The following is a 72,089-nucleotide window of genomic DNA, read 5'->3' as shown; positions in this document are numbered from 1 at the left end:
AAATAAAATATTAACAATCACAAGTGGTGGGCCTTATTCAGTCAGTTGAAGGTCTTAAGAGAGAAAGATTGAGCTCCCCAAGGAAAAGGGAATTTTGCCTTTGAACTTAAGATGGCAACATCAACACTTCTGTGAGTCTGCAGAATGCTAGTCTGCTGGGCAGATTTCGTGTTTGCCAGCCCCTACAATTGTGGAAATGAATTCTTTAAAAATATATCCCATTATGTACACATTCTATTGGTTCTATTTCTTTGCAGAACATTGACATATTCGAGGATAAACCAAAAAGCAGTTTAAAAAAATCATGTTTACAATGTATCTGTGCACAAAAGTGTTGCTGCCTAATGTAAGAAATGCTTGTCAACTTGAATAAATATTTCATAATTTATAATTAAGACTGGATATTAATAATCTTCTGAACAACATTGGCATGAATAATTATGTTTAGACCTGATTTTCAAATTCAGTTTTTACTAGCAATTTTCAATCTGTTTACTAAAGAATCAATTGGCCCTAAAGTGGGCTGATTTTCTCCTATTTTACTTACTTGGTAAGTAAGGTATGAATAAGTATTAATGTAGCGAACAGCCAAGTTCAAAAGAAAAAAAATGTTTTCAAATTGGATAAGCTGCCTATGAATAACAAATAAATTAATATGAGGGTACACGTATTGGAAAAATAAGTTACTATAGTTATCATAGCAAAAACGGAGTTGTACAAAATCCTAGTTGTTATAGTTTAAATTGTGTCCTGTCAAAATCTGTATGTTGAAGTCCTAACCCAGAGCACCTCAGAATATGACCTTACTTGGAGATTAGTCCCTCATAAAGGTGGGAACTTGGAGACAGACATACATTCAGGGGAACTCCATGCTAAGACAAAGGCAGAGATCGGGGTGCCTGGGTGGCTCAGTTAGTAAAGGAACCAACTCGTGATTTCAACTCGGGTTGTGAGTTCCAGGTTCTGAGATTGAGTGTGGAGCCTGCTTGAGATTCTCTCTCTCCCTCTGCCCTGCTCATGCTCTCTCTTGGGGAAAGAAAAAAAGAAAGGAAAAAAAAAAGGCTGAAGGCAGAAATCAGAATGATGCTTCCATAAGCCAAGGAATACCACAGATTGTTGACAAACCACCAGAAGCCAGGAGAAAATAGGACTCTTCCTCACAGATCTCAAAAGAAACCAACCCTTGCCACAACTTGATCTTGGAATCCCAGCTTCCAGAAGTATGAGACAATAAATTTCATCTGTTTAAGCCACTCAGTTTGTGGTACTTTGTTATAGCAGCTTTAGAAAAGTAACTTAATAGTAATAATTAATTTTAAAAATGAACATAATAAAGAAATATTGTAAAATTCCTGGTTATTCAACTAATCTCCACTATTAGTTATTAACTACTGTTTTCTGTTCATTATTTTCAAGTTAATATTTCATTATTAGAAATAAGTAATTATGCTAATAGCTAACTCTTATGGGACATCCATTATTTTCCAAGCACAGTTGTAAATGCGTTAAGTGTATTGCCTCACAGATAATTCCATTAGCCCATTTTACAAAAGAAACACAGAAGCACAGGGAAGTAAGTTGTTTCAGTAACACAGGTCATAGTGGTAGATCCAAGGCCTGGACTCAAAGAGTTTTTTCTGAAGTTTTCAGTTCTAACCACAATGCCATATTACCTATAGGTGATGGAAGTAGTAAAGATCCCCCCCACCGCCCCGAAAAGGTTTTTCAAGCTAAATGACAGGTTGCATTTGAGATGCTGAATTCACAACAAATATCTACATGATACCGGAATGTCTGCCTGAACTATTTATGCCCCTGGTGCTAAATATCCCATATACTTCCGCATAACACGTCATTTGGGGCTATTTGCTGTATTTGAGATCTAAAAGAAGATAATCTATACCAATCCTTTATTTTGGTCTTAATTTTTTTTTAATATTTAAAGATTTTATTTTTATTATTATTTATTTGTCAAGGGGTGAGGTGGGCACAAGCAGGGGAGCAGCCGGCAGAAGGAGAAGCAGGCTCCCTGCTGAGCAGGGAGCCCGATGCAGGACTCGCTTCCAGGACCCTCAGATCATGACTTGAGCCAAAGGCAGACGCTTAACTGACTGAGCCACCAGCTGTCCCAATTTCTGTTAATATTTAATTCAGCTTATTTAAGAAGAAAAACCTATAATGATCATTTATGCATTTGTAATAAAAATATATAATAATATTATTCACATAAATGGTATTGACTTCATATTTTGTAAATGCTGTGTGGCTTAATGGCCTGGATTCCAGTAACGGCAAAAAGACACACACACACACACACACACACATGCATGCGCACACACACACATGCACGCACGCACACACACTGCGCGCTTGCTCATTGGGGCTCATTGTTTATCCAGAACTATACACTGTTACTGCTGTCAAAGTCAGAGTACAAAATGTCTTTCATTTATTTCATGATCTGTGGAGAGCTTGTTGCAAATACTTAAATTAAGATGCTGGTGCCTGTAAACCATCAGCATCATTAAAGGGGTTTCCAAGGAGAACTAACTTTGGGTCTCTCCCTCTATTCTGCAGTTGAGTAACCTGACTGAGATGCCCCCTACGGGCCATGGCTCTCCTCCTGTTGAGCAGGGAGCTCCGTGCTTTGCAGGCATTCCTGGGGACAGGCTCCCACTCTTTCCTGAAGTCTGGATACCTTCTCTCCCTTCTGCGCTGTGCAGTGCTGCTCCCAGTGGCTCGATGGTAAGACATTTCCAGTTACCCATCTTAGTTTTCTCTGATGCCCGTTCCTTAGTGCTTAGAGGTAGATTTTCAAATTTCTTTTTTTTTTAATTAATTAATTTTTTATCAGATTTTCAAATTTCTAAAGAAAAAAAAACTTAAAATGTTACATATTTAATACAGAGACGTTACATATGTAAAGGTACCACGTGGCTCTTTTGCGTAAGGAATACAAACTGTATTTCCAACATCACAGAAGACATGGGAAATTATAGGGGATTAAACCTTAAATGTTAATCAATCATTGATTTAAGTACTGGTTTTTCTAGACAGGTTTCATGCTTTAATCTCTTATATACTACATGCATACTACATATACTCTTGTATACCCATGTGTACTACCTATAATGCTTTGAAGTATGATATTTAATGCTGTGTCAAGGATTTCTAGCATCTGTTTATGCCCCTCTTTTGTTCTTTATTAGATCTCAGGGAAGTAAAATAAGCAAGACTTTGAATGAAATTTGCAGCTACTGTCATATCAGTTAAAATGCTTTTGGTGTAAAATGGCTTAAACAATAAGAGCATAATTATTATTTCACATACCTGGAAGTTTACAATGGCCCTTCATTTACTACCTCAAGAGGAAACAACCCCACATGCTTCCCAGTTTCCATCCCACCATCTTCAGCTTGGTCCTTGGACTAGATACCCGAATGGACACAACATGGTTATGCAAAATCAGGTATCATATCTGTAAAATCCAGAGGAACCCTTACCTCTGTGGGTCTCTTTTTTCATGAAGAAAACTTCCCCAGGACCCCTGCCCAGCAGACCGTACTGTACATCTCCTTGGCCAGAAGCACCACAAGCCGATCCTTGAAAAAAGGAAGGGAATCTTCATCATTCACTTAAACCTGAGTTTCCCCCAGAACCATGTGATGGAGGGGGAGATATCTGAAAAATCAGGGCTTGATCAGCCCCACAGGAAAAACAGGATAGGCATTTTGGATAGGCCATGGAGGATCGTGGCTTCCAGGCTCTGCTGTATAAAGACTTGTTACCTGCATGTGGAAGCATAGAGAAGTTAAGAAAATTAAGGTAGGAATTAAATCCCCCTCTTCTATCCTCAGCCTCTTTAATTTCCAGCTGCTCTAGCTGGCCCACACACCTCCACTGCTCCCACAAGCCTCTTCTTCGCATAATTATGTGCATCTCCTATAATTCTACAATCTGTCCCACAATTCTTGGTATTCCTTGCCTTAGAGACCTTTAGACCCTCCAGGTTCCCGCTAGCCAACAGAAACACCTGCCTTCCTCTGTGGGCTGGGTGTTTTTTCCTCCCAGGGCAGATGAGGAAATGCCCTTGGCCCCTGGTGGATCTTTTCTCTGTGTCCTCTCCTCCTCAGGCACCGTGTTGCTCTGGTCAGCTCTGGCTCTTGCAGCTGGAATGACTTCCTCTCTAATAGCTGCTTCCTACCAATTCGTTTAAAAATGTGCTCAGATCCATTTTTCCTTAAGCGATGCAACAAAGAGAAACAAGGTGACAGCAACTCATCTGTGTCCTTCCTTTGATGAAGCCAGTAAATAAAAAGTCATTCTCTTCATGAATTTTCACCCAGTTCTGACCAAGATTCAGACCAATTTCAGCCAAGACACGAGAGTCTGACAGAGGAAGATCAAATACGTATTGCTCGTTGCGTTGCTGCTTGGAGACAGATGGTTCGTGAAGTGGTGTGAGAAATGGTGGGACCTTCAGATTTTTCCCTGTGTTTCCTCCTGGTGAGAGAATAAATATTTTCTCTTTTCTGTAAAAACCTCAGGAGAGGGGAATGAGTACTTTCCTCCATCACTCATGTGCTGTTCACAGCTAAGTTTCTTGAGTGCAATTAATCTTAATTTATTATTTTTAACAACTTACTAATGTCTCATTTGCTGCCCATCCACTTTTTTGAGTTCTGACCCCCATCCCTTGACTGAGGCAATCCTCCCTATACCAGTGGTGTCAAGTGGCTAAACTCAAGGAATGACTTTTCAGCCCTTATTGTAATTGGCTTCTTGGAAGGTTTTGACATCATTGACTGCTTTTTTTGCCTTGAAGTTAGTTTCTTTCTTTCCTTATTTTTTTTTTTTGAGATTTTATTTATTTATTTGAGGGAGAGAGAGACAAGGCATGAGGAGGGGGGAGGAGGCAGACAGAGAGGGAGGAACAGGCTCCCCGCAGAGCAGGGAGCCCGACATGGGATCAATCCCAACACCTTGGGATCATGACCTGAGCCGAAGGCAGATATAACTCACTAAGCCATCCAGGTACCCCTAGAAATACTATTTTTTCTTTAATGAAAGAATGAACAACAGTTTTACAAACTCTATGTTCATGGTGACACCCTACTCATTTGAGTGCCCAACATCTTACTCATAGCCTGAAACATAGTCCAGACTTAATCAATAACTTGTGGATGAATAAGAGAAAAACAAACCATCTTGAGATTTAGCAGAAATATTAAAAATGTTAAACAAGAAGGGGAAAATTTTCCATTACTTATGACCAAGAAGAAAACAATAGGTTGATCTATTTTAAGCAAATCGGGGGGCAAGGGGACAAGAACGGACAGATCTTACTTTTTCCATCTCCCAAACCCGTATTTTCAACTGCTTTCAAATCATCTATTTGGGCAGTGGAATCATCTAGATATATCAATAAGGGAAATGTGAACACAAGTGATGTGTTTGGTGATAAATCTGAGTCTCCAAGTCAGATCTGTTCTTTTTACCAAAATTGCTTTTAAAATCAAATGTATGATGGGTCTCAAGGAGGGCACGTGAGGTGATGAGCACCGGGTGTTATATACAACTGATGAATTACTGAACTCTGCCTCTGAAACTAATGATGTACTATATGTTGGTTAATTGAATCTAAATAAAATAAGATTTAAAAAAAAGAAAAAAATCAAATGTGTATGCTAAAGGACATACCTAAACTAATCCAATGTCTTACAATCTGAATCAGCTAATAACCCTCTTTACATGATTCTGTAAGGCAGGATTACTAAAAAGAAGTAAATGCTTAATGAATCATGCCCAAAGCAGAGATGCCTCCAAGTAAACAGAAGCAAGAATGGCTCTTCCAAATAAGAATTCAGAATTGAGCTCCTGAGATCCCAGTGAGCTCCTGGCCTGTCAGTGGGTTGAAAAGTCAGTGGGAACTTAGAAAATCTGTCTCACACTCTTCACTGTCTCAACATGGATCTCAGTTTGGCCTATGCTAAATGATTCCTTATTTTTCTTCCATTTGTGAAAAAATCATGATTATTCTGTCCAGAGTAGTCACAGTAAACTCCACTGTTTCCTTCTTTCTTATGACCAGGACCTCATATTAAATGATCTTATATGAAATTCACTTACTTATTACTTATCTACAGCCCTTCTTAGTTTAACAAAGTCATTTTACGAGCTATTATTTGTAATAAAGAAGACTCTTAAGTATACTTAATTGTCCCGGTTTGAAATGTTTTGAAGATGTGAGCTAAGCATGAAATAGACTCTCTCTGGTTTAAAAATAACAATCATTAAGTTTCTAGTAATTAAAGGTAATTTAGTTGGAAGAAGAAAATCCCATCTGTGCTTAACTCAAGAAATTGGTTCTGATTATTGTGGAGAGAGTGCTTGCTGGAGCCTGGGGCCCCTCCCTGGGAGCCGACACACTGCTCAGCCATCCAGCGAGTTGTTGTGGGCAGGCTGGGGTGGCTCTGGGGGGCTCTGTCCCCAGGGCCAGGGAGAGTCCCTTTGGCAGAGTCCACACAAGTCAGGACCATAAGGTATTAAGTGTCTGTCCTAGGCTCCTCCTGGACCAGTGACATTTACTAACCCTGGAAATTTATAGGTGAAAAGGGAAGATGAGGAACAAGCAAAGCAACGATAAATGGGGTTTGGGAATGAAGGATATTTGTGAAGGAAAGTCTCAGAATTCAGCACAGAGAGGAGGAAGGACGGGGTATGGGAAGGCTGGGCATTATTCTGTCATCTCACCGGCTGTCCTGTGCCCAATTCTCCAGGCTGGTAGGTTTGTCCTCCATTGACAGACGAGCAAGCTCAGGTCCGGGACAGGACACAGGGACCTGTGTGTGCCTCACGGCGCTCTAGGCTTTCCATCCAGAAGCTGCGGAGGTTCTCCAATTCTTCCCTCTCCACTTGCTCTGGCCTCCTCTTATGTTTAGCAGGCACTGACCTCACAGCCTCCCCTAGTCTCTCTCCCCATACACCCGGTGAGGGTCACAAGGCTGACCCATGCCAGATTTTGCCACTGAGATGTGGAAACTGGAAAAGTTCAGTCTTAATCTTTGATTGCTAAAGGCTTGCCCAAAAGACGAATGAACCAGGATGGTCAAACCCAAAACAGAAGACCTTGGGGCAGTTTAATAAAGTTTTTATGTGGACATACGTGTGATAAAGGACACACAGGGATCCATTTCTTTGGTGCTTTAAAAATACTGTCATAGTCTGTCTCTTTTGCTCATTCATCAAGCACTAAGTGCCTGAATGTTGAGGAACCATGAAATCCCTCCCAGACTTTAGATGAAAGCTCTGTACTTGTGAGGGGAAGTCACTCAAGACATTTGAATTTAAACTTACGCAATCAAGTTAGAATGGTTTAATGAACCCTTCCTGTTTACCAGCTGCCTTACTTTGGTCAGCAAAATATGGTGAGGGCCAAGGGGCAGCCTCGGGCACGTTCAGTCACAGGAAACTCTAGCATGAAACATGAAGTCCACACAAATAATTACAAAATAAGATAGGCCTCATTATACAAAACTTCAGCATCTTTCATGGAAATGTACTATCATATCAGCTCAGCAAGATGGTTGAATGTTGATCGTCTGAAGAGTAATTCTGAGAAGAATAAGTCCTTGTTTACAAATCTCATTCTTCTGGCATAATAATGCCATCCTGTTTCCCGCTCAGAGTTGTTCTAGTTTGGGTCATCAATTATATTTTCACTCTATTTACAAAATGTTCAGGCCTGGGTGTTTTAGTAGATTTTCTCTAAATTGTTACAATGTATTTTTTTTTTCCTAGCAAACACTATAAAACAATCGGCAAACACTATAAAACAATTGGTAAACACTGCATTTTGGGAAATTATCTCTGGGGCTCCTGCCTTTCTCTTTATCTCGGTCAACATCAACCCTTTAGTTTCTCAAAACCAGTTTTCCTGGTTGTCAAAGCCCAAGCAATGAAATGGATTATTCTCTAGTTGAATGCTGGAGATGGCATTTGATAGAAATAAGAAATGTCGCTGTCTGATTTATTTTTTCAGGTAAACTTCAGTTTTCCAAAAACTTTAGACCTTTTAACCTTATCGATGTGTATAAAAATACTTACAGAATCTTTGAATTCAGGATAATGTTTTAAAAATTATTTTTTCTTAATCTTTCACTTTTAAATGTTTCCTGCACTTCTGAGAGCTGCTGTTCCTGATTCTGCAGGTTAAGTTACAAACAGGGCAATAGCACTCACTTGTAATTTTGAAAATAAAATCAGGAAACACAGGTCATACTAACTAGAATGTTTTTGTAAAATATTCACAGAAGCGTGTTGTGAAGAAACTTCCATAGGTAACCAGAAGCCAGTCATGCTGGACTCTCTCCCACTCTTTTTGTGGTTATTAATTTTTCTCAGTGCCAAGTGTTTCTGTCAATTTTGGATCTTAGAGTAATCTCAGGGACCTATTCTTACAGGACCATTTTGGAAGCAAAGTTGTAAAAACAAAATCCTTAAATTAGGTGTAATTCCTGGGGCGCCTGGGTGGCTCAGTGGGTTAAGCCTCTGCCTTCAACTCAGGTCATGATCCCAGGGTCCTGCATCAGGCTCTCTGCTCAGTGGGGAGCCTGCTTCCAACCCACCTGCCTACTTGTGATCTCTCTCTGTCAAATAAATAAAAAATTCTTTTTTAAAAAAATTAGGTGTTATTCCTTTTCTGTACAGGAAGGTTTATAGGAAACTGTGGACTTCCTAAGTATCTGTACTACCCAGGCTCCTGGGACAAAAGCTGCATCCCCGCGCATTCATCCAGGCACACACAGCATGGGAAGTCGTCGTGGAAACAGAGTCTTGTGCCTACGCCCAGCCTTGCTCCGTTAGCACATCTATTCCCATGCGGCATGAGAATCCCCTACAAAGTCCTTTCAGCTCTCATTCCCTTCCATTCATCATCAATTAGGGGATGCCTGCTTTATGATTTCTCTGATTAAGTCAGAAGGGACACAAATTAGATTTGCGGCAAATTGCGTTTGAACCAGAAACAGACTTTAAATATTTAAGGAAAGGAGGGAAAACAATCTGCATCCTCTCATTCTTTGTGGTGAGATTTAAGGCTCCTTGCTTCTGTCTCCAACCAGACTGCCTTTCTAAGAGCAGGCCAGCGCAGACAGTTTTCATTTGAAGGCTTCGCGATGCCGTGGTGGGCTTCAACACGATTCCCTTTCTTTGGTGTCTTTGAAAAACGATAAGGGGCTGCTGGCTTCGTTTCAGGAAGCTCTGCTTTCTAAGAAATGGAGCTTTTCCACTGCAGCAGGAGGACACCCCAAGGCCAGTCCGTGTCCTACAAGGCCACACCATGGGACAGCACAGCTGTTCCCAAACATCATTTGGCCCCATGATTAAAGTGGCCCTTGTGTACTAAAAGTAGGTTAGTAGGACACAGGAGCATTTCTATCAAAAACACGATTTTCTTTTACAACATCATCAAAGGACTTTGTGGATGTAAGCAAGTTGAAGGAGTTCTGGAGCCATCGAAGGAGGCCTTTATGATGTTGGACAAACCTCTGTGAGAACTCTGAGTGGGAGGTGGGTCCATATGGTGAACAAAAGACACGTGACAGGCACACAGAGTGCGCATCGCCCTGAGGGCATGTGGGCAGGACTCGAAGTGGCGCAGCCAGACCCAGGTCCCATGCTCGCCAACAACACTCCTGTTTAACCAGGTCTCAGTTCTTGCCTCTTCCTGCCCCTTGCTTTTTCTGTGCTTTCCTGAGAGCCCTTGGAGCAGTGAGATTCAGTTCCACACGGACATTTTTCTCCCACAGCCATTCGTTCTACCATTCCTCAACCAGTCCCTGTAAGTACATGGTCACCGCACCACTGTCACGCAGGAATGATTATCTGAGAAATTGCCACTGTAGAGAAATCCAGACTCTGCTAGAATATTGTTAGCGCAATTGTGTCCTCTGTCTGTGCTTATCATGCTTTTTTTCTTTCCTTTCTTTCTTCCTCCCTTCCTTCCTTCTTCCTTCCTTCCTTCCTCCCTCCCTCCCTCCCTCCCTCCCTCTCTGTCTCTTTTCTTTCTTTCGTTCTTCCTCTCTTTCTTTCTTTCCTTCTTTCTTATTTTAGATATGGGAGCTGCAGGTTAGATGGTGTGGTTTCTCACAATGGTGAATTCCATTCTGTCTTCAGGCTTCAGGAGAGCACTCGTAACTAATAACTCTAACATTACCAGCTTTTTTTGCTATCTGATGTGTTTTAATCGCTCTATTAATTATATGTCAATTTATACAATTCACTTTAACCTACCAGAGCATACGACCAGTTCAGTTGCCCCAGCACACACTTAATTATCCCTGAAAATGTGTTCTAGTAGATACAGTTGTTATCTGTACCTTTCCAGTCATCCCGAATACTAAAGGTTGTTTTGCTATAATTATCCTAACTGCACTGTAAAATTCAGTCACTTGCTTATTAGTCAGAATGTCTTAGAAATAGAAAAAAAATTGTAAGAATCAAATCCAGTTGTTAGAATTAAAAAAAAATAAATCTAGGGGACAACTGTGTTTGTAAAGTCATGAATGGGGTCAGTGCATATACCATCTAACAGAATGTTATGCAAATAACATTTGAGGAAAGGAGAGAGGAGAGAGAGAGAGAGAGCAAGAGAGCAAGTGAGCTCCTAACATCTAGGAGCTGACCAGGTGTTCACACCTAGGCCATGTTATTCTTCTATTGTACAATATTGTACATAAACAATCTCATTTAAAACTGGTTGACTCTGAGGCTATGGGAAAATGAGACAAAACAAAGCCGTTTATAATTTTCTCTAAGCACAGACAAAAACAAAGTCACTGTATGGACTGAACGTTTGTGTCTCCCCCAAGTTCATGTGCCGAAATCCTAGCCCCCAGTGTGATGGTTCAAGGAGGTGGGTCTTTGGGGAAGCGATGAGGTCGTGAGACTGGGGTCCTCATGAATGGGTTTCATGCCCTGGAAAAGACCCCTAGAACTTAGCTCAATCTCTTTCCACCACGTGAGGACACACAGAGACGTGAGCAGCCTTACCAGATCCTGGTCATCCTGGTCATCCTGGCACCATGATCTTGGCCTTCCCAGCTCCAGAACTGAGAGAAATAAATTTCTATTGTTTATAAGCCATCCAGTCTGTGGTTTGTTCTGTTAGAGCAGCCTGAAGTGGCTGAGACAGTCATCAGGCCACCCACAGAGTATCACAGAATACCCTCCTGGCGAAATGAGTGACTCTAACTTCTTTATCTAATGATAGAACCACTCCAGCTTCCCAAGGGCAGCCAGCCTATAGCAGCCTCAGATCTCACCCTGAATTACCTAACTAAAATTCAAATACTATAATAACGTCAGTTTTTGTTTTTTTTTAAGATTTTAAAAATTTACTTGCCAGAGTGAAAGAGAGAAAGACAGAGACAGAGCACAAGCAGGGGGAGTGGCAGGCAGGCAGGCAGAGGGAGAAGCAGACTCCCTGCTGAGCTGGGAGCCCTATGTGGGGCTCGATCTCAAGACCCTGGGATCACTACCTGAGCAAAAGGCAGTTTCATAACCAACTGAGGCACCCAGGCCCCTATAATTTTAATCGTTCTCCCTGAGAAACTCAGCACTCTCCTTGGTAAGCTCTCATCCTTGCTGTAACCAGTAACAAACCCAACTTACCCAATTACATCGGTGTGCTTCTGGTGCTCTTGGCTCTATTTCAATGTTAAAAATAAAATTTAACTGGAAGTGTATATAATTCCCAAATTTCCCTTGAGTTTGCTCAAAGCTTTGCGCAATTTTGTCAGCTCTTTCTCCCTCCTTGGGGAGAAGCTTCCAGCTGCTTTCAAGAGCTTTCCTTCATCTTTGGTTTTCAGATAACTCTGATACGTCTTGGTGTAGATTTCTTTGAATTTTTCCTGCTTGGAATATCTCAACTTCTTGAATCTGTGATTGTATGTCTTTTGCCATATTTGGAAAGTTTTCAGCCATTACTTCTTTAAATACTTTTTTAGTCTTACCCTCTTTCCCCTCTCCTTCCAGGTTCTGAGAATAAATATGGCAGGTCTTTGGTTATTTTCCCACAAGTCCCTGAAGCTCTGCTTCTGTTGGCTTATTTTTTCAGTCTGTTTTCTCTCTGTTGTTCAGATTAGATGAATTCTATTGATCTGGCCTCAAGTTCATCCTCTCTTATCTCCATTTTACTATTGACCCCTCCAGTGATTTTTAAAAAATTTTTCCATTATTGCATTTTTCAGTTCTATAATTTCCAATTGGTCCTTTTTTTATGACTTTTATTTTATTGATGAAATTTTCCAACTTTTCATTTGTTCCCAGAGAGCATGTAACGGACTGTGGAAAAATTGGTATGATGGCTGCTTTAAGATGCTTGTTGGATAAATCCAACATGTGACTTATCTTAGGGTTACTGTCAGCTGATTGATTTTTTTTTTCCCTTCTAGTTGTGATTTTCTTCATTCTGGTAGGATAGGTGAATTTTGATTGTATCTTAGACATTTTGCCTATATGTTAGGAGATTCTCATACTATATAGGTTTAAAAAAAAATTTGTTTTTTAAGTAGGCTTCACACTCAGCATGGAGCCCAACCCAGGGCTTGAACTCATGACCCTGATCTCAAGACCTGAACTGAGATCAAGAGTCAGATGCTTCACCAACTGGGTCCCCCAGGTGCCCCTATCTAGATTTTGAATTTCAATATCTAGTCACTCCATTCAGGTTTAGCATGCAGGTCCTGCACTACTTTGAGGGCCGTGGTTCCAGTCATAGTTGGGCTTTTATTGCAATAATGGTGTTACTTTGGTCTGTTTGGTGCATGTGATGCCACCTAAGCCCCTCACTCCCACTCCAAGCCCCTGCTGGTGTGGTCTGATAGAGCAAGAAGTGTGTCGCCAGACCAGATCTCTCTGCTGGGGAGAGGAGTCTCAGATCTGCAGGACCAAAAGATCTCCCTGGGTGGATATCTGCTGTAGAAAGATTCCCCACCCCCACCACCACCTCTGGGAATTGGAGGGGTTTCTCAAGTTGGATAGTTACTGTTGTAAGATGCCCTTATGGGTGCACTGTGGCTGTCCTAGTGTCTCTGGTGGGGGAGTGGGGTTTCAGGTCCGTAGAGTCAGTCTTTCCCCACCAGGCAGCTTACTGTGGCCAGGTCCTTCTCGCTATTTCTGCATGCCCACCTCAGTATTTCTCAGCAGAGGAGAGACATCTCACTTGCAGGAAAAGAGAGCTTCCCCTGGTCGCTTACTGTTGGTGAGGATCCTTATCATCCCTTTGCAGTGGCGCTCAGCTCACCTGATGTTGTCAGGGCAACTCCTATTCAACTGGGGGAGGAGCCAACCTTCTGTTGCTGGGACAAGGTCAGCATATGTCAGGCCTGAGTTGCCTTCTTCTGTTGAATGCAGGGTTGTTAGACATCCTGGCACCCCAAGTCAGTTCATCCTTGTGCCCCCTTGCAGAGTTCTAACTCTGGAGGCCTCTTGCATTGTCCCAGGGTCTATAGTTGTTTTCGGTGAGGAGCAGGGAGAAATGGGTCTATCCCAGCTTGTCCAGATGAAAAGCCCCAATTTGCCCAACTGAGTTTTGACAAAGATGTCATAGCAATTCAATAGACAAAAGATATATTTTTCAACAAATGCTGCTCAAGTGACTTTCTGTGCATAGACAAAAACAACAAAACAAACAAAAAAAACCCTTCACATCTTAAACTATAAGACTTTCGGCTAAAAAAAATAATGTAAGAGGGACGCCTGGGTGGCTCAGTGGGTTAAGCCACTGCCTTCGGCTCAGGTCATGATCCCGGGATCCTGGGATCGAGTCCCACATCAGGCTCCTTGCTCAGCAGCCTCTGCCTGCCTCTCTGCATGCTTGTGTGTACTCTCTCTCTCTCTCTCTCTGGCAAATAAAAAAAAAAATAAATCTTTAAAAAATAAAAATAAATAAATAAATAAATAATGTAAGAGAAAAATTTCATGATCTAAGGCTAGGCAAAAAGTTCTTAGACTTGACATTAAAAACAATTCCTAAAAGGAAAAATCGACAAATTTGTACATCATCAAAATTAAAAACATCTACTCCCAAAATAGTAAAGAGAGAATGTTAAGAGAATGGAAAAAAAGACCGACCTATATCCTGGTAGAAAATAGCTATAAACCGTGCATCTAACTAAGGACTAGTATCTAGACTATATAAGGAAATTCAAATATGCAACAGTAAAGAGAAAGAACACGAAAACAAAAAAACAGTTAAATTCACAAATGTCCAAAAGACATGAAGGGATATCTTGCCATAGAGGATATTCCAATGGCAAAGAAGCACATGAAGAGATGTCCATCCAACACCTTTCGCTGTTAGGGAAGTGTTACCATGAGATGACACTGAACACCTACCAGAATAGCTAAAACAAAAAAAAAGCGACAATATCAAAGTCAACAGGAGGGGCCCATTTGGTGATGCAACCATTCTGGATCTGCATGGTTTGAGGTCAACGTTCTGGTTGTGATATTGTGCCCTCACCGGGCAAGATGTTACCACTGGGTAAAGGGTACTTGGAATCTCCCTGTATCATTTCTCGGAACTGCATATGCTACAGTGATCTCAAAATAAATTTTAGATTAAAAGAACCAGGCCACATTATCACATCCATTACTGGTAGAGACAGATTGGTTATGATCTGTACCTTGACAACCAGCCAGACCCAGGGGCCGGGCAGTACCCTTCACTGACCTCATGAAACCTCTTCACAGGACTGGTGCCTGCTGTAGGAAGGTTTGGTCATTGAACCGGGTATTGAACCTGGAAGTCAAAATTCATTTAGCTCCAACATTCTAGAATTCTTGTTTTTCCTCTTATTTTGTAGCATGTAGACCATTGTATCAAATACTTGACATGCATTTCTGCTTTAAAACACATTGGAGGTTTTCGACCTCTCATCCATTATTAAAAGCAAGAATTAGAACAGCATGTTATAAATGATAGTTCATATTGTTATAGACAAGTAAATCCTATCAAGTCAACCTATGTGAAATTCTGATGAGTAGCAGACATTATTTTATAGGATTTAGAGTTTATAAATGAGTTTTTAAAGGCTTATGGTTTCCTGACTACTCTTCTGCTTCGGGAAAGTTTCACCTTCTTTCCTATACTTTTTTAGTTTCTTCTTCCTAGAATTCATCACACGCGATACATTCCCAGCCTCTCTGCAACACAGTTCAGAATTAAATTCCCAGCAATTTTGAGATCTTTCTGTCCCTTTTAGATTCCACTTCACTACTCATGTTTTTCCTCTCCTTAAAAGTCTCTCTCTCTTCCTTCACCCTTTTTTCTCCTTCCTTTCCTTTCCTTCTCTCCCCTGCCCCTTTTCTTCCCACTTTGCAAAATTTGGCACATTTCTTAGATTTCTAGAAGTTTATTATTTCTTATAATTTGGAATAACAATATAAAACAATAAGGGAAGTATGGACTTTTTATAGTGCGTATGAATGATGTTGTCACATTACATCCTCTCCAGATGAAACTAGCATAATTCTCTCTTCATGGCCCTTCAGGCCCGTTGCTCCAATAGGGAAAGTAATAAATCTAAATGATGTTCTTGGTTGCTGCCTTTCAATTTGCGCCCCTGAGTTATCAGGCAGATATAATAATATGCATTTAGACAGACAGCTCCCAAGTGACTTAAAATATGCTGACGAGTTTTTATGCATATGCTCTTCAAATTAAAGTCAGCAATAACTTCCACTCTACATTTTTTTCACTCCTGGTCATTTCTTTTTATAATGGAGTTGAGAGACTCCCCAAATGTGATGAGTTCAAATCTAGAAGGGGAGGGACCCAAGGATGGGGATTCCGGGGGAAATGGAGAAACACCCGTGTTTGCACGAGACAGTGATACAGTCTCTGTGTCCCCTCTGGCCTGGTGGCCAGGATCAGCCATGAATATCCCATAATGGCCTGATTTCCCTTGCAGTGTGGCACGGTGGACCAAGGCCTGTACATGAACCTGATGGAGAGGAACCTGCAGGACACTCAGAAGTTCATTCTGATGCACGAGGTGGTACAGCCGGTGACCTCGGTGCCGCTTTCATGGAGGACAACAGCCGCTTTTCCCACGTGGCTGTGGACGTGGTACAGGGCAGGGACATGCTGGTCCACATCATCTATCTGGCCACAGGTAGGAGCTCCTTCCTCTCTGAGGAGTTTCCTACCGTCTTCTGATTCCGTGCTTTGCTTTTGAAACATGCAGTTTCAATGTCAAGCTTTTGGTCTTTCATCCTCACATAGGCAAGTCTACACAGCTCCCTTATCATTGTCATCCTCTCTGCTTCCTATGGGAAATTTTAATTTCCCTCTGTCTCTTTCATCCTTTGTTCATTGTAATTAGAAAGACAATACTTAGTTCCTCACTATTGCTTCTTCACTTTTCATAAGGTAAGTCATTTCTTGACAAGACGTTTCAGTTTGGGTCATTGAAGATAATTGAGCATTGTGTCAGATGGCGTTTTTAGTAAGTATAATCCTGTGTCTATCATGGTCATTTCCTATTGGCTAAAAGATAATCTAGCAAAAAACTTTGTCATAGGATGGTATGTAGAAGCTTTTGGAACCGTTCTTTTGGGACCAGGGACAGAGCATCTTATGAAAGATCTAGGGGCAAATCCTCATTAGGTATGAGAAGTAGACTGTCCAGTGTCTGAAGTACTGTAGCACAACAGTGCAGTAGGAAATGCAGGAACGTCCCATCTCTGTGTTAGTTGCGCATACAGCTTGGGGCGCTGGAGGCCAGCTTCAGAGACCTCCTTTCAGTTCAGCAAGTTTGTCCAGCATTTCCCTGCATTTGGTCCTCCCACATTAATTTCCCTTGACTTGGAGCTACACACACTCCCTCCCCACTTATACTAATTCTCTGTTCAGTGAATGATTTTTTTCACTTTTCAGGTTCAGTGTAATTTGCATATCTCATTTTGTAATCATTCATTTGTTTATTTATTTCATTTACCAAGTCAGTAAAATTTATGAATTTTTACTATTTTGTGGTTCAGCTGAGCACTGATGAGTAAGATGGTGAACTTACTGGCGGCGTCCTTCTCTCTGGCAACTTTCATTCTATTGGGGGTGGCAGATAACAAACCAACCACTATCACTTTCCCCAGCACCGGCCCTTTGAAGGTGATGTTTACTTCCATTGTGTTTATAAGGACAGGGTTTTGGGAGCTTCTGGTCACTTCTAATGAAACTGGGTTTGTGCTTAAGAGTTGGCTTGTTCAATTACTATTTAAAACACGCCTACAAGAAAGGTAATACATATATGAAGATTTTTATTCTAGATGATATGTTTCAACAGAATCATAATCTGGTCAAATGGAAAAACTTACCTAAATTACAGACTCTTAAATGAAATGACCATGAACATCGGCTGCTTTTCATCTAGAAATCTGAATGCTGAGTCTGCTTAGACCAGTCCTCCTCCCAGACGCCATAGTGAGGGGATCTCAGGCCTCAGCCACAGTGAGATCCCAGGCTGCAGTGGACTCTGCCACAGGCTTGTTCGTATTTAGTTCACAGCTATTTATGGATTGAAATTATGTAGCTTACATAATTAAGATGTTGCTGATTCAAATCAGAGGTTAGGATTTTCCCTGAAGCTGCTCATACATACACAGAACTTCTCTGCTCTATTTCTCACTAGCTAGGTTCTTAAATTCAAAGAGAAGAACCATTTACAGTGAGACAAGGCACATTCCAGCTGGACAAAACTGTGGATACACAGGGTCCTAAGGCGAGATGCCTGTTCCAAAGCACATTCAGTGACACAGGACAGTTTAGTTTAGCCTGACAATTCTTCCTTACCTCTAGAAATTAACTTCATCACCCCATAAATCACAAGTTTTATGTCTTAGCTAATTTCTGGATCTTTTGGTTTGAACAATGGCAGCATATTTCATGTATTTTTTAAGAAATTTCATGTTTGGCAAGAATCTGAAATCTTGGGTTTGGAATCTAGAAAAGGAATCTCCAGGTTTGGAGATAAATTTATTTTCTCAGACTTTGGTTTTACTTGACCAGACACACATCGGAGAAAACTTGCCAATGGCCGTTTTAAAAGCTGGTTTGTAGCAACAATGTTCCACAATAGCCAAACTGTGGAAGAGCTGAGATGTTCATCAACAGATGAATGGATAAAGAAGATGCAGTTCATATACACAATGGAATATTACTCAGCCATCAGAAAGGATGAATGCTTACAATTTACATCAACATGGATGGAACTGGAGGTGTTATGCTGAGTGAAAAATACCAAACAGAGAAAGACAATTATCATATGGTTTTACTCATATGCGGAATATAGGAATCAGCACAGAGGTCATGGGGGAAGAAAGGAAAAACTGAATGGGGAAGAAATCAGAGAGGGAGACAAACCATGAGAGACTCTTAAATCTAGGAAAGAAACTGAGGGTTGCTGGAGGGGAGGTGGGTGGGGGGATGGGGTAACTGTGTGATGGACATTAAGGATGACATGTAACATGATGAGAATTGGGTGCTATATGCAACTGATGAATTGTTGAATTCTACATCTGAGACCAAATAAAATAAAATAAAATCTTGTTTGTTTTATTTGTCAGTGTTATATAGCAATGGACATGAACTAGACCCCACCTTAGTGTCCTTCCCAGGGTGCCATGCAGTTCGCGTGGCATTTCTCAGCTGCCCAGCACTGAACTGAGTCAAACAGCCTTCCGCAGACACGTCCGGGCCCATTTCTAGCTGCACTCATGTCTCTCTGCTGTTGGAAAGCCAGCCAGGGTTAGGTGCACTATCCAGGCCCTACCTGTGTAGATAGTTCTACAACTTCTTTGAAGGTGTTCTCAGTGCAGGAGGCAAAATAATAAATGTAATGTTAGGATGTTGACAAATGGAGTTCTAGAGATGACTGAGTCCTATCTAGACGCAGCTCAGTCTCTCTCCACACACACAACATCACAGGTGGGTGACAATCTGTGTGTCTACCCAATTGTTTTCTTACTCCATCTGTAGAATGCCATCCTTCTGCTCTCCTCCCAGCTCTGTGATTACACTTTTGCTGGTCCCACCTCATCTGCCTGCCTGTCTTTCACCTGTGGCTATTTCTCAGGGCCCCACCTGTGGCCACAGACAGGTTTTCATGAGTCACAGAGAGGGTGTGAGGTCAATGAAGAAGAACAAGTCCGGAATCCAGGAAAACCACCTGCACTTTGTGGGCCAACCAGATAGCAATGATTGAGAGAGACTCCCAAGTTGCCTTTTGCTCCCACACACCATTTGCTGTCATTTTGTGCACATTGACATATATTAGGATGTAAGTGTGATTATGTGATTGCCCTGGGATTGATGTCTTCAAAAACAGAGCCAGACATTTTTATTTGAACTCATTACACTCAGTCAAAAAGGATATGAATTATGGTAGAATTTGCCTCATGCAAATTGGACACATGAAGTTCTGCATCTTGAAATATAATGAATAAAGCCCCTTGGTTTCCCCATTCTGTGCTTTGGCTGCTGAGGACACTTTGCTCTAATATTACTTACTCTGCAGTAGAGTTTAGCCTGAGATGTAGTTGCCTTGAATTCCAGACAGGGAGTTTATTAATTAATAAAGTGAAAAAGGTCACAGTTATGCACTGACTCTGAACATATATCTCTGCATTGTGTAGCATACTTTACACATTCAACAAATATTTAAAACAAAATTGTGTTGTACTTGGGAGCTCTGGATATCCCTTAAGCTTAAAGGTTTTATGTTGACTATCAGGAGATGGGCTGTCTGATGTTATTTTAAAATAATATGGTGCAGAAGGTTAATTATACCATATGCGAAACAAAACAAAACAAATAAAAAAGGGCCATGAAGTGGAGAGCGGGGATAACCTCCACTCAGTTTCAATAAAATGCCTTGGTGGGACTGTGCACTGATCCATGACAGCCAAGCCCTGACTCTGAGAGGGTCTTAGAAATAAGAACAGTATTTCCTTATCATCTCACATTTCACCACTCTGCTGTCAGAACTTTGTGGTGCTTAGATTAAATGGGATTGAGGACTTCCCAGATGCTGCTGAGTTGGGGAAATCTATGGAAAGAACTTGGGGAAATGAATGTACTGACTCTTAAGATCAAATTGGATCCTTTTCATTGTAATGAAATGACCATGTCTTTGGCTGGTATGTGACTAAATTTGGTATTGGAAGGTGTCAAACAAAGTCAGATAATATTGATAAAAATATGCACACAATTTTTTTACAGATTTAAAATTATAGGGAGCCACTTCTGTTTTCCGAAGACATGCAAACAGCTGACACAACTTGGAATAGAAACGACCTACGAGATGTATAATTGGTGACCCAAAGCATATGCAGACAGATTGAAAGGAGTCATATCACAGTAAATACAAAAATGAAAACTTTTGAAACTCAAGGGAATAAAAAAACACAATATACTTACATTGACCTTTATAGTTTTCAAAGTGTGAATTCATCTGATTTTAGTGATATCCCTCAGTTCCACGGGACTGAATTTTACTGGCACAGATATTAAAATACATGTAACACACAGCAGCTGAGAGTGCAGCTGAGAGTAGCTTCCTGCCTGCTGACCCTCCTGACTCCCCATGAACTTGTAACATATTAACTAGATGTTACCTCTGTATTTTGTTATGCTCTTTGCTCATACCTCAGTTCTCCTGATGAATGTTAAAACTAGCCTAAATACAAATTAAAATAATAATAATTGTAATAACAAATAAATAAAATGCAGCTGTATTTCCTTAAATTAAAACATGTGATGTTAAGTAATAAATGTTTCAGAGCCATAGAACATTTTAGTCCTATGCTTTCACTTACATAGAATAATTGTTTTATTTTATTTTTTTTTTAAAGATTTTATTTATTTATTTGACAGAGAGAGATCACAAGTAGACAGAGAGGCAGGCAGAGAGAGAGAGAGAGGGAAGCAGGCTCCCTGCTGAGCAGAGAGCCCGATGCGGGACTCGATCCCAGGACCCTGAGATCATGACCTGAGCCGAAGGCAGCGGCTTAACCCACTGAGCCACCCAGGCGCCCCAGAATAATTGTTTTAAATATCACTTGGAATCTAGGAAGAATTACTTCTTTTTTTTTTTCAAGATCAATTCTTGGGGCACTTGGGTGTCTCAGATGGTTGAAGTTCAGTCTTCAGCTCAGGCTGTGATCTCTGGGTCCTAGAATCGAGACCCACCTCAGGCTCCCAGTTCAGTGGGGAGGCTGCTTCTCCCTCACCCCCTGCTCATGCTTTTTTTCTCACTCTGTCTCAAATGAAGAAATTTTAAAAATTAATTAAAAAATAAAATTAAATAAACAAACAATAAGGATCTACTCTCCTAGCAAATATGCAATGCAGTGTTATTAACTATAGTTTGAGGATTACTTCCTTTTTTTAAGATTATTTATTTATTTGTCAGAGAGAGCACAAGAATGGGAAACTGCAGGCTCCTGGGAGCCTGGGAACCAGGCTCCAGGCTGAGCAAGGAGCCCAATGTGGAACTCGATCCAGGACCCTGGCATCATGGTTGAGGATTACTTCTTAAAATAAAAGAATAAAGAGGAAAAACTATATTTAGAATGAAAATGCGATCAAGTCAGTTATGAGCACAGTACAAAGCCCTCAAGCATGCTAAGAACTCTTGGCATTTTGTGCCTGGTTTCCTCCAGATCTCTTCCCATGTCTTTTCCCTTTGCTGATTGTCCTTTGTATCCTCTGCTGTAATACATCTTAGTTATGAGTACAAGTGTATGCTGAGTCATGTGAGTTCCTTTGGCAAATCACTGAACCTGAAGATGTTCTTGGAGACCCTAGACACAGACACCAGAATGGAATCTCCTTTCTTAAAGTAAAAATACTGACTCACACATATCTGATCAATAATTTTGTGAATTCCCACCTTATTATTTTTTTTTATAGATTGCTCACATATATCACTTATAACATCAAGGGAAGCGTTAACATATCACTGAGACAGAGCCAGAGACATGTAGGAAATAGGCTAACTGCAAGGTCCTTGGTTACGAAGAAAAATTCCATGCACGAGGTGGGCAGTATAATTGGCAGTTTGCATAATATTTTAAAAAAATGATGATTGTACTTTGTACTTTATTTTTTTAAAGATTTTATTTATTTATTTGATGGAGAGAGAAAGAGAGGGAACACAAGCAGGGAGAGTTGGAGAGGGAGAAGCAGGCTCCCCACTGAGCAGTACACCTGATGCAGGACTCGATTCCAGGACCCTGGGACCATGACCTGAGCCAAAGGCAGACGTTCAATGACTGGGCCACCCAGGTGCCCCTGTATTTTGAATTTTAAAACAACTCAAGGATATAGTTGATAAGTGTGACAAAAAGGACAATTAAATGTTGGTTGACCTTTTGAGTGATTTGTGATGTTGAGTGATTGTAATGTGTTAAGAGCTACACAGGCACTGTCTCTTTTCAACAATTTCCAAGTTATGCACTATTATTATCTCCAGGTTACAGGTGAGGATGCCAGGAAAGCATTAAGTGACCTGCAAATATCAGTCAGCTCATCGGGGGCAGAGCCAAGCTCCCACCCAGGGTGGTGGGACGGTGCAGCTCCAGCGTCTAGCCACTGTGATTCATTCCCACCTTCTGGGCTGGCCATGGCAACCGGCAGAGATTCCGGTGATGCAGACTGCCTCATGGGATGGATGCCTGTTATCAGTAGCTAGAAGCACCCATCTTCCACTGTCCAGTGTCCAAGGACTGTGTCTCCTACCTCATGGGTTCACAATGCCTGTCAGTTACCATGGAGAGTAAATGGAGGGAGGCGATCAGAACTTTAGAAGAGTGGGGCGATGTGGGAATGGGCAGTGGTCCTTTCGCCACCTTTAATTTCATGACCTCCAATGCAAGAGTGTGTAAATTGCCAAGTTCCTATCACCTTCTTTACAGTTCTCTCTCTCCTCTCTTCCAACCTCAGAAATGGCTGATGAGGGGTAACTTAGTGGGAGAAAGAACTGCTGCTTATTCTTATCTCCTGAATCCTGTTGAATCATTTTCTGTTATTTTCCATACAAAGTATCTGTGATATCTAAGAAAGAAGTTTAACTTTTTTCCCCCCAAACTCCTTAGGTTTCTTTTCCCCAAAGTATCTTCTGTTTGGTCTTGGAAAATATGACCTCAACATTATTCTTGGGATCTAGAGGACACCTTCAAGGTGCTTCTGAAGACGTAAAAATTGCCCATGAATGGTGTAACATTTGATACAAAAATCTGCCTGACCATTGTATGACTTTCATTAGACAACATTTCTTTTCACATTTGATTTCTTTTCAAATGTTGTAAGTAATTTCCCCCTCACTTTACTAAATAGTTAATATAATTGTACATATGCAAGGTGTACATATTACACTTTGGGGCTCTGATGCACATTTTCCCAGAAGGACAATAGGATAAGAACAGGTCAAGGAATGATACACGTGGGAGTCTGAGTCTCTGTGTTTTGCCAGTGACTATGCCAGCTCCTCATCACTGCTTTCTTCCCTAGAAATCACTCACCTCTCCCAAAGCATTTCCATGGCCAATGCTACAGGCAGCACAAGGTCTGGACAGCATTGTAGAGCACATGTGCCCTTTGTTCTGTGGTCTCTGTGTCTATGCATCTGACCAAATGGTGGCTAACATATCAACACACACATTAGTGGGGCAAGTCAGCTGCTCCCTAGTTAAAACTAGTAAGTGAAAGAAAAATAAAACGAGTTATTTAGGTGTCCAACAAAAAAAAGAAAATCTCTTGCTGCTTTTTTTAGCTTTACAGATTAAATTTTTGGAATTTATAGGCACAGAAATGATGATCCTCTAAGCAACTCAGCTAGTGTGGAGTGAAGTCTTGTCCATGAAATAGTCCATGTAAGCATGGACCTCACTGTGATAGTCATTACTGCCTGTAGCCTGGTCCCAGGTCCCTGAGCAGCAAAGAGTTGCCAGGGAGTGCATTAAAAAATAATGGGCTCAGTGCTTGGAATTAGAGAGAGCCTATCCTTATAGATTGTTCCTCAGATGTTGAAAGGAATGGAGAAAGAGCAGGGTCAGCAACTTCAAAAAGAGATACAGCAAGGAAATTACTACTACTACTACTACTACTACTACTACTGCTACTACTATATCTCTAGATTGAACACATCGGTAAAAACCTACCACCTTAACACCCCAGATACTCAGTTCTTAGCCTTTACAGCCACTTTGGAAAACAGTGTGGAGATTCCTTAAGAAATTAAAAATGAGCTTCCCTAGGACCGTGCAATTGCACTCCTGGGAATTTACCCCAAAGATACAGATGTAGTGAAAAGAAGGGCCATCTGTACCCCAGTGTTCATAGCAGCAATGGCCAGTCACCAAACTGTGGAAAGAACCAAGATTCCCTTCAATGGATGAATGGATAAGGAAGATGTGGTCGATATATACTATGGAGTATTATGCCTCCATCAGAAAGATGAATACCCAGCTTTTGTATCAACATGGACAGGACTGGAGGAGATTTTGCTGAATGAAATAAGTAAAGCAGAGAGAGTCAATTATCGTATGGTTTTGCTTATTTGTGGAGCATAAGGAATAACACGGAAGACATGGGGAGATGGAGAGGAGAAAGGAGTTGAGGGAAATTGGAAGGGGAAATGAACCAGGAGAGACTATGAACTCTGAAAAACAATCTGAGGGTTTTCAAGGGGGTGGGGGGTGGGAGGGTGGGTGATCCTGGTGGTGGGTATTATGGAATGTACGGATTGCATGGAGCACTGGGTGTGGTGCATAAACAACAAATTCTGGAACACTAAAAAGAAATTTTAAAAAGAATTAAAAATTTAAAAAAAAAATTGCAAGGCCTGTACTTACTTTGCCCTGCCTCTTACTAGATCTTTATCTAGAACAAGTTACAAAATCCCCCTGACTCAGTTTTCTCATCTGTAAAATGGAGGTTAACAATAACAGTATCTACATCTACTACATAGAGGCAGTGTGAGAATTTTGAGTTAATATAAGCACTAGCAAACAAGTGGGATTACATCAAACTAAAAAACTCCTGCATGGCAAAGGAAACCATCCATAAATTGACAAGTCAACACTACTGATTGGGAGAAAATATTTGCCAATCATATATCTGATAAGGGATTAATATCCAAATATATAAAGAATTCAAACAACTCAATAGCAAAGAAAACAAAACAAAAACCATAAAAATGGGCAGAAGGTCTGAATAGATGTTTTTTCCAAAGAAGACATACAGAAGGCCAACAGGTGCATGAAAAGATGCCCAATATCATTAATCATCAGAGAAACACAATTCAAGACCACAATAAGCTATCACCTCACCTGTGTTAAAATGGTCATTATCAAAAAGACAGGGAATTACAAGGGCTGCTGAGCATGTGGAGAAAAGAGGAAAAAAATGTTTATAACTGTGTCTGATATAGAGCGAGCACTACATACACACACACACACACACACACACACACTGCTACTAAATTATTATTAATAGTGGCTGATTTTAAAAGCTTGAATTTAAGCATAATTGTTGAACCAAACCATTGTCCCTTTGCCAAACAACATACTTGAGGTATTTGACAGTTATCATCACTAGCAATGGTTGATTTAAAGGCCAACATGGCAATATATCTTCATTTCTTCTAGAGTAATAATTATTGTCCACTTTGGTGACCCTCATGTGCTAAAATACTTTAAACAGAGAAAAACAACTACATTAAGTGATGGGCTTTCTTCTAGAAGATGGTACACATCAGAAATCAGTGAAGAAAGAAAAGTCCTATCATTTTTTATAGTCACTTTGTCGAAATATATTTATATAAAATAGCATTCTTCCATTGAAAGTGTACCATTCGATTTTTTTAAATATTTACAGAGTTAGGCAACCATCAAGGTGATCAATTTTAGAACATTTAATGACCTCAGAAAGAAACCCCATAGCTTTTAGCAAATCCCTGAATTTTTTCCCTGCCCCTCCTCCCTAGCCCTAGACCATTGTTAATCTACATTATGTCTTTATAGATTTGCCCATTGTAGACATTTCTCATAAAGGAAATCAAACAAATCCTTTATCAGATATATTATTTGCAAATATTTTCTTCCACTTGTGGGTTGTCTTTTCACTTTCTCGATGGTGCCCTTTGAAAAGCAAATATTTTAAAATTGATGACAGCCAGTATACAGGCTTCCCCTGCTATCTGAATGTAGTGAGCTCCTAGGAAACCTTTTGTAAGCTGAAATGATCCAGAGGTAAGAAGCAATCACCATTTTGTAAAAGCAAAAATCTTTTTTGGATTTTTGTTTTGTTTGTTTTGTTAGCCAAAACAGGTACTAATGTACCTTTTATAAAAGACAAACAGCCCAAATTGAACTTTTGGATGGGGAATCTCGTGTATTTTTGTTTTGGTTGCCTGTGCATGGGGGGATAGCTAAAAAAACATTGCCTAATCCAAAGTCATGAAAACTGATACCTGTTTTCTTCTAAGGGTATTGTAGTTCCCCCTCTTACATTTAGGTGGGTGATCCATTTTGAGCTAATCATTGAACATGATGTACAGTAGTGATCTGAGGGCATTCTTCTGCATGTGGATGTCCAGTAGTCCCACTACCATTTGTTGGAAGGGTTATGCTTTCCTTCTTGACTTGTCTTGACACCTTTATTGAAAACCAATTGACTGAGGCATCTGGGTGGTGCAGTCCGTTGATTCTCTGACTCTTGGTTTTGGCTCAGGTGGTACCCTCAGGGTCATGAGATCAAGCCAGTGGCAGGCTCCATGCTCAGCTGAGAGTCTTCTTGAAATTCTCTCTCTCCCTCTGCCCCTCCTCCCCAATCCCCCCCACTGTGCTCTCTCTCTCTAAAATAAATAAGTCTTTAAAAAAAAAAATCAATGGACTATAAATGTGAGTTTATTTCTAGACTCTCAATTCTATTGATCCATGTGTCTGTTCTTATACGACATTGTCTTGATAGCTATAGCTTTATAATAAGTTTTTAAAATGGAAAGCGTGAGTCTTCGCACTTTATTTTCCTTTTCAAAGTTGCTTGATTATTCAGTCGAGGTCATTTGCATTTCTGTATGAATTTAAAGATCAGTTTGTGATTTTCTGCAAAAATGCCATTATGAATTTTTGTAAGGATTGCATTTAATCTGTAGATCAATTTGGGTAGTACTACCATCTTAACACTAAGTTTTCTGATTCATGAACAAGAAATATCATTTCATTTATTGAAGTCTTCTTTGTTTTTTTCCAGCAATATTTTTTAGTTTGGAAAGTATAAGCTTTGCATCTGTTAATTTTGTTTCTGAGTATTTTATCCTGCTTGATGCTATTACAAATGGAATTTTTCCTCAATTTTATTTTCAGATTATTCCTTGCAAGTGCATAGAAATGCAATTTGCAGCTTGTGTCCCCCAACCAAGTTGAACTCTTGTTAGTTTTAAAAATTTTTGAGTAAATTCCTTAGAGTTTTCCATATATAAGATCCTATATATGGAAATACAGGTGGGTTTTTTTTTCCTTTTTAATTTGGATACTTTTATTTAATTTTCTTGCCCAATTGCCCTGCTAGACCTCCCAACAGAGTGCTGAATAGAAGTAATGAGTGTGAATGTCCTTGTCTGATTCCTGATCACAGGGGGAACACATCAGTCTTTCAGAAGTAAGTCTTCTATCAATCTGTTTTTTCATAGATCCTTTTTGTCAGATTGAGAAGGTTCCCCCTTTTTTTAGTTTGTTGAGTGTTTTTATCATGAAAGGCTATGAATTATTTAAAATAATTTTTGGCATGAATTGATATGATCATGTTTCTTTCATCCTTAATTCTGTTGTATGTAGATACTGCATTAATTTATCTTTACATGTTATACCTACCTTGTATTCCTCAAGTAAATTACATTTGGTCATGGCATGTAATCCATTTTATATGATGTTGTATCTGGTTTGCTAGCATTTTGTTGAGGATTTTTGTGTCTATATTCATAAGAGTTATTTTTCTGTAGTTTTCTTCAGATGTCTTTGTCTGGTTTGGGTATGAGCCATCTCTTCTGTTTTTCTTTTTTTTTTTTAAAGATTTATTTATCTATTTTGAGAGAGAGAGAGAGAGAGCAAGAGATGAGATGGGGGAGGGACAGAGAGAGAGGGAGAAAGAAAATCTCAAGCAGACTCCCGTCTAAGCATGTAGCCCCATTCAGGGCTCCATCTCACGATCCTGAAATCATGACCTGAGCCAAAATCAAGAGCTGGATGCTTAACCAACTGAGCCACCCAGGTGCCTCAAAGCCATCTCTTCTTTTTAAATAAACCTTTCCCAAGGAGATTTTGAGTTGGAGATTCCCTTGATAATGAAAGAAAGAGATTCGACAGACCTTGGATAAAAGAGTGACATGCAATTCTTAATATTATTGTCCCCACTTGGAACCCATTAGTGTAAATGGGCTTTCTCCAAATCATCATGGGTTACTTAGTACATTTGCAGCACCCTTCCTCCAGAGTGCCTGCAGTGATTGTGACTAAGAAAAACAGCTTTACAGCGGTGCTGTGATTAACAGTGGCCAACTGTAAAAATAAACTTATCCTGGGATGTGGAAAACAGTATTTTTCACCTGAATACATATCACTTTTCTTCTCTATTTCTCCTTCTTTCCCTTCTTCTTCCCTCCCTCTCTCCCTGTTTCCAACCCCCCCTTCTTTCCTTCCTTACCTTGTCCTTCTTTACTTCCTTCCTTCTCTCCTTCCTAATAAAAGATATAATTGTCAGTGTTAGAGAACAATTCCAATTAATCAATTAACTAAATAAAAATTTCTTTCTTTGCTCTCTTTCACTTTCTTTCTTCTTGATTAGTTCAAAATGTAGCTGAAGAATTATCTCACAGTAACCATTTTTATGTTGGTTTATAATATTTTCATTCACTTTTTTGGAAACATGACTATTGACCAAAATATATTTTAACAATTTACATATTGTCATTTTTAAATGGAGTTTTCCTTACTAGTGGACATTGTGAGGATCATTTTAGATAACTGCACAAGGGTCATACCCATACACATGGGTAGAAATTATGTTCCTGAGAGAGACTGAGCAATGCGACACATTGTTTTTATGTGATTCTCTCAGATTTACCTTTAGATTTAGTAACTATCTCCTCAGAGAAGCTGAGAGCATGAACTTTGCTAATGAGACATTTATGAGCAATCAATGCAGGCTTTACTTAACCAACTACCTAAAGACAAGAATACCTGAAATTATAATTATGAAGGAACTGATCCTTGGAGACCAAATAAAGGTCAATATGAAGAAAGAAGTATTTTTCAATTCCCTATGTTGGCCAACACTTATTAGTGCTGAATAATTGGCTGATGGTTGAGATGGAGAGAAAGCAGCTAGCTGTTAATCAGTCTACCATCCATTATTCTCATCCTCACTGGCATTATTTTAACAAGTCCAAACTATTAAAAAAATATTTAAGTGCATTCAGTGTACACTTAACTTGAAAAACCTAAAATATGTTTAACATTGGGGACAATTTTGAGATTAAAATGATATTGGTTATAGTTCTAACTGCCGGATTTTAGTCCAAATCCTGAGCCATAGAAGAATATAATAAAACCAATGAAATATGCAACCCTTTCAGAATTAAAATTGAGTGAAAAAAGAGGTAAAGAAAATTTGGGTAAGAAAGAAGGTTTCTTTCTTGAGCTAGTAAATATGTGTGTTACTACATTGTGAGGATAAAATATTGAGCATTGCTTACAATTAGTAAGACACACTTAAAGTAATACTGGCTTGAATCTAGTAGAAGTTGGCTTAAATTGTCACAAATTAGTTTAAAGGCTTTTATAGACAACACTTTTCATGTAATTTTGTCAATGTGTAAACTTTTACAAGTTAATTATGTGAATGTCTAAATATCTTTCGGAATTTTGGAGAAAAACTCTGACCCTAAGTATTCTAAGTGTTCTCTAAGCTTAATTACTGGGATTTAGAAGTTCATTTTAAGACTCATTGATATAAACAATTAATTTTTAAAATATGACCTTGACTATAGATAAAGAACACTGGCTCAGCGTGAGAAATAGTGTCAACCACAGCAGCCTTCATTTGTCCTTGGTAATCTTTAAAGGCAATCTTCACAATGAGCTGCTGCAGTTGAGTTAAATTATATATTTGTTTTCCTTCAGGGCACCTGGTTGGCTTGGTCAGTTAAAGGTATGCCTTCAGCTCAGGTCATGGTCCTGGGGCCCTGGGATCAAGTCCCACATAGGGATCTCTGGTTGGGAGGGAATCTTTTCCTCCCTCTCTCTCTTCCTCTCTGTACACCCCAAATAAACAAATAAAATATTAAAAAATTTTTTTCTTTTAGTTAGAAATTGTATTGATTACACAATGTTGGCATTTTTTAAAGAATACTTGTGAGTAGCATTAATTATTTCTGAATGGCCTGGCTAAGAGCCAGCTGTCTTGGTCTTTATTGAATTGCTGATCTGTGATCACTCACTGGGCAGCTTATCTTCAGGAATCTCTAACTTTCAAAGGAGGGTCCTTAAACTACACCTGTGGCTTTCTCTGATTCCGTCCTGGCCTTGGGCACAGAGCATGCTGGGAGCAGGAGGGTGTTGGCTCCTTGCCAGCTCAGCACACCCTGGCTGGGCTCTGTCCTCTTGCTTAGTTTTAGTGACAGAGACTTTGACATCTTCTCTCCTGAGCGAGGTTCCTGTCTTTTCTCCAGTATCTGAGTTTTGTCCTGCCTCCTCTGATGCATTCCCCTCCCAGGAATCAGGGGACTGCTCGAGTGCCCTGTGGTTGGTCCTGCTCTGTTGCCAGACACCGACCTGTTGCTCCCCACTCCCAGTTCTCTGTCTCCTGCTGTGTGAGTGGGACCCTCACCATGGCCTTCGTGGTTGGACGATGTATCACTGGTGTCAGGTTTGGGTTGTCCCTCAGATGTTCAGATCATAGTTATGGAAAAAGAGTGAATTTTGTTAAGACTCATAATTTGCCTTCTGCATGAGTAAGAACAGGCTGGGATGCCACAATGATCACAAACTAAACCCATGGAAGGTTTAGGGAGGCACACTGGGAAGTCAGCATGGAAGCCAGCGTGCTGCAGGGCTCGGGAAGCTGCCCGTTGCTGTGGGGCCCGTCGTCTCAGAAGTGTTCCAGTGGGAACCTCTTTCCCTACACAGGGACATTGTCCAGTGGGTCCAGCTGGAGCTGTCCTGCCCCTCAGATCTTTGATTCCTTATTTCAGATCCCACTGTCATGCTTTGGACATCCGCAGTTTTCCCCATAACTTCTATGGCATAATCTCTGATCTTACACTCATAGATTCCTGTCTATGCTCAGATGGAATGTGTTTCTCTTCTGGTCCAACAAGTACAAACTCAGTCCCTTGATTCATTTCTGTATTTAAAAGTAAATTCTGGGAAGCATCATGTGAGTGCGGAAACTGTTGTGGACAGTCCAGGGTGACAGCTTCCTGCCGTCTTGTGGGTTTCTTCTCTCTCCCACCCACTCTTCTCTCACTCCTCTTGTTCCTTATACCAGGAAAGCACTGAACTCCTCCTCTAGCTCATGCAGAGTCTCTTCTCTCCTCGGCCCCTTGATCCAATAAACATTCAAACTCTGCTTGGAGAAGTCCCACATCAAGTGTAGTACAAGGTGTCCTGCAAGAAAGCCGGAGCACCTCTACAGAGCTCTGTTGTGAATCAGTGTTTCTGCTCCATCATACACCTCTGTCCCTCAACACACACTCTTACTGGAATATATTTCTTTCTAAAACTACCTTCTTATTTTGTAGCCTTGTGTGTGTATATGTGAGTTCCTGCATGTGTGTAGGACATGGCCCCAGTGATGCAGGTCCCAGCTACGTTATAATGTAGTTTGGCAAGGATCGGGACTTCCCATTTTTAAAAAGAGTTATTTATTTGAGAGAGAGAGAGAGAAAGTGCAGAGAGGAGTAGAGGGAGAGGAGGAAAAACTCAAGCAGACTCCCCACTGAGTGTGGATCCCAATGTGGGGCTCGATCCCACAACCCATGAGATGATGATCTGAGCCAAAACCAAGAGTTGGACACTTAACCAACCCAGGCACCCCTATATCTTTCTGTTTTTAAGAAAGTTATCTGCATTAAATATCATGCACATAATAAATATTGAGTAAATGTAAGTGTTGGCTGAGAGCGATAACAATAATCTGAAAACACCATCTTACCCACCACTTAGCTTCAGCACTAGGCCCTCCAGACCAGACCTCCATGTCTGCTTTGAACCCTCTTCCAACCCACCAGTCCCTGCCCCTAGGAACTAGTCTCCTGTGATGTTTGGTATTCCTGAGCTTTCTTTTATCGTTTTGCCACAGGAATCTTTGGCTACAGCAACTCTTAGTTCCATGTGGTTGGATTTAGATGTAAGTGGAAGGCCATGACATTGTTCTATGACCGACTTTTGTTCATTCACATTATTTCTGAGAGGTTTAGCATGTGTGTGCGGGTAACTAAGATATCTCTTCATCTTTACCTCCACACTACACAATATTCCTTTGCATTCCTGAATTTCATGTTATTGCACTGACTGGCATTTATTTTATTTTATTGATTACTTGATTGTGATTAAAAGCAATGCTGCTATGACCATCTCTGTCCACATCTCCTGGGGCAGAGGTTTTTCCAGTTTTGGGCTTCCCAATTATGGCAACCATAGAAACTGGCATCTATATGAGCCAGGGGAAACAAATAAAGCCACGTATGATGGTCTCAAGTATAAAGACTTTGTCCAAGAGTGGAAGATATCAACATCCTGGTGTACTTGACTCCTCCTCCGGGCCCGAGGGTTGAGGACCTACACTCTGGGTGTGGAGCTGCTGGTACATCAGATAAAACTGGGCTATAGTACTCAAAATTATTGTCCAGAGTCTTTTGGCAAACCTCACAACTTTCATTACACTTGACCCAATTAGTTATATCATGAAAACACACATAAGATGGGATGTTTCTGTGACATTGAAAAGCCAGGAAGGGACAGACAGGATGATTCCCTAGTGCCAACCCCATGCACCTCCCTTCTAAATAACATGGAACCCTACCTGTCCACAAGACAAGGCCCCAGCCTTCCATACTTTGGTCAGGACTCCCTCCCTCCCATTTCCTTATTTCCTTTCTCTGCCTGGCAGATGACTCTTCATTCTTCATGGTCCAGTTTAAAAGTGTAGGTGTTCCCTTCTCCATTTTCTCCCTGAAAATGGGTTAATCACTTCCAGGCCCCAGAATCACTATCTGCATCCACTTTCCTAATTGTGCCCTTTATGCTGTGTGACCCTTCCCTTCTTCCTCCCAGGCCAGGAGCCAGGGTGGGGGTGAGAGGAGGAGGGCAGGACATTGAACCAGCTAGAACCCCTTGGAGAGCCAGACTCTGTTCATACTTAGACTAGAAAAGCACAACAACTGAACTTCCTGACTTGTAAGTGGGTACACGTCAGTCACCGCAGCTCATATGTCCAGGTGAAAAGAAGTTCCCTCTGATAACTCACTCCTTCCAACCAGAGGAAACTGGTGGACACTGTGCCCATATCCAAATATTTGAGAAGCTTTAAGTTTGACATATTAGTAGCAAATCAGCTAAATCAAAACATGACCTAAAGTAAGATCTCAACAGATACCCCCTAAATGAATAATTGACAACTAATTAGTATTTGTGTCTGAGGACAAATGGTTGATGTTTCTGAGATAGGAGGTAGTGGAAGGACAGCATCTCCTGAGCAGTCTACCTGCATACCTGAGCAGCCTGTGACCCCCTGTTGTCACAACACAGCCATGCCCATTGTATGTGAGGAAACTAGAAGGTCCCTAGTCCTGACCAGAGACCATACCAGAGCTCCTTGGCTACATTGCAGAGACTTCAGCTGCCAGGCTGGCAGGGGGAGGTTGGGAGAACATCTGACATGCAGGGGTTTCATTTGTGGAGTGACAGATGAGAAATGACAGGAGAATGATGACAGTGAGCAAGCCTGACTGGTGCTGTGTGAAGTTGCCGTCACGTGAACATTACACAGTGTGGCTTCTGCAGGGAGAGTCCTGCGAACAGACGCTAAGCTGTCAGATGCCACCCAGCATACTCCACCTGTTTACATGTCTTGGATGTCACCCCGTTCCCTGAATATGGGAACTGGATGACATGTGTGTTACTTACATGGTTAATAAACAAGCATGGAGAGAGGACACATACTTACTTTGTTAAGTTCAGGATATACTAGAAACTTAGAATGTGGTTCCTACCTTCAAGACATTTGAAGTTATGGTATCAGGGGTGATTATATCTGGCCATAGGAAGTAATTTCAGAATGGTGTAAATTTGTGTTAAATATAAGTCTTTATTTTTTAAACTAACATATAATGTATTATTTGTTTCAGGGGTACAGGTCAGTCTTATATAATACCCTCCCCAAAGTCCATCACACAATTATCCCCTCTCCTACCCCCTCCCCACCAGCAACCCTCAGTTTGTTTCCTAAGATTAAGAATCTCTTATGGTTTGTCTCCCTCTCTGGTTTCATCTTGTTTCATTTTTTTCCTCTCTTACCCCCTGATCCTCTGCCTTGTTTCTTTTCTTTTTTTTTTTTTTTTAAAGATTTTATTTATTTGACAGAGAGAGATCACAAGTGGGCAGAGAGGCAGGCAGAGAGAGAGAGAGGAGGAGGAAGCAGGCTCTCTGCAGAGCAGAGAGCCCGATGTGGGACTCGATCCCAGGACCCTGAGATCATGACCTGAACTGAAGGCAGAGGCTTAACCACTGAGCCACCCAGGTGCCCCCTCTGCCTTGTTTCTTAAATTCCACGTATTAGTGAGATCATATGATAATTGTCTTTCTCTGATTGATTTATTTCACTTAGCGTAATATACTTTAGTTCCATCTACATCATTGCAAATGGAAGATTTCATTTGTTGATGGCTGTGTAATATTCCATTATATATATATATATGTATATATATATATATATACACACACACATATACATATATATATATACACATACCATATCTTCTTTCTGCATTCATCTGTCAGTGCACACCTGGCCTTTTTCCATAGTCTGGCTACTGTGGACATTGCTGCTATGAACATTGGGGTGCAGAAGTCCCTTCGGATCAATACATTTGTATCTTTGGGATAAATAGCTAGTAGTGCAGTTGTTGGGTTGTAGGGTAGTTCTATTTTCAACTTTTTGAGGAAACTCCATACCGTTTCTCAGACTGGCTGCATCAGTTTGCATTCCCACCAACAGTGAAGGAGGGTTTCCCTTTCTCTACATCCTCACCAACATCTGTTGTTTCCTGACTTAATAATTTTAACCATTCTGACTGGTGTTAGCTGGTATCTCATTGTGGTTTGATTTGTATTTCTCTGATGCCGAGTGATGTTGAGCACTTTTTCATGTGTCTGTTGGCTATTTGGATGTCTTCTTTGGAGAAATGTCTGTTCATGTCTTCTGCACGTTTCTTGATTGGGTTATTTGTTCTTCAGGTGTTGAGTTTGATTATTTCTGTCTAGATTTTGGATGCTAGCCCTTTATCTGATATGTAATTTGTAAATATCTTTTCCCATTCTGTCAGTTGTCTTTTGGTTTTGTTGACTGTTTCCTTTGCTGTGCAAATGCTTTTGATCTTGATGAAATCCCAATAGTTCATTTTTGCCCTTGTTTCCCTTATCTTTGATTATGTGTCTAGCAAGAAGTTGTTGACGGTGGAGGTTGAAAAGATTGCTGCCTGTATTATCCTCTAGGATTTTGATGGATTCCTGTCTCGCATTTACGTCTTTCAACTATTTGGAGTCTGTATGGTTTAAAGAAATGGTCCAGTTTCATTCTTCTGCATGATGTATATAACACTTCAACTCTTTCTCATGAAACAAGAAAAGTCTCAAATACACAACCTAACCCTACACCTAATGGAGCTGGAGAAATAATAGCAAATAAAGCCCACCCCCAGCAGGAGAAAAAAAATAATAAAATTGGAGCAGATATCAATGAAATAGAAGCCAAAAGAACAGTAGAACAGATCAATGAAACTAGGAGTTTGTACTTTCAAAGAATTAATATTAATAAACCTTTGTCCAGCCTTATTAAATAGAAAAAAGAAAGGACCCAAATAAATAAAATCATAAATGAAAAGGGAGAGATCACAACTAACACCAAAGAAATACAATTATAAGAACATATTATGAGCAACTATATACTGACGAATTAGACAATCTGGAGGAAATGGATGCATTCCTAGAGATGTATAAACTACCAAAACTGAACCAGGAAGAAATAGAAATAGGGGCAATCTGTGTACTTTGGACACTTTAAGTTGTCAAAATAAGTGATAGAAATATTAGTGTGACCATTCTTCTGCTATTCTTTAGTAATAATCGGGAAGATTAAAAGATGAAAGTTCAACCCTTAGCTTAATGATGGGCCTCTGAGGCACATCCTCAGTTGAAATCTTCATGTAATCACTCAATCAGGCTTCACTAACAGCCTACCAGGTGCTGAGAAAATAAAAATATCACGGACGAGAATAAGACTCAGCACTTGATCTCAAGGACAGCTCACATCATACAAGAAAAGACAGACACTGCCCCTACAGTTTGACTCAATGCACTATCTTAATTGAAGTAAGAATACCTTCCAATGAGCACAGAGATTTGGGAACATGGACCTGGGACAGGAGAGCCAGAAACATTTCGCCTCTCAGAGGAGAAGCATGAGAGTTGGCTCTTGGAAGATAAAGAGATGGTTGTCTGGTGGAGAAGGTTTGGAAGGGTCTTCCTGGGGGAAGGCACAGACTCTGCAAAACACATAGCCATAGCAAGGCATGGGACAGTCTGGAAAGGGTGGGAAATTTAAGTCAGCTGCAGTTGTGGGTGGAGAGACGGGAGATGAAACTAAAAGGTAGGACAGGTCAGATTAAAATTTTTATCCTAACAAGTGAATTCAGGATTTCAGGTGTGTGGGCAGATTTGGGCCAGTGGGGAGGAAACACAGCTGTTTAGAACATGCTGAGTTCCAGTTGTATGTGGTTAGTCTGACAATGAGGTGAAAATTTTTCTTTGAAGCTATAGAGAAAGGTTTGGGTCAGTAATAGAGACCTCAGATCAGCTTTGAAGCCACAGGAATGGTTAAGATCCTGCCTGAAGAAAGCATTTGGAAACTTTACCAGATAACTTGGAGCGCTCATAATTAGCATAATGTAGCAATTCAGAAAAATGACACTTTGATTTTCTTATTCTATAGAGTAGAGAGCTCCCCCCCTTTTTTCTTTTAAATTAATGTACTGTGAAAGTGCTTAGCATGGATTTTTCTCAACCATCCCAACTCACACTAATAGGACCAGACGCAGTGTAAATTTCACCACTGGGGTGTGAGGCTGATTTAGACTCTGTGTTCCCACCCCATGACTGTCAGGGAAGGGCTGCACACTCTGCCAAGTGGGTGGCTATTGTGCAATTTAGAAACAATAAATCCAAGGCAAGTAATCTCCTTTCAGAACCTTGAATTGCCTCCTTAGCGGAATCATTTTCAGTCTAGTTGGAGTTACATTTAAGCTCAGAACTGGATGAGAGCTTAGAAAGGACACCCAGAGGACTCGATTAACTGTGCTCTTGTTTTAAATATAATTTGGTTTCCATTCACAGAAAATGTAGTGGCAAATTTCTTTTAAGCTGTCAGCCTCTGATTTTGCATGCTTAATGGAGTGTTTTGTTTGGTTTGTTTTTTTGTAAGGCAGTAGAGGGTGTTGGGACAGAGATAGTGTCTCCCCTCCAGCTTTGGGTGGGCAAGGGTTGATAGAGGCAGCAGCCTGCTCTTTTTAGGCAGAACTGGAATAGGGCTTATAATCTATAAGCTGGAAGTAGTGAGAAAATAATAACAGTGGGTCCTCATGAGCTGCCCCCTATGCTGAGCCCTCTGCATAGAGGAGCTCACTGTGTGGCCACCAACCTGGGAGCTGGACCCCTCGGCGAAGGAGACACAGAGATGTGACCGGCCTGCTCTTGGCCACGTGGCCTATAAACATGGGAACTAGGAGACTAAGCTGGGTCATTGGGCCCCAGAGTCCACTCTGAACCCTGTGCTCTGCTTGAGCACCTGCTGTGTACCAGACCCCATTCCAGATGCCAGCGGCGTCACGGTGAACAAAGTAGGCTACATCTTCCAAGACCTGCCTCCCTGGAACTTCTATATCAAGGGCGAGGATGGGGGAATATGGTTTAAAATAATACTTCGGGATCAAAGAGCGTTGCATGTAATTTATGACTAAGATGCTTAAACAGACTAACATACTCCTTTTGGGAAGAAATTAGCCAGGAGTTGAATCAGATAAACTGAGTTAATTAAAATTTCCTGCTCAGGTATACACTTGCCAAGACCTGTTTTCTTCTTTTAATTCCCCTTTACTATATAAATATAATGCTGAGTTCCCAGTGCAAGGCCAATGTAAGTCACTGGTTCGATTACAACTTAAGAGCAAGAACTTTCATAATATGTTAGTGGTCTGCTACTTCGGGATAATGACCAGCAGAATAGATGAACTTTATAGAATGCTCTGTTGCTATAGCAACATGCTGCCCAGTGAGTGGAAAGAGGCATTTCATCATTACCTCATTGATAATGCTTGGAACAGTAACAGATGCAAATACAAAAGGTTTCCTTTTACACTGCAGTCACTCTGGGTCAATGAGACAAACACTAAAAATATCTCTCTGATACAGCAATGAGGAATCAAATGTAAACACATATAATGCCTATCTAGACCTCACACAATTTGAAATAAGTAAGTTAGCATTCTGGGTTAGCAGTCTTGGCATCTGCAGTGAATCTCTGTGCCTTGCCAAAAATGACCACTGCTCATGAGGTGTTTACTTCATAGACAGGTATAATTTCTTCACAATATTCAGTGCACAGAAAGCACAAATGTTCCCTTAAACTACAACAAAAGTCATAGGAGAAATAAAAAGAAAAAAAAAGTAATACAAAACGTTGATCTCTCATACATCGGTGGTGAGAATCTGAAATGATACAGACACTATGGAAAGTACGTTGGCAGTTTCTGGCAAAACTGAACATCCATTGGCCATACCAGGTAGCTATTTCACTCCTCGGCACACATTCCAAAGAAATGAAAGCTTCTGTCTGCATCAAACATGCACGTGACGGCTCATGGCAGCTTCATCTGTAACAGCCCAAAGCTAAAAACAATGAAAATGAATGTCTGTACACAGGTGAATGAGCAAGCCCTCGTACCTCCATACCAGGGAACACTACTCAGCATTACTCAGCAGTGAAAAAGCCGACCTCAAAAGTTTCTATACCATGTGATTCCATTTACGCAACATGTTCAAAGTGACAACATTATAATGATGGAAACTGGATTCATGGTTATCATTAGTTGGGGATGACAGTAGAGTGGAAGGTAACACGAAAGAGATCTTTGTGGTGATAAAATGCGTCTGTATGATCATGATTACACAAAACTACACAAGCAATGGTAATTACATGGAACTGTACACACTTGTAACAATGTCAATATCCTGGTCTTTGTAATGTACTGTCGTTAGGTAACATGTGACCATTGGGGTAAAGCCAGGTGAAGGGTACTGGAGACCTCCCTACATTCTCTTCTCAACTTTCTACAAATCTGTAATTATTTTAAAGTAAAAAGTTCCAAAATTAGCAAAAGCAAGTAAGCCTCACTCTTCTGTAAGAAGATTATCAAGACCTTTTTGCATTTCAGAACAAGTGAGACAGAAGCTGTATTTCAAAAAGAAAAGTAATGCCTAGATTGACCTCTGGTTAAGATAAAACTCTACAAAGCAAACAAAAGTCAGTGGAAACCTTCCCTGATGTTCTGATTGCTTTGTGGCAACCCATAAGCTTCTCAAACAATCAGACAATGATCGCATTCTCTCTCACAGGACATTCGTCACCAGCTTGTGGACACATTCTCAACAGCTGGTGCACAGTAGCCATGTGAGGAGCTGGGGGCCAGCTTCAGACCCAGCCTTGCACTCACTGGCTGAATAACCATGAGCTATTAGTTAACCTTTGGGGACCTGGATTATTTTACCTGCAATAGAAAGTCTAGCTTGGGGATTTTCAAACATTTATAGAGATGGAATCTTCTATTCGAAGGACAGGCTTCAATATGTGAAATGCAATCGAGTGAAGCTCGTGTGGTTGTGAATTCCTCAACTCTGGTTGGGAGTACTTGCTTCCCTAGCATGGCATGGGGACACCTCTGTACATCTCCAAGGTCTGGCTCTCTGTGGACAGAAGCCATGACCACTGGCCACAGGCCATTGGCACTGGGAATGTGGCTGGTCTGAACTGAGGTGCTCTGTTCAGTACAAAGTATGTCAGATTTCAAATACAGCCTGAAAAAATGAATGCAAATGGTGTCATTCGTCAATCTTTTACATATAATGGTTATATGTGTTAAATCCTAATGTTTTATATATATTGGTTCAAATAAAACTTGTGATTAAAATTAATTTCACCTACTTCTTTTTTACTCTTCTAAATGTGGCTGCTGGACAACTCAAAACCACTTATGAGGATTGTGATGTATCTTGGCTGGACGGTGCTGGTCTAGGGAAACTCAGTGCCCACCTCCAACCATCAGTGCTCACAGGTTGTGTGGGGATTTTAATCATTTTTGCTACCTCCCCAAGTCCCACATGCAAGTCACCTTGTTCCCGTGAAATGCTTTAGGAATTTGTCCTGGCAGCTTTATTTACTACCTCACTCTGCTCCAAGAATATAATTTCATTTAAACCCAATACTTTTTTATTTTCTGCAGAGAACACATTTTTCCCCCCAGTCACTCTTCCCATAGTGTGTTTCATAACTCATGCATACATTTTCCTGTGGGGTGGAGGTTGGGGAAGCAAGCATCAGTGTATCACACATCATTGCTATGGCTGGAATTCTTTGAGGGAACCGTCTTCGTGTCTTTTCCAAGTTACACTGCATTTTTTGATAAGTCTTGTGGAAATATTTCTTCTCTAGCAGTCACTTTTAAAATTGAATTTATTACTGTTTCATGTGATGATGGGCAGCTGTACCTCTGTAAGTCATTTTTATTCATGACCTTTGTCTTTTTCTTTGATCATGCTCTTCATGGCTCGGATTACTGAGGTTGAAATGATTGTCTCTGTAATTATGGTAACCCAATCTACCTCCACGTTTCCTACCCACCGTCTAACTCACTCCTGATCTTCTGGGACTTCATTAGCCACCAACAAAAATCAATATTATGAATTGTTTAGACTGGCAATCTGATGATTGTTACCCAGGAGAGGTCTTTTACCACAACTAAACACGCTGTGAAGCCCTTTAGTGGGTCCAGGGATGGTGCCCTTATTTCTTGGGACAATCATCTCTTCCTCTGATTTCTAGAAATATTATTTTATTTGTGATTTTTTTGTTTACTTCTGGGCAGTTTGCCATATTTCTTGATTTAAAAAATAGGTATTATGCTTTAAAAAACATGAGAGATTTATTAATTTATTGAATGATGATATAAGTATAGATCATTAAAAAAAAAGTTTTGAAGATAATTTGGTGGTTTCTTATAAAACTAATCACACTTTTACCATACAGTCCAGCAACCGAGCTTCTTGGCATTTATCCAGAGTTGACAACTTATGTACACACACACGCACACGCACACACACACACACACACACACACACCCAAAACCTGCTCACAGATGTTTATAAAAGCTTACTCATAGTTGCCAAAACTTGGAAGCAGCTAAGATATCTTTCACTAGGTGAATGGATAAATGAACTGTGGTCCCCCCAGACAACGGAATATGATTCAGTACTAGAAAGAAATGAGCTATCAAGCCATAAAAAGACATGAAGGAAACCTAAATGCATAATACTCAGCAAAATAAGAAATCTGAAAAGGCTACATACTGTATGATTCTTCTATATGACATTTTGGAAAAGGCAAAGTGGTGGAGAGAGGAAAACGATCCGTGGTTGTTGGGGTTTGGGGAGTGGAGATAAATAGGGGGAACACAGGATTTTCAGGGCAGTGAAACGTCACGTGTCCGTACACTATACCCATGAATACCTCTCACATGCATTTGTCCAAACACATAGAATGTACAACACCGTGAGTGCATCTTAAGGTACACTGTAGACTGTGAGTGATTTTGATGTGTTACATTTGAGTGCTGTGTTACAGTTACAACAAATGCATCCCTCTGGTGGGGATGTTGATGGGGGAGACTCTGCATGGGGGAGGGACAGGACGCATATGGGAAATCTCTGTACTTTTTTTTCAATTTTGCTATGACCTAAAGACTGCTCTAAAAAAATTGTCTTAAAGTGAAAAATAACATTTGAAACAAACAAACAAAGAGGTAAGCTAGTCCCAGGTATATAAATGAGGATCTCTACCCATTTTATTAAGACATGTTTTAATAATGTAGTACCTTCTACATTTAATCATCATAATTTTTTTAATTCAAGTTTTTGCCTCTTAACCACATGTACTTGGGTAGAAACAGTGAATTGCAAGACTGGGTATAATGTTTAATATTCTTTTTTTAAATTTTAAACTTTCTGTCATAAAATAGAAGAGATACAGAAATCCACATTAAACAGACATATAAATTAGTGAATTATTATGAATTAAATATCCTTACTTCTTAACTTTTCATCATATAGGTTTGTTAGGTAACTATGTACCTCTAAACAGTGCAGGGTTTGTTTGTTTTTGTTTTTTTTTAATATTTCCAGGGTATTTTTTAAAATAGTTTAGTGGGTTGTAACAGCCATTGCAATAAATTGCATATATTTAACTTGGACAATTTGGTATGTTTTGACACAGCTATGCACTGTGAAACCACCAATACAATCATGACAGGGAGCATAGTTATTGCTCTATGAGTTTCCTTGTTTGAAATCCTCAATTACAATTATTTCCTCCCTTCCCTTCTCCCATTACCCATCCCTTCATCTCTGTGCCGAGATAATCACTGATCGGCTTTCTGATGCTTTAGATCAGTTTGCATTTAATGTAAATGGAATCTCATAATATGTACCCTCTTTTTTGGCTTCTTTCGCTCAAACGTTATTTTGATATCCGTGTACATTTTTCACATTACTAATGGTTCATTCTTTTTACTGCTGAATAATATTTGGTTGTATGCCCACACTGTAATCTATTTGTCCGTTCACCTGCTGATAGACATTTGGGCCATTTCTATTTTTGCCCTATAACAAATAAACCTGTTGTAAACATTTATGTAGAAGTTTTTCTACGGACATATGTTTCCATTTATCTTGGGTAAGTACCTAGATGCGTACCATCTGCATCATATAGTAGAGAAAACTTTAAATGTTCAGAAACTGCCATACTGTTTTCCAAAGTGACTGTACCATTTTTTTTTTTTTTAATTCCCACCAGGAGTGCGTGAGAGTTCCAAATGCTCCTCATCCTTGCCAACACATGATATGATCAGTGGTTTGCTGAGAAGTGTGCTGGTTTCCTTATATTTGGCGATTTTCCACATTCCTGTTACTGATTTTTTTTTTTTATTTAATTCCCTATATTCAGAGAACACACTGTTTATGTTTGAATTTTTTTTATTGATGCTATTTTTCCTTTTTTTTTTTTTTTGGCCTAAGTTACAGTCTATACTGTTAAAGACTTCATATGCATGTGAAAAGAATATGATTCTGGGGGCACCTGGGTGGCTCAGTAGGTTAAGCCACTGCCTTCGGCTCAGGTCATGATCTCAGGGTCCTGGGATCGAGTCCCGCATCGGGCTCTCTGCTCAGCAGGGAGCCTGCTTCCCTCTGTCTCTCTCTCTCTGCCTGCCTCTCTGTCTACTTGTGATCTCTCTCTGTCAAATAAATAAATAAAATCTTTAAAAAAAAATATGATTCTACAGTTGTAGGACTGAGGATTTCAGAACTCAATTACATAATAAGGTTGACCCCATGCTTTGAGTCTATCAATATCCTTATTGATATCTCGTTACATATTTCTACAAGTGTTCTATTCATTGTTGAGAGAGCGGTGTGAAAACATCCAACTATAATTGTGAATGTGTCTGTCTCTTTGTAGTTGTATAAGTTTTTGTTCATGAACTTTAAAGTTCTATAACTAGTTGCATACCTGTTTAGCTCTATTATGTCCCATTAATGAAATGATTCTTTCAACCCATGGCAATGTCCTTGCCTTGAAATGTACTTTGGTATTAATTAAGCCACTTAGTGATCTTTTGATTAGTGTTAGCTTGGTGGATCTTTTTCCATCAATTTATTTTAACGTAATTGTGCCTTTATATTTAAAGTGAGAGAGTTTGTTGTTGTTGTTGATTTTCTTAAAAGCAGCTTATATTTGTGTCCTGCTTTTTAAATCTAACCTAGCAATTTATGCCTTTTTAATGGATATATTTAAACCATTTATTTTAATGGTTTAACATGATTGCTGGCCTAATTGTTTTTAATCCACCACATTACATTTTGTTTTCTCTTTGTTATTATATCTGTTTACTGCTCCCTATTTACTCATGGTCTATCTTTTTCAGATTATTTGAGTATTTTTTAACATGATATTCTTTTTTTTTTAAAGATTTTATTTATTTATTTGACAGACAGAGATCACAAGTAGGCAGAGAGACAGGCAGAGAGAGAGGAGGAAGCAGGCTCCCTGCTGAGCAGAGAGCCTGATGTGGGGCTCGATCCCAGGACCCTGAGATCATGACCCGAGCCAAAGGCAGAGGCTTTAACCCACTGAGCCACCCAGGCACCCCCTTGACATGATACTCTTAAATGTGGGCTACGTGGTCAGATATCAAACTCTGTCCTTTACTAGCCTTGCTAACTCAGGACTTTATGGACTTTATGTGAGTTTGGTTAAGCTCCTGCATTCCCTGAGCCTCCATTTTATCTTATTTTCTACCTCATGCTGCGAGTATTGCATAAAATGGCCTAAGGGGCTCTATAAGCCTGTGGCCAATGGTAGCTTCTCAACCCATTGGTTTGGTCATGTATGAAACTGGGATGAATACTTACCTCACAGAGCCACATAAGGATGGAATAATTTATGTAAGCATAACACTCAAATCATCACCTAACCACTGGCATCGGTCCATGATTCTTGATTCTCACTAATAAATACTAGTTCCTTCTTTGAAAATGTCTCTGCTTTCATTCTCTGCCACACACAGAGAATGAAATGGCAGACACTGCTGTGCACACACCTATTTAATCGCTACAGATCGTTTCGGGACACCTCAACCTCCTCTGTTCCCTGCAACACCCATGGAGAACGCACTCCCTGATCCTCACCCTCTGCTGAGCATCAACAAGACTACACGAGGTAATAATGCAAATATCCTGTACTCTTTAGGAATGTAACACTCTGGTTTGGGAGACCACATGGTCTGGTTCAGGAAAAGTTAGGTAAAATAATCAAAGTATAGAATTGTGTCTGTAAATGCCTCAGAAGAAATGTTCACGAAAGTAACCAGTTTTATGGAGGAATTACCAGAGACAATACCCAGTAACTGAGACAGAAAAGTCCCTTGCTGAGGAAGACATGGGGTGGGGTAGTGAAGGTTGGGGATTATTGCAGAGAAAGGGTACAGTACTTGGGAGGAGTGAGGAACTCTGAGGTCTTTGAAGATGGTGAGTGTGGACAAAACATAGAGAATAGGGGGAAGATGGGAAATGAGGGTAAAGGGGAGCAAGAGCCTAAAGTTAGGAGCATATTAGAGAAGGTTTAGTCTTGCATGACAGCAGTGGGAAGCCAGCCATGCAAGTGTTCTAGTCGAAGGGGGCATGGTGGCCTGATTCCAATGGAGAAGAGTTATGTGTTCTCCTTTTCCATGAGTGGTTGATCACCAAGAAAGAACTATTTATTTCCAAGACAAGCAGAACTCAGGTCTACTGACAACTAGTTGGTATTCCCTTCCATTAGCATCTTTATTATGCTTTGCCAGAAGGAATAGACCATTTTCATTTTGTTCTGTATCTCAATCCAGGCAGGAGATTTTTTTACCCTTTTGACCATTTTTAGATGAGTGCATTTTTCAAATATTTTAAACATGATCCTGCAGTCCTAGAACAGGATGACTGAACTTGTATACACCTCCGTCCTTCATGGTTCAGGGGTGTGGTTTCAGGAAGGGAGAGAAGTGGGCCAGTCTCAAAAACAAGACACAGAATCAAGTGGCCAAGAATAGCCATGGTATGAACACTCTTGGAGTATCATGAGGTGCTCCATGGATGGAAAACAGACCCTGGCAGACAGCCCTCAGTGTTCTTATTTCCCTTCATCAGGAAGAAAAGCAGAACCTCAGAACTTGAATATTCATGTCTATAAGACAGGATGCTATTTTATCCTAAAAAAAATTATTGAAGGCTTCCAGCATAGGGCTCATTGCCTCTCTTCAACTGTAAGAAAGGAAAAGCTTGAGGTCAAGGTAGTAGGAGGCCTTTTCTAGTTTATAAATCATTTTAGATGGGTGATTTGTATTAACTAGCCTATAATTGTATTTTAGTGGATAATTATTATATATACTAATTTATAAAATGAGCTACTATATTTGCTAATTTGGTTATTAATGATTAGATTATACACACTAATAATTCCTCTACAACATAATATTTTACAGCTTTCAAATACTTACACATATATTTATTCTTCCGTTTTCTCACTATAATGTATAAAATGAGATTGACAGGTCAGATTTTAGGGTCAATCTCTTACAGATACAGAATCTGAATCAGAGAACATAAGCAACTTTTCCAAGTAACCATTAGTTGAGTCAAAGTAAAAATCACACCAGCTAGTGTTAAACAGGCAAGTGGATTTTATTTAAGGCTATTGCAATAAGAGAAAGAGGCAAGAACTAAATGTGGACTCAATAACGCTAAACAAAGATGGTAGAGTTTTGTAACTGCTCGGTGAGCTAACGGAAAACAACTTTATGGATTTGTTGATCAGTGGAATGTGTCCAACACATTGAGTTATTCCTGAGTTTGCAATGTTGGTCTCTGTTGATTAGGCCGTCTGCATTTGCTGGTAGGTGCCCACTGAAGGAAGGCTCCCACCCTCCACAGAGACTGGGAAATAGGGGCCCTATCTTCCTTGGTGATTACATTCCCAGGGATGTCTCCCAGGTCCTTGAGAAAGACAACTCTGCTGTTAAATTGGCAAAGATTTTAAACAGATTTGCTTCTCAAAGTGGCAGAGAAATAATTTCCATTTTTCAAAAAATTGAAAGTTTTTGAAGTAAATGCTCTAAGAAAATGGAGGTCAGGGTCATAGTCAGAAAGAAGCCAGTCTAAAGTATGGCCAAGGGTGGGGGGATGGAGTAAAGGGGTGATGGGCGTTAATGAGGGCACTTGATGTGATGAGCAGTGCGTGTTATACACAACTGATGAATTATTGGACTCTACCTCTGAAACTAATGATGTACCATATGTTAATTAATTGAATTTAAATAAAATTAATTTAAAAAAAATCAAAGTATGGCCAAGCTAAGGGGAACTTTAAGGTCTCTGAGTCAGTTGTAAAGCAACTAACTAGAATTCTGAGTTCTTCCTGTCCCTTCCTGTCCCTTCCTATCACTCCTGTCCTGAGCTTTGTTCAGCTCAGGGGAATTCTGAGCTCCCTAGGGCTGAGGCTTATTTGTTCCCAGGTTCCATGCAGCCTCCAGCCCGCGGCCCAGTGCAAGAGAGGCTCACTAATACTTGTGGAATAAATGAATGAACACTTGGCCCCTCCCCTCACTGTTATTTTACTGTATGCCTGGAAAGAGTGTCCAAATCCTTATGAGATGGTGAAAGTCTCTGCTTACTGAAAAGTGTGGTGATTTAAGACAGCATCCAATTCAGAACCCTCAGATCTTAGGTACTTTTTTTGTTTTGCTTTGTTTTCATTCTATTAACAAACTGGGAAAACAAGAAAAGTAGGGAATGGGAAGAACCTGAACCTGTAGAAAAATGGAGGTGCCAGGAAATTGAAATCTTCCTTTATAAATCTGGCATGGAAAAAAATGGTTCCGGGGCACCTGGGTGGCTCAGTGGGTTAAAGCCTCTGCCTTCGGCTCGGGTCATGGTCCCGGGATCCTGGGATCGAGCCCCGCATTGGGCTCTCTGCTTGGCAGGGAGCCTGCTTCCCTCTCTCTCTCTCTGCCTGCCTCTCTGCCTACTTGTGATCTCTCTGTCAAATGAATAAAATATTAAAAAAAAAAAGGTTCCATTAAACAAATTATTTTTGCTGCATTCATGTAAGCTGGTGTCTGGACACCATTAATCCAGTTAGCCTTTGGTAGTGTCACTTAGACCACAAAATTAACACCTCATTAAGAAAATTAGTATGGAAATTAGGTAGGTAGCTGCAGAGTAATTATTGCTTGAAAGGGTGAAGTTTCAAAAGGTGGAGTTAAGAGGTTGGCACTTCTATTAATTAAATATTCTCTAAATACCTCATCTGCCTGATGGGAGAAACATACGATGTTTCCATGTTTGGGAGAAATTACAGGATTTCTTCACCACCCCAGCCACATGTCATTAGTCATTCAGTGTGAAGCACAGAAAGATCCAGAAGGGAGTTTTGGCATGCACCCAGGTTACAAAATACACCTTCTCCCTTCAAAATGAATTTCATGTTTTCCAAATCTCAATGTTGAGCTTTTGTTTGCATTGGCTTCGGGTTAGCCTCTACAGACTGTGGCCGTTCTTAGTTAATTCATTCGTGACACATTTATTAAACTGAATATGTGCCAAGTACTGAGCCCAGTCCTGGGTATGTGGTGATGGAGGAGATAGCCCTGGCCCGACTTTTGTGGGGCTGAAAGTTTCATGTGAAATTATAGCATAAATAAATTTCCTTGATTTTTATTGTGTATATGAGCTAAAAGGGCTTGGCACTAACTGAGAGTTCACTTTACCTTAAAATACATTTATCATTAAAGTCAGACTCTGGAGTAAACTCAAAACCAATCTACTGGCCTCATATGTGTGTCCAACTTGTTTTTGAATCCATGGCTGAGGCATACCCAGTGTTCCCAACTTGAGTTTTCAATAATAAGAGGATTATTAATAAAATTATGGCCCATCCACACAATGGATTATTTTGATGCCACTGAGTGATGATTATGAAGAAATACTCATAACACTAATTGAGAAAAATAAGCTAGAATTATATGTATGCCGTCATTACAACTATTTAAAAATAGAACAGGTAAAAGTCAAGATTAAATACGTCAAACTACTAATTACGATTATAGTAGCACGTTATTAGAGGGACACTGAGTGAGAAGGGCCTGTGTCCACAGGATAATAAGGGAACTATCCAAAGTTTTGGGAGTTAGGGTATGTGGCTCAGGAGCCATTTGAAATTCAGTAAGATACAGAATGTTTCAATGGATTAAATCACCTAGGAAAGTATGAAACATATATTTTATTAGTATCGGTCCTATAGTAATCAGGGAAAGATCTAGGACTTTATGAGGACCGAACTTATAATTTATAAGCTTATGCAACTGACTTTTTTTAAAAAGTAGATTTCATGTTTTAGAGCAGCAAAGTTGAGGACAGAGAGTCCCCACATGGCTTCTTTCCACACAAAAGCACAGCCTCCCTCACCAGCAACATCCTTCCCAAAAGGGATACATTTGTTATAGCCCATGAATCTACACTGACATGTCACTCAAAGTTCATCGATCTTATTAGGGGTCACTCTTGGAATGCTGTACGTTCTTTGGGTTCAGTCAAACATACAGTGGCCTTTAACATTTATAGTATTATACAGAATGGTTTCCCTGCCCCGAAACGCCTCTGTGCTCTGCCTGCTCATCTAGCCCTCCCCCAGCTCCTGGCAACCACCAGTCTTTTTACTGTCTCCATAGTTTTACCTTTCCTTCTTTTTTAATTATTTTTTTTATTCAAGTATAATTAACATACAGCGTTCTATCAGCTTCAGGTGCACAACATCATGAATCAACCATTGTACGCACTTCTCAGGGCTCACGGAGATAAGTGGACTTTTGACCCCCTTTACTATTTCACCCTCCCCCAACCCATCTCCCCTCTGGCGACCACCAGCTTGCTCTCCATTTTTTTCTTTTTAAAGATTTTATTTATTTATTTATTTGTCAGAGAGAGAGAGAGAGAGGGAGAGAGAGCAAGCACAGGCAGACAGAATGGCAGGCAGAGGCAGAGGGAGAAGCAGGCTCCCCGATGAGCAAGGAGCCCGATGTGGGACTCGATCCCAAGACGCTGGGATCATGACCTGAGCCGAAGGCAGCTGCTTAACCAACAGCCACCCAGGCGTCCCTTGCTCTCCATTTTTAAGAGTCTGGTTTTTGGTCTCTTTTCCTCTTTCTTTGTTCATTTGTTTTATTTCTTAAATTCCACATATAAGTGAAATCATATGGTGTTTGTCTTTCTCTGACTTATTTCACTTAACATGACACCCTCTTGGTCCATCTATGTTGTTTACAAATGACAACATGGTTTTGCCACTCCTGAAACGTTGGAATCATAAGCAGGTAGCCTTCTCATAGTGGCTTCTTTCACTAAGTAACATGCACTTGAGTTTCCTTTATGTCTTTTCATGGCTTGACGGCTCATTTCTTTTTGTGCTAAATGGTATTCCATCTTATGGCTATGCCACGGTTTGCTTATCCATTCACCTACTGAAGGATTTCTTGTTTGCTTCCTAGCTGAGGAATTACGAACAAAACTGCTGAAATATTTGTGTGCAGGTTTTTGTGTGGACATAAGTTTTCAGTTCATTTGGGGAAATACTAAGGAATGTGAAAGGATGTTTAGGCTCGTTAGAAATTGCCAAACTGCAAAACACATTGCAAAGTGCCTGCACCATTTTGCATCCCCACCAGCAATGAATAGAGTTCCTATGATGGTACAACCTCACCAGAATGTGGTAGTGTTAGGTAGTGTTCTGGACTTCAGCCATTCTTATGAATGTGTGTAGTGGTGTCTCATTGTTAGAATTTGCAAGTTCCTAATGACATACAATGTGGAGCATCTGGTAATGGGCTCATTTGCCATCTACTCATCTTCTTTGGTGAGGTGTCTTTGGTTCAGATGTCTTCCCCATTTTTCAAATTGGATTGTTTGTTTTCTCATTGTTGAAATTTAAGAGTTTTTTGTATATTTTGGACAAAAGTCCTTTTTCAGGTGTCTTTTGCAAATATTTTTCTCTTTTCCTCATCTTTATTGATGTATAATTGACTAGTAAAATTATATATATTTAATGTGTACAACTTGGCATTTTTATATATGTGTACACTATGAATAATTGCCACAGCTGGCAAGGGGGGGTTATTCATACCTCCTTATCTCTGCAAAACAGGGTTCAATCCTGTGAATTCTACACTTCAGAGATATCTAAATAAGTAACTATCAACCAGGGAGTTGAGGTCTATGATCAACCATTAATTTAATAAGTTGGAAAACGTTTAAAAATATGAAGGAATATGACATACTAGAATAACACAGAAGAGAATAACTAGAATGGGATGGAAAACATGACAGTAAATTGCATGTGTAGAAGGTAACAGCTGTCCTTGAGACTTGTGTGTGTGCTGCTTGCCGTGTGAGATGCAATTTTTCATTAAGTATAAAAACCAAAAAAAAAAAAAAAAAACAGATTGAAAGCCATTTCCCCATCTTCTCTAGAATAGACATAAAAGCCCTTCATGCTTGAACACTGGAATACACACGGAGATGTGCCAGTTGGCAGAGGGTTCTGTATTTGTCACTTTCTTTTGGCCATTAGAGTTTGATAGCACCTCGTTGACATGCTTATATTTGAAGGGACAGCAGACTTTGTGCAAAACTTAAGATGTATCTTTGACCCCTTGTGCATCCTTCAAGTGTAACTAACAGCTCTTCAGACTGTCCTGTGTCTTCTGATTCTGTCCATTAAACCCTTGTGCACAGCAGGGTTTCCCTCTAGGAAACACAAGGCAGGTCAAGAGTAATCACATCTCCATTTTGATCTCCAGTGGGGGCGGCGAGGAGACAGTGGCCCTTTCACTACCTCTGTTTTGCAGAGGAGAGAACACAGAATACCAACAGGCAGGCTTTTCCCTGAATAAAGTGACCACAGATTCTTTTCATTCCTTGTTGGGCACTTGGACACAGGGTTTTCTGGTCCTTGTTCCCCCCCAATGACTTCAGCATCCCTGAGCTAAGAAGGGCTCATATTGGGCCACCGATACTCCCCGTGTCCTCGTTGTCCTGGTTTTGGTCCTTGAGCACAGACCTGACCACAGCTGAGCCTGCCTTCCCTGGACACCTTCATCCTGGGGGCACACTTGGCCTCTGCAGAAAGATTTTCTGCTTATTCTACAGAAAATGTCACAAGAGGACCATGATTAGGACTGAGAAGATTGAGCCCACGGGGAGGTCCAGATGAACAGCTCAGGGTTTGGGCGATGGCAGGTGAAGAGTGAGTGCAGTGGACAGTCTGCATCATATCAGAAAGAGAAGCTGTCACTTCATTATAATTACTAGATAAAAGGATCCGTTATTTCAAGTGCCCTCTATTCCTCCCACTGCCTTTATCTTACTCTTTTTTTCCTTAAAGATATCACTGTAAAATTTACATCAGAGTCAATCATTTTAAAAACAGAACTTTCAGGAAAACTGGGACTTCTATAACTGCCTATTAATATTTTAACTAAAAATTATTTGGCTGACATGACTGGTATTATATACCAACTAATGAAATTTATTATTAAAAACAAACTAGAACATGAAAAACTATCATTTACATTTTATTTTTTAATTTATTTTTAAATTCAAATATAATTGACATTCAGTATTGTATTAGTTTCAGGCGTACAAGACAACAATTAGACAATTCTATACATTATTCAGTGCATTTTCTTTAAAAGATTTATTTATTTTGGAGAGAGTCTGTGAGCAGGGGGAGGGGCCTGGAAGAGAGGGGGAGAGAGAGGCAGACTCCACGCTGAGCATGGAGCCTGACACAGGGCTGGATCCTGAGATCATGACCTGAGCTGAAATCAAGGGTGTCAGATGCCCAGCCCAGCCACCCAGGTGCCCCTATTCAGAGCATTTTATACTCAGTATGTAATGTATCAGTAATGAATAATTTTTAATATGTTAAAAGCAAGTCGTTATTTAAACACTATGGATTAACAAGCTGTACACATATTAGCATGTGATGGGAATTACTGGGTGTCACTAGCAAGATATACATAATGAATATAAACAGGTATTTTAGAGTTAACATAACTTAGTTATCATTATAGTCAAGCCATTTATCATCCATATTTATTAGAGTCGTGCATTAATATTCTAATAGCTTCACTACCTTTCACATCATATACACAAGAGCCAATGTTCTTCTTCTTAAGATCCACTCCCTCAACATTATTTCCCACATCATGATGCCTTTTTCTACCTCCCAGTCCTGGAGATGTCCTTCCCACTCAGCTGAACTATTACCTTCCGCTTCCCTGGACCCTCTTTCTATGCTCTGGTCTCTTCTGAACTTCCCTCAACTCCTGTACCAGCTTCGGCCTGGGCTTCTGGCTCAGTATTCGCCCCGCTGTGCTGTGCTGTTCTACAACATCCATCAAAGTGTTCTTTCCTGTCACCAGGTGGCAAGTTCCCTTGTGTTCTTGTTCATGTCTTCAGCGTGTGCCACTGGGCCTCAGACATAAGAGTGGTCAAAAAACCTTTATTGATTGATTCAGATTCATAGCTGAATTGTTTCACACCACTTAATGGAAAGTGTTGTGACATCTCACGTGCTTTACTAGTTAACAGACCTTTTTGCACATTTAGCATTTTCTTAAAAAAAAAAGATTTTTATTTATTTATTTGACACAGAGAGAGAACATAAACAAGCAGGGGGAGAGCAGAGGGAGAGAGAGAAGCAGACTCCCTGCTGAGCAGGGAGCCCAACGAGGGGCTCAGTCCCTAGATGCTGGGATCATGACCTGATCGTGATCATTGTGTTTAAAACTGATTGATTTAATTGGTTTCCAAGTTCCTTCCTGTGAGGACTGGCTACTTTGCTTTCCCCTTTGGGTCTAGAATTTGTCTTTCATCCACAGACAGTACCGGAAATGGTATAGGTCCATGAAGTGGGGTGTGGACAATTCACTTTCATGAATGTATGTGGCCATGGATCATGAGAGCCAGAAAGAAGCTCACACCTTGAACATTTAGGTCATCTTTTGGAGGGGCACCTGGGTGGCTCATTTCATTAAGCAACTGACTCCTGATCTTAGGTCTTGATCTCAGGGTTGTGAGTTTGAGCCCCATCTTGGGCTCTGCACTGGGCTTGGAGCCTCCTTAAAAATAAATGAATAAAATAATCCTGCTTTTGGAATTTTTCCTAAGAAATTGACTCAACTGAATCAAATGACCATTTGCATGAAAGTACATATTACTTTATCTAAGATAGGAAATAAATGAAGGTAGGTACAATATCCAAAAGGATGGAAATGCTTAGAAAATTACATAACCAATTGTAAGGACTGGAAACATGAAGACAGATATGGAGTATATGCATAAACATTAAAAATGTGTTTTAATTGATGTCTGCTCTCAGTTTGCAAGAACATAGATATGGCCATGAATTTGTGTGTTCACACATACGCACACACACAAACACACAATAATATACAAGTGTTTTTGCTATAAAACCATATGTGGTTCTTGAAAATTTTATTCTGAAAAACCTCACACTAAAATTAGCATGACTCATCGGAACAATGAGCTGCTCGAAACCTTTGCGACCCTGAAAGTAGACTGCCAAGAAAACCAGTCATTCGTCCCTGGAGAGATGAGGAGAGAGTTAGAGGTTTACTTGGGACCTGTGGAAAGTGCACAGGAACGGCACAGGGGCAGGCTGATCCGCAGACCCTGAGCTACACAGCCAGAAGCACAGATCCGGGCGGACAGGCTGCCATCAGAGTGGGCGCTGGTGGAAGGGCAACCTGCTGCGATCTGAAGATCATCCCAGATGACCTGGGGGTTTGATGATGAATTTTGACATACAGCAGGAGGGGTGTGATCCACAGATGAGAGAATTCATGAGTCAGACTTCATTAAAATTAAACACTTCTGCTCCGTGTGAGACATTGTCAATGAAAAGACAAGGCACATGCACTGCCTGGAAGCCTGGCAAAATGCAGAAAGGAAATATTTGCAGAAGACTCGTCTGGTAACAGACTGTTGCCCAAGAACCCTAACCATGAAGAAAACACACAGCTTGATGAAAAGTGGGTTGAGGTTTAATCGCCACAACTGCATAAATTCTGATAGTGGTCCACATCTACCTGTGAGACAGCCGTGGTGTAGGAAGTCCTGATGTCTGCACATTTGTGAGATCACCTGAGCTGTTTTCTTGGGGGCGATACTCTTATCTGTGTGGAATTGCATTCTTTTATCCTTAGTTTATTGTTTTCCTTGCATAGGTTTAGCTAGCATCTTTTCTACATCACATTTCTTCTTGGAATGTCCAAGTGTGGATTCGATGCATGCCAGTTTTGCCACATGGCCAAAAGCCATATATTTTTTTTTTCAAAAGCCATATTTTCAAAAGCTCTGTGGCATTGTAAATAAATGGTAAAATCAGGATCATCAGCATTATTTTATAAAGCCCGTGTTTCCTCATCTGGGGCATTATTGACATTTGGGTCAGACAGTTCTTGGTTCTAGAAGCCATCCTGTGCATTGTAAAATGTTTAACAACAATGCTGTGCTCTATCCCTCAATTACCAGCAGTGTAGAACAAAGATTTTTGCAAAAAACAAACAAACAAACAAACAAAAAACAGTCAATTGGTACTTAAATAATCTAATAGTTAAGGGGATCATAAAATTCCCAAGGGTTCAGTGGAAATTTACTACTTTTTTTTAACTGATATCACCATTTTCCTTATGCATTCACATTGATAAAGCATAACTAGGCATCTTTATTTTTTAAAAAGATTTTTATTTATTTATTTGAGAGAGAAAAAGCACATAAGTAGGGGGAGGGGAAGATGGAGAGGGAGAAGCAGTCTCCCTGCTGAGCACAGAGCCTGACATGAGGCTCAATTCTAGGACCCCCAGATCATAACCTGAGACAAAATCAGACACTTAACCAAGTGAGCTACCACGTGTCCTAGATATTTTAAAATGTAAAGGTAAAGCCCAAAGAAAAATGACTATCACTGTTTAGTCTTCACTGTTTAGTCTTAAACTACACAGGAGGCGCACCTGGGTAGCTCATTCAGTTAGGCATCTGCCTTCGGCTCGGCTCATGATTCTGGGGTCCTGGGATCAAACCCCCCAATCAAGTCCCTGCTCGGTGGGGAGTCTGGTTCTCCCTCTCCCACTCCCCCCACTTGTGTTCTTTCTCTTGTTGTCTCTCTCTCTCTGTGCCAAATAAATAAAGTAAAAAAAATTAATAATAAACAGGAAAGTGGAAATATATCCTTCTTCTTGTAGCAAGACCCACCCTTAAATACACATTTAATTCTAAAGCATAATCTCGGTACTTGTTTTAAATTGTAAAGCTTAGGATTCCAACCAAAGATCATCTCTAAATTGTGATAGTTTCAAAACCAGGACAATATATAAAATGATAACAGCCCGAGTTCTCCAGCTTAAAATAATAACCAAAGAAATTCATTAACCATTTTCATCACAGAGGGAGACACATAGTGGAATAAAGAAAAGCTGTGGCCTTGATTGCATGATCCCTGTTGTAATAGGGTGTCTATGAATTTCTCTATGAGTTACTCTAAGAAAGCCATCTTCCTAAAATAACAATTTTTGTTGGACATGGAAGTAATTGACCACTTTTTCCTAATGTATAATTTAGAATAAAGGTTAAGGCTTTCAAAATTTTGCCCACAGCATAAAATATTCTGCACAAGCAGAAAACGTAATATTATATTCTTTTTATAGAATTGACTTTTGTATTTGGATAGAGAAAAATCCACTGATCTTTAGGCTTTGAGCAAAATTTTAAGAACATGAACAACTGTTGACATTATCAAGAGAAAGAAATATTACTTCCGGCAGCTTTTCATCTGAAACCACTTACACTTTTTCCATGGAACATTGTCCTGTTTTTTGGGTCTGCAGATAGGCTTTCAGAGAGAAGTCTGGCAAAAAAAAATATAAATGAATAAGTAAAGGGAATTCTGTATTATGTATCTACCAGAGAGTGCAAAGTTAAAAAATATGCCAACATTAACATTAGAGAAATTATCAGTTGGCATCGCCATGTTGCAGATTCATACAAGATTAATAATAACACCTTGCATTAGCCAGGATTCTTGAGGGAAACAAAACCAATCATGCAGTTACGGAAGCCGAGGAGTCCCACAGTCAGCCATCAGCAAGCTGGAGACTCAGGAAACGAGTGTTATACTTCAGTCTTAGTCCAAAGGCCCGAGATGCTTGGATGCTGATGGTGTGATATTAGTCTGGGTCTGAAGGCCAAAGCATCAGGGCGCGGAGGGCAGAAGATCAGTGTCTCAGCTCCAGCAATCTTCTTGCTCTGTTCAGTCCTCCGTAGATTGAATGATGTTCACCGGTCACACCGGGTGGGGGTGGGCAGGAGGCACGCGGATTTACTGAGTCCACCACAAATGCTAATTTCATCTGGAAACACCCTCATAGACACACTCAAAAATAATGTTTAGCCAAACATCTCGGCATCCGCAATCCTGCCAAGCTGACTCCTAAATGAACCATCATAAAATCCTAATGTTTAGCTCCGAATCCCGCTTGTCCTACCGTAACTTATACAAAGGGGCATTCATTGGAACCTGAGTTTTAACAACAAAAACTTGAAAATGACCTATACTTCCTCCAACAGGAAATCATTCAGATGTCCAGATAGGCTCATTCTTGTAATGGCATATTCTGCAGCTCTTAGAGAGCCATGGAAGATTCTATGCTGAGTGATATGAAATGTGTCACATGAGGACAACAGGCAGAAGTGAAGCCGTGTGGAGTGAAGCCGTTCTTGAACCTCCCCCGTATTAATTTCCCAGTTCCGGTGGATGTCTTCTGGTTATATCAAATGTCAACATTAGAGGGGACTGGTACAGCACAGACAGGACGCCTGTACTCTCTCTGCAGCTCTTCCGCAAATCTAAAATTATTCTAGAATATAAATTCCAGTATACATAGTTGAGTACATAAAGAGTACATGATTACTCTGTCGTGAATAATATTCTGTGTAATTGATTATTAACGTGGAACAGGATTGCCAAAATAAATGAAAATATGGGAGGAGAGTATGAAGATTGGCGAGGAAGCGTCCCGCGTTAAGTCACGCAAGGCTGGTATAAAGACAGATATCAATATCCCCAGATCCCTCAGCTCACACAGCAGTGACTGCAGGAGACCCAGAGGGAGGGGAAAAGTTGCAATCTCAAGCGGCAGGGCCTTTCATGCTTTAACTGATTCAGGCAAGTGGTTTGTGGTCTGAATTATTCCATCATTCTAGATTCAGTGCTTTAAGAAAACACTGCGGTGGGCACCTGGGTGGCTCAGTGGGTTAAAGCCTCTGCCTTCGGCTCAGGTCATGATCTCAGGGTCCTGGGATCGAGCCCCGCATCAGGTTCTCTGCTCAGCAGGGAGCCTGCTTCTCCCTCTCTCTCTGCCTGCCTCTCTGCCTACTTGTGATCTCTCTCTCTGTCAAATAAATAAATAAATAAACCTTAAAAAAAAAAAAAACCTATTAAAGAAAACACTGAGGTCTCTGGGGAGAGAGGAGGAAGCATACTTTCAGCTCACTGGACAGGAAGGTTACAGAATCCATGGAAATTGATCTTTTTGGGTAAAAAGTCCTTTTGTAAGTTCATCTGCCCGGTAGCGCGCCACTTTGCATTGCTTCAGGAGATGATGACATTCCGTTCTCTCCCTTCTGCCACAGTTTCTCACAGAAAGAGCCAGGCATAGTAGGGAATTCCCAGCTTCCCCAGCCTTTGTGGATAGAAAATGCTAGAAGATCAGTGAGAAAGGAGGAAGGAGAGATGCATAAATGCGGTGACCGGACCAGGGATAGGACCAACCAACCATGTCAGAAAAAAATGTCCGTGTTAAAAGTTTCTCTATTTCCTGTTGCTTTGGAGATAATGGAGCAAAAAAAGGTCTGTTTTATTTTCATAAACAAAATGGGGTCAGCATTATGTTGAAATGGTGGAGTACGGGTATTTCTGTACCCTAGAAAGAAGAACATGTCCCACCCATGGAGCTGTCTCTCATGACCATGCGTCATTTCAAGTGTGATTATAGTTGAGGGCAAAAATCTTAGACAAAGAAGGTGGGGTGCAGCGGGTATCAGAGGCAGAGTGAAAGTGTCCATTACTTTTTTTTTTTTTTTAAAGATTTTGCTTATTTATTTGAGAGAGAGAGAGAGCACAAGCAGGAGAAATGGGAGGCAGGGGGAGAAGGAAAAGATGACTCCCCATTGAGCAGAAGCCTGACCGGTCCCTGAGAGCATGACCTGAGCCGAAGGCAGAGGCTTAACCCACTAAGCCACCCAGGCACCCCATTACTTTTAATCATGCCTTCATTTGTCAAAGTGAAGGAAGGAGCAAAAAGCCAACTACCCTCTGCTCATGATTTCCGTGGGCCAGCATGCGTCACGCCACCAAGTCGAAGGGCTCATCGCAGAGCCATTCAGATCCCGCAAGATGAGATCATCGTGTGTTACTACCTGATACAGCCATGAGAGAGATATGTACCAACTTGTTAAGCTGTCTCATATTATTTCTGTAAATTAGATGTTTTCTACTGATACCTGTTAGAGCCAATACATTCTGCTGAGTATTATTTAAAGACCTCAGCAAGGAGATCGTGTGTCCTAGTACATCACTTGATGGAAGAAAGGACCATCGAGGATAGCGCTGGGACTTATTTATTAGTATATTTTTGTCTCTTGTTTTAGTTGAAATTCCTTTCTATAACAAGGAATGTTATATGAATTGGTATTATAAGATGAAAAATTAACTTGGCACAATAGTTGTACTAATCCTTAAGATACACCAGTGAAGTACTTCGGACTGGATTTATGATAGAAATTACCCATTTGCTGCTGTCTGTTTAACCGGGCTCCTTCCCTGGTGCCCTTCAACTATGCCGCCTCTAAGCAGCAGTTAAAAGTATGTAAACCCAGGGATACGTAATAAACACTCCCATCTAAGACCGTGTATGTCGAAATTATTTGTTACATACAATACAATAACACATACCCACATGACATAAATGATAATATGTATGCACAATAACATATAACAGTATATGATAATATATCACGGATACATATAGATTTTATAAACCTGTCATTCTCTATGCTTACCTCATATGTAATAAGCAAAATATTTTGTGAATTGGCATGTGGTTAAAAATGTTAGGCGAAGGATGCCTGGGTGGCTCAATGGGTTAAGCATCTGTGTTTGGCTCAGATCAGATCCCAGGGTCCTAGGATGGAGTCCTGCATCCGGTTCCCTGCTCGGCGGGGAGCCTGCTTCTCCCTCTGCCTGCTGTTCCCCCTGCTTGTGCGCTCTCTCTCTGTCACTCTCTGATAAATAAATAAATAAAATCTTAAAAAAAAAATGTTAGGCTTATTAAATACTCCACACTCATTTGGAATTACCTGGGAAAAGCTGCATCATCCTCTTACATTAGGATCTTGGTCATACTTAAACACTGAAAAAAATAAAGCACTGCTTTATTTATGTTGAAAATGGTTCTTGTTTTTTTTCATGTTTTAATCAGTGAATTACATAACTTCGATAATAACAAACAGAGTGGAAGAAGCTACTTAATTAAATTCATGGGAAATTTGGAATTACCTAGACACTTTGTGATTTTTTTTAAGATTTTATTTATTTGACAGATAAAGATCACAAGTAGGCAGAGAGAGAGGGGGAAGCAAACTCCCCACTGAGCAGAGAGACCAACATGGCGCTCGATCCCAGGACTCTGGGATCATGACCCAAGCCGAAGGCAGAGGCTTTAACCCACTGAGCCATCCAGGCGCCCCACTTTGTGATTTTTTAAGCTTAAATTATAAGAGAGCTGGATTTTATCATATTATTATACAACATGATCACAATATTTTGTCACTGCTACCTTCCAGAAGGAAAGCGAATGATATATCTACTTAGAAATACCTCAGAAAGAATTTTCATATGAAATTCTTTTAGTAATTGCATATTTAATTTATTGTTTACACTGGGAGTATTAACTGTACAGGTGTCAGCACACACTATTCTGAAGGAATATATAAAAGTGAAAGTGGAAATTAATGTCAGTTGATTTATTTTATCAGTAAAGATCTGAAGGTGATAGGTAAGAAAAGAACTGCGTATATGATCCAGAGGTAGAAAATAATTTCTTCTTACATTAAATGAACTGCAGGAAGGTTTGGACACTATTTAACAGACCTTTCAATGCTTAAAATTCTTAAAAATCATCCATGTGTTTTCAGATACAAGGAAAACCACTCAGGTTTTTCTGAGTGGTACAGTCAGTTAAGTGGCCATCTCCTGGTTTCAGCTCAGGTCATGATCTCTGGGTCATGAGATCAAGCCTCAAGTGTGGAGTCTCACTCAGGCTCAGTGCAGAATCTGCTTGAGATTCTCTCTCCCCACACCCTGCCCCTCCCCACCTCTCTTGCCCTCTCTCTCTCTCTCTCTCTCTCTCTCAAATAAATAAATAAATAAATCTTAAAAAATACGTATAAGGATAAACAGATTTCAATAAAGCTATTCAACTGAAAGGAAGATTTTTAAGTCCTGAAATAGTCTAGATATAAATACTAAAAAAGAAAGAAATACTATATTAATCAGATTGCCCTAGTTGCCACTGATGAGTTATTTTATAACAATATATACTATATATATTACAAGACCATTTATATTATGATATTTATCTGTCTATATGCAATTTGAATTCCTTAATTCTGTTATTTGAATTGTCATTGTTCATTGTTGGTTTGCAAGGAAGTTATTTGAATTTAAATAGTCTCTACCTTTTAAATAAAGTTTGATTTAGTCTTGAGTATCACACATTCTATATGAAAGTGCTCAAGAAAATTGCTGATTTGTACTAATATTAAAAATTTTTAGACTATGATTAATGTTGTTTGGATATCTTCTTTGTTCAAATGTGATTTTGTGTCACACTATATAAAAAGTATAGTGTAACTGGGGCAGAATTAGTACACTTTCTGGTGTTTGGGAAGATGATCTCTAAATATATTTTAATTAAAACAAAGTGATTTGCATCTTGAACTTTTTTTTCACAATTCAATTTCTTAATAGTTTCTAGTGTAACTCATTTGAATTATTTATGCTGCATTTTGATACATCTTTCCCAATTTTCCCTCTTGACTCTAAAACCATATACCTCAAATAATCACAAATAAACAACTGAGCTGACATGGTCTGTTTGTTGGCTGGCTTCTCTCAGAGCCCCAGCATGAGACAGGCAGGAACACATGAACTTGGGGCAGACAGGGGACAGACTGTGAGTCAGTCTCGACCCAGTGATCTCATTGCTTCCCCCTCCTGCGTAAAGGAGGCTGGACCCCAGACCTTGTGATCTCCCTGCTGTTCCAGGGGTGGGACCGGCTTCCAAAGGAGCCAGGTGTGTGGGCAAAAGAACCCCCGGGAAAAGTCCCTACCTGCTCTGCGCGTAGCATCACCACCCTCACATTCCAGTGTAGATGGGTCGACCAGTGGTTTGAGATTTGAATCTAGCTGAGGCTGCCTGCCGCATCCCTTTCTGTCGAACCGAATGGCCCTCTTCCTTTTCTGCCATCCCTGTCCTCCAGCCTGGAGTGGACGGCATCTGTGGGCCTCAGTAGTACCTTCTGCTTCCTGGACTGAGCTCGTCCTCATCAGTCCAAGGCCTCTCTGTCTGCCCCACACCCCCGGACACTCCAACAGTGAGTCTGTTGGAGAGAGGAGTATGCTTCTTAGAATTCAACCTATCATTCCGAGTGGGGCCCAAAGGGACCCAGGGTTATGGTATTGTCAGCTGAATAAAGTAACACGAAATAAGCAGTGACACCACATCTGGGGTCATTTTCAGGGTTTTTGGTTATGTTTTGTAACTGCCTACCAGACTCACTGGAAACACGCTCAGCAAAGCTGCAGTATAAACAAACCTGGGAGATCATTTTCCGTGCGTTTCTCAGTTCATCATGGTGACAGTCCTGGATTTAACTGTTGGCTCCTTTGCATGGATTTTGGGGTCGACTCTAACCTCACAAAATTGTGGGTTTGACTTCTAATGCTCTCCTGCACGTATAAAGTACATTCTGGCTTACAGTTAGTATTAATCCATGCAGGGAAATTTCACATCATGTTTAAGATTCCTATTCTGCTCTACTGGCATGCCTTTTGTTTTCATTAATGAAAACGTACATGGTTTACAATCGTAGGGACCTACTTAGCCAGAGTGACTCCATCTCGGTTAAACAGCCAGTTTGTTGTTTGTGCAGTAAAACTTAAACTGACCCTGCCTTCCCCCCAGAGGAGCTTATTTAAAAGCAAGTCTGGGAAGCCAGTAAAATATGGTCGACTGGTCCCTGATAACAGAGCCCAGAATATAAGGACAAGTCAGGCCAGGTGGACACATCCAATCAGGAAAGCGCACATACTATCTCCCTGACTACCAAAGAATGTGGGCCCCACCTTTTGGGCGCCAAACTTGGGCGCCAATTCTGACCAAGGAGATAGGCTAGTTCAAATAGCTACTATAGGGTGAATTGTAATTCAATTGGCCACCCGTGTGTGACCTAGCATGACTATGCAACTCTCTCTGTGTGTTACAATCTCATTGGCCACCGGTGTGTGGCCAGGATCCACCACAACCACATGTGGCATCAACCACATGCTCTATAAAAGTTAGTCTGTGAGGCTGGGAGGGGTTGCTCTCTCCATAAAAGATGGTCCTGACAGGTCGGTTTGATTCTCGGTGCTGGCGTGAAATAAAGCTTTGCTTTACCTTCACTTTGTATCAGTCTCACTCCTTTGATCACAGACTCATCACAATGATCTTTTAATTAAGTTGTATTAACACTATTTCAGGTGATACCGTCTCAAAGTGCACTTTTACTGAGGGAGATTCTTCCAAAAATATCCTACCCAGATATTTGATATTTGATTAATATTCCAAAGTACAACTATATCAGATTCAAAGAGACTTTACCAGAATACTATAACCCAAAAATCAACCATCAGCCCTTTCTTTCTTAACCATGTTCCTCAGACACCAATGAAGATGGTGTCTTCATTGTTCTTTTTTCAGTAGACAGTAGAAAGGAAGGATGATGTAGACAAAGCAGGGTGTCCTATTTGTGAAGTGACCCCAGGATGGTCCTGTGCCAGACATGTTACTGTGTTGACCCCATCCCCCACTCCCGTTGGTAAGGGGAAAGCCCTTCCCAGGTTGAGCTGTGTCCTTGTTCTTTCAGAACTTTGTACACATTAAGATTGGCTGAAAGTTCTAAAACCTTCTAAAGCAGCAGACGAGCAGGAAGGCACTCTTCCATTCTGCCGGGCTCCCTCAGGAAACACAGCTATCTCCCCACCGTCAGCTAACCCCTGCCATGAACTTTCTCAGGCTGAGCATTTGGACATGATGTGAGGACTGAGTACCTTTCCTACAGTTACGTGTGTTCGCTGGGTGTCCATGTGCAACTCCGTCTAAACCAAGTCTTCAGGGAAAACCGGGGTGGTGAGATTGGTTGGGGAACTTATATTTAAATGTTATTTAAATAGATTAATAAATTAAATATTATTTAAATATAACTTTAAAATGTTATTTGGTTGGGGTGCCTGGGTGGCTCAGTGGGTTAAGCCTCTGCCTTCGGCCCAGGTCATGATCTCAAGGTCCTGGGATCGAGCCCCACATTGGGCTCTCTGCTCAGCGGGGAGCCTGCTTCCCCTCTCTCTCTGCCTGCCTCTCTGCCTACTTGTGATCTCTCTCTCTGTGTCAAATAAATAATAAAAATGTTTTAAAAAATGTTATTTGGTTTATGGAAGTAACATTTATTGTTCATTTTATTAATGGAAGAAAAATATAAATCTAATTAATAAATGAGGTGGATGGTAAGGAAGAAGAAGAATCTATAGCATAAAGAAATATGAAACCAAATGTGATGTAGTATTGATAATTTAGTTCTCATGGGATTCAGAAAGGAATTTCTTCAGCAGAGACCAAGTTGATAAAAAATGGATAATTTATGGAGAAACAATAATTGCTTTAAAATGTAAAATAAGAATATGTCATTGCATAGCAAAATTAAGATTTTAATTTTTAATGCATTCTGAAATACATCTGTGACTTTCAATGCCTTAAGATGCTAGCAGCCCAAGAGATTCAGTAAATTAAAAAAAAAAAGAAAAAAAAAACTTGCTAGTTATTTGGTCAAAGTCAATAGTGTGCAGAAGACTGTAGAACTGAAATCCCAAGAACTTATCCAATGTGTAGATATTTGCCCATCAGAATGAACAAACCAAAAAAACCCCTAAAACAAGCAGAGATAGAGTCCCCCAAGTAACTCACTTCCTGTCCCCACTGCTGTTTGTGATTAGGAAAAACATGAGGCCACTCTCTCAGGAGCACAAGCCATCTGTGGTGGGGGGGGCGGGAGGTTTCAGAGGAACCGCTTCCCCACAATTACCTGGAATCCAGAGTTAAGGACTGGCAGGTGCTTTGACTCTCAGCAAGCAGTCTCTCGTAGATCAAGTTCCTCAGTGGCAAGGACAGAGCTCATCTAGCCGCTTCTATTTCCCTTCTGACCTCCCTGTCAGAGATCCGGCACTTGCAGAGGGTGGCATTTTAACAGCTCTGTGGTTTGTTTCCTAGGACTACAGTGAAAGGATGGCTTGAAGGGAAAAGGGACTTAATGGAGAAAGATCAAAAAAAAAAAAAAAAAAAGGAAGGAAAGCTTTTAATAACTTTGAAATGCAGCCCAATTGATGTAATAAAACTGTTTGAAAACCCCATGCTACCTGCACCTTTCAGAGTTACTCTGCAATTTTTGCTTTTTTTCATTTTTTCTTTGTTTTTTTTTGTTTTTTGGGTTTTTTTTTGTTGTTGTTGTTGTTGTTTTATCAATAAAACTGTGTCTGGTATTTCAGATTTGTCCTGTTGTGGACAGTGAGAAGGAGCTTGTGCACCATGGTTTGTTTCTGTGGGGAAAATGATAGCTCAGTTGTCCTATTTTTATTAATAGTCAGGGTTTTGATGAGGATTTTAAAGCCAGGTTTCTCTTTGCCTTCCCTACTCCTTCTTTTATTGGAACCAAAATTAGTTTCATGGAGCCTGGGCATCCTGTATTTTGTAAGTGGCGGCGAGCCAGCTGTTTTCCGCTTCCTGCTGCACAGTGAGAGAAGCTACACAGGGCTGTGTGGAATTAAATGCTGAGCGTTCTGATGGTAAACAGCTTTTCTGACTTGTTTCAAACATATTCTCAAAATAAATCCCAACTTCCTCCCGGAGTTCTCCATGCATCAACACATATGTTAATGTTAATGTTTACTGACTAGTGGGTGACTTACTTTTCATAACTCTGCAGGCATATTTGCATAGGCTTCCTAAGGTCGCAGTTTTTCAACCAATTGTATCTTCCGTTTTATTTTCCCTCTTTTATAGCTTGGCTTCAAAACGTCTATCTGGAAACTGCTGTCTTTTAATTAGAAGACAACTTCCCTTTCCATAGTACTTGAGGATAGATGGGAAAATAAGAATGTCTAAGGTCTTAAGCTCAGAGAGTTGGGGCCATGGGCAAAATGTGGTGATCCTGGGAGGGAAGTCTAACATTCCTTTTTTATCTTAAAAATAAAAGTTAGGGGTGCCTGGGTGGCTCAATCAGTTAAGCATCTGCTTTTGGCTCAGGTCATGATCCCAGGGTCCTAGGAGAGAGTCCCACACTGGGCTCCTTGCTCAAGTGGCTGCTTGAGTCAGTGGCTGCTTGAGAGTGGCTGCTTCTGCCTCTGCCTGCTGTTCTCCCTGCTTGTGCTTGCTCTCTTGATCTCTCTTTCTCTCTCTCTGAAAAATAAATAAAATCTTAAAAAAATAAAAAAAAAATAAAAGATACAGGAAAAGAAATGCTAGTGAGGCAGCATACATAGATGATACCTCTCAGTGCTCAGAGAAAAGTACTCTCATTATCTGATGACTATTTGCTCAATTAATTTCCTGGTTCTCCAGATATTCCACTATGAAATATTAAACAATCTTTCTCTGAAACGAGAAATGACTCCCTCCTTCAAGAGGAGACCTTGATTTTCAACATTAATGTTTTTTGTTGATTTGTTTTACTCAGTATATTCACATGAGTGACAAATCTTTTTTTTTTTTTTGACAAAATGTTATTTCTGTTTTTACCAAACCCCATGCACATGCTCTACCTCTCTATATATGGCCACCATCACATTTACCCAGCTCTGTATTATCTCACCTTCTATTGGGGTAATGTCTTCTCTTCATGGACATATAAGTCTCGGCAGACACACACCCTGCCGGTGCCTCTCATACTTAATGCTGAGCAGGAACCCCCTAGGTTCTTGAACGTCACATTCTTGATCTCCATTTGTTGGGTCACCCTGGCTCCAGCTTCTACTCATTCCTGACTTAGGTCATGTCACCACACACTTCATGGCAATCTTGTTATTTGGAATTTAGCATTTGCATCTGTTTTCCTGACTGGATCCATACGTTTCACATCAAAGACTGGCTTATTTTCTTCCAGAAGCTTTTCCAGCCTGTGTCCTCACCTGCCCAAGGGCTCAGACACCACACAGAAATACAGTCAGCTCCCAAAATCTCAGAACGCTTGGCCACCAGAAGATGACCCACCAACCCCCAGTGACAAGCCTTCACTGTTTAACTCTGGTGGTGGATTTTGTCCCTGGAGCTTTGTGGAACTCTTGATCACTTAAAAATGAAGTTCAAGCTCATCCTCACCAGACCATAAAAATAGGTTATTTCAGCTCTTTATCATTTCCTTCATTTCCCTTGTCTCCTAAATAACGTTTTTTTTACCTCACTCTTACTATTTGTACCTGCTGTTTTTCTCCAAAACACTACAAGATACTCAAGATGCCTCACTTTGTTGATAATCTTCAACTTGACATTACATTCTGCCTTTTATCAGGAGTTTTTCTGATTTGAAGGAAAAGTTGTTGTCACCTCCCTGGGTTGATGTCAGAAAACCAAACTCCCCCAAATACTTTTTTTGTAGTTACTAGCTACCATTTCCCTTTATTCTACTCTCAAGATGCATTTCCTTAGGCATATGTAAGATGTAGTGTTAACACTGAATTAACATAGTGTTTTCTTTCCTGCACACCCTGGGTTTTTGTCCTTTTCTTCGCGTTTGTTTTGGGTTGTGAATATCTGTGGTCAGGAAGAGATCTTTGCAATTCACTCTACAGTGTGTCCTGTAAGCAATGAGAGCCTTAAAGGAGACCCACTTATTACCTTCTTATTTCTAAAGAAAGAGAATCTGGGAAGGAAAAGGAGCAAAAGAATTCTACCACACCCTAGAAGTCTCCCCCTAGTAGATGTAGTGCACACACTATTACACTTAAATGACCTTTTAGATCATGAAGTATGATTCTTACATATTCAGACAGCCCTAGGCCACCCTAGAGGCAGTGAACTGGAGAATCACTTTCTCTTTTTCTTCTTGCATGTTACAACTTCATGCGGAAATTTTAGTTTGAAATGCATTTTACATTTGTGATACCAACAAGTACGGAGAATAAAACTGATTAGAAAGAGAAATAGGGATTTGGATATAAGACTGTGCCGTGGGAATGGAGGAGAGTACATGGAAGTACATTCCAAAACTGAAAAGTGGGATGATTATCGAAAAATAGGAATTTAGTTCTTTATTGGATCATTGTTGGGCTTTTTTCAAAAGTTGCTTGAGAGAGTTTCAAGAAGTTTATAAATTTAAAACTAAGTATAAAAAATAAATCTAAATAATATACAGAATGGGACTTATTCCAAAAAAATTATGGTTTCCTGTTAAATTATAGAAATACATAATATGGATTATAAAATGTGTATATGTGTGTGTGTGTGTGTGTGTGTGTGTGTGTGTACCGTACAGATAGATCTTATTTTCTTTGTTGGCTTAACATTTTAAATCCACTTTAGTCTTTAACAGTCATGCTCAGAAGCCCATGTTCAGTGTGCACGCTGTTTCGATAGGCTTCAACCTCAGTCTGTTTGCTCTTCCTCTTTTGCTGAAAAGCATCCGATGAATTTGCCAAGGCCAGCGATACCTGAACAAGCTAAATTTTTTTTAAAAAGTCTAAGCAGGGGTGCCTGAGTGGCTCAATAAAGCATCGAACGTGTGATTTTGGCTCAGGTGATGATCTCAGGGCCATGACTTGGAACCCCATGTGGGGACTTCGCACTGGGCGTGGAGCCTGCTTAAGATTCTCACTCTCCCTTCTCCACCCCTCCAGCCCCAGCATATATCCTCTTGCCAGCACTTTCTCTCTCTAAAAAAAATAAAAATAAAATATCATAAGTAGTAGAATAAAAATTTGTTGATATTAACAGTCTTCTTTTCTCCTTCTTTTTGGTCATAAACTGCAAACAACTGCATCTTGCTCTTTTTGGGAATTCGGATTCCCAAATTAACTTCAGGTCTCCCCAACAATCACTTATTTTTCTTTATCTATCTGGAAACATAAAGCACAAAGATATCTTCCTTAAGTTGAAGATAATTTAAATACTGAAACCCAACTTCTGCTGTTGGCAGTATTTCAATAGCTATGTTCGTTAAGGGCATAAGGAGAAATAGAGCTTATTATTTTAAGATTTTTTTCAAGGTTATTTTAGCAGATTCAAGTGAAACAACAACAACAAAGCCTTTCCCCAGAACATTCCAGCACATAGAGTATTTAACTTGAAATGCATTGACTGTGTGGCGCTGTCACAGGGCATCTGGAGGAGACCATTCATGGTGTGCAGGCCTCTGATGACATCCCACAGAAGAAATGAGAAAGCCATGGGAAGCGGGATAGGTCAGGAAGGGTGCCTTTGGGCTCATTTTAAAATGTCTTCAAGGTTTTATGAACTTTTTGCAAGTCATTTTGTAATCCATTTTAATTGATTGTTTCAGTTACACAAGAGAGCAACTTACCATCATGTTTGTAGGTCTCCAACGTCCTCCAGCATTATTTAAGCAATACTAAATGGAATACTACGTTGAATACTGTGTGAGAAATACATTTCAAGTCATGTAGTATATTACATACTCCATGTAACCTAGCTAACGGTTACTTACCTCCCCATTTATCACTTCCCTTGTTACAACTTATCAATCTGTTATTTAGATCTCAACATTTTATGCCCTTATGTTCATGTATGATTATTAACTCAAAATCCCTGTGATACTGAATGTTTTTCTCTGAAGGCACTGACCAAACTTAGGCTTAGAGAGTTGCCCAGTTTTGTGACTTTGCACATGTTGCTTGATGTCTCTGCGATATTAATTTTTCATCTGGAAACTGCACTTACCTTCTGGGTTTTTGTTAGTATTATAAAAATGTATGAAGAACTTAGCATTATGGTTTACAAAGCATAATAAATGCTCAAGATTAAAACCACATCTCGTTTTAAGTGCTATACTTAAGGGCATGAAGGAGCACAGAAATTTTAAATACTTTGTTAGATCTCCAGTGGAGTTCACACGTGTTCAGAATGATTTGGTAGCTATCTAGCTGAATTCCTGGGACCAGACAAAACTGAGGTCTCCTACTCTTCCACCATCTTAGAAAGTCCTCAATCAAGAATCAGAAATTTTAAATACTTTGGAATGACCAGATAGCTGAATAATTTCTCTAGTTCTCTCTCTCATTCAAAGAGCTTATAGCTGGGGTACCTGGGTAGCTCAGTCGGTTAGGTGTCTGCCTTTGGTTTGGGTCATGATCCCAGGGTGCTGGGATCAAGTCCCACACGGGGCTCACTGATCGGGGGGACCTGCTTCTCCCTGCCCCTGTGCTGCTCCCCTTGCTTTTGCTTTCTCTCTGTGTCAAATAAATAAAATCTAAAACAAAACAAAACAAAACAAAACAACAACAACAACAAAAATGAATTTATAGCTGAGGTAGTAGCTGATGTTGGTTCAGAAGTTTTCCACACTCCCTCCCTGCTCCCAACATACAGTCTACTCTTGTATCTGGCGCAAAACAGGATTCACTACATGCTGTGATTAATTTAATTAATTTCATTCAATTATTCAGTCGTGGATTCAGTAACACACAGGTGTCCCCAATTCATTCTGTGAGCCCATCTCATACTTGAAAAATAATCAAATGTAGTTTTGCTAATGTCAACATAAACAACAACTTGCTTGGAGAAATCTGTTTGACTGCAGTTGAATATGATTCACACAAATTTGATAAAGTAAATCACCCAAACTACAGACTGAGAGGCAGAGCTGAGCCCATCTGCCTGGGAGCCTGCTGGATGTGTGAGATCAAAAATTCACTGGGTCTTAATCCAGTTTGAGCCAAAATTATGCTAACTACTGTGCCTATTCCCTCCCCCATACCACTTACCTCACAGGAAGCCCCTCAAATCCCAGATCCTCAAGACTAGAAAGGGCTTTCCAACTTTCTCTTTCCTTTCCCGTCTATTATGAAGTTTGTAGCTTGGGAACACTCACAAGCTGAGTAGCAAGAATGTTCTTAATGATTGTTTATATTCTTCTATGATATCTGGTGGAGATAATCTCAGGATTTTTATGAGATTAAGGTTACGCCTAAAGCAAAATGATATTGGCCTTCTGCCAAAAGGTCACAAAACAAACACTGTAATTGAACAGTTGTTATTAAATGCATTCACATAAATTTCCAAATATCCCTCTACAAAGGACGATCCCTGATTATCCCAGATGAAACATGATAATCCATCTTCATAAGAATGGAAATGAGAGGAGAGGAGTCAAGATGG

The sequence above is a fragment of the Enhydra lutris genome, unplaced genomic scaffold, assembly GCF_002288905.1.
Source record: "Enhydra lutris kenyoni isolate GAN:26980312 unplaced genomic scaffold, ASM228890v2 scaffoldscaffold32, whole genome shotgun sequence".
In the NCBI taxonomy this organism is placed as follows: domain Eukaryota; kingdom Metazoa; phylum Chordata; class Mammalia; order Carnivora; family Mustelidae; genus Enhydra; species Enhydra lutris.
Note: the sequence above shows the minus strand (reverse complement) of the source record.